The following is a 71,536-nucleotide window of genomic DNA, read 5'->3' on the forward strand; positions in this document are numbered from 1 at the left end:
ATCACTTGAAGTTCGGAAGAAATCACTAACCAGATTTATTCCCCCGAATATAATAGTATGGAAAGTGTAAGGTAAATTATCATAGGCGCCGAAGACAGAGCTCGAATGTGGACTAGAACCGAGCGCCAGCATCGCCAGTAAGGCTGCGGAACTGAAGCGCCAAAATGAAGTACATACATACATACATACATACATACATACATACATGCATGCATGCATGCATGCATGCATACATACATACATACATACATACATACATACATACATACATACGTGCATGCATACATACATACATACATACATACATACATACATACATACATACATACATACATACATACATACTTACATACATACATACATACATACATACATACATACGTGCATGCATACATACATACATACATACTTACATACATACATACATACATACATACATACATACATACATACATACATACATACGTACATACGTACAAGTTTTATTCCACAAAGAAGTGGAAGGAGGCGGAGGGAAAAGCCGTACATTTGCGGCTAGTGTGTTAGTGTGGGGAGAAACACAATGAAGAGGAAAATAGTTAGGTACATATTGTGACTTATCACCGTTTAAGACACAATTTCAATCACTGGTATTAAAGTATTTTAGTTGTGTACATTTGATTGAAATTTAAACGCTTCTTTATACAAAAATTGTTTTGGCGCAACCATCATAGCAGCGGCTCTTATGTCATCCACCTTGACTATTCTGCGGCTAGCATGTCGCTGTCTGCTGGCCTTGGCCGTCGTTTCTCGTCATCACGTGACTTCTTTACGTGCGGCTGCTCACCTTTTATCAGCGTTTATTTCAAGTGCTGTCAACCCTGTCATTCAAAAGACCCCAAGCTGTGAGGTGCAACCCAATCACACATAGATAACTGAACGACCAAATTCAGAAACAGCGTAACCAAAAAGCAACATCCATCGTAAAACGCGTCAGAAGTAACGGAACGTCAGTTACTTTCTTTCATTGGCGAAGTACGCACTAGATTCGCTAGAAGGGTATGTGCAAAAACAAAAACAAATGTGTTTTACGTCTGAGCTTGGGCAGGTGACGCGTATTTATGCGAACCGTCTATTCATTGCCCAAAGACAATGATGGCCCCTAAGTTGAATAGAAGCGCACCGCGCAAAGCGGTGAACATTGCACCACGCAACAATGCAGCATATGCTCCTGTAGTGCATCGAATTCTTGAAAGGTTGCAGACACAAAGCTCTTCGTGGTCCGCTCTCCTCCCTTGGAGAAGGCCTAAGGGGCTAGTAATTACGAAAATGAGCTCAGAACGCCGGTTTGAGCGTGAATAATTAATTACAAAATGATTTTGAAACCAGAAGTTTCGGCCTTGGTCGGCACCAGTTCTGGAGTGCACCCCTTGACGTCACGGTCGACCGGCCAACGTGGACTGCCACATTCCTGATGACGTTCGCGTCGCCGACCAGCACTGGTTGTTCCTGCAAACAGCCACTAGGTTCAACGACGTTCTAATAATTTGGGCAAGTGCCCCTTGACGTCCCTCGATGTGGGCTCAAAATTGTGAGCGGCTCCTCGGACAGCATTCAATATCATATTAAATTATGCGACTGAAACTTGCCAGAAGGTGTCTCCTTACGGTCACATTAACACTGACCAGTCGCAGACGTTGTGCGACCGAGTTCGGTCAATTACTTACGGATCCACAACGCTAGGAAAGCACGGAGGGAACGTAACGAATCGGCTTAAACCGTCCGAACAAGGTGGCGCTGGCAGACGAGGGACGAAGGAAGGGCGAGACACATAGGGCGCTGAACTAACAACTTTAATATCAGAGGAGGGCGATCTGCACGTTTTATACCGAACCCAAGAGGCCAGTGATTGTAGGGCCGATGCTCAAATCAAAGCAAAAAGCAATAAAACCAGAAGAAAAAGCGGAACAGCGCAGGCGCATATTAAACCCACACTACACAGAAGCAAAAAAAAACAAACACTAGAGGGATAGGCCGATTCCGGGCGGCCAGGTACCGTACACACCCCTGAGTGCACAAAAACCAAAGAGCGGCAGTGAAGGCGAAAGGGGAAGGACACAATAACACTGGGTAAAAAATAAATCTACACGCGTGGCAGTCCTGTGCGGCTTGGTGATGATAGAGATAAAAAGATAAAAACTATAAAATGCAAAAGGCAATGACACGAAAAACAAATATCTCGGAAGATGGTGTGAAGACGTTTATGGAGAGAATGAAATGAAAGGGTGGTTGCAATGGGGGAAGAAATGACAACCTAAAAGCAAGCGATGAAAGCCAACCGAAAAAACACGGCCTAAAAAGATGCGATGCAAGGCAACAATGAACACGGCCAAAAAGGTGAAGATGAGGGCTAACCATGAAATCGACCTAAAAGAACAAAGATTGCTAAAGCTAAGAGATGGATGAAAACTAGAATAAACGAATAGAATTGTCTCCAGAATAGTTCAAGAGAAGTGGCGAAGGGCTGGGGTGTCAAAAGGAGCCGCGCAAGGAACCAAGGTGCCAAGAAATCACACTGACTGGGAAAGAAACGCAAACTCCTTTTCCAACAAGGCTACTGAGGGCGTACTGACGCATACGTCTTGTTGCGTGCGGATGAAACCTGCCTCAATTATCTCCCGAGTGAGTTGGTTGCTGCTCTTTGCGACAATATTTGCTACCTGATACATCGGAGGGCACCGGCGACAAGGATTACAGTCACGAACGTGGACGGCTAAGTTGCTGGAAGTAGCGTTCTGTTCGGGCAGTCTCTTATTAATACATCGACCAGTCTGGCCGATGTATTAATCCCTCTGCCGCAAGACAAAGGGATTGAGTACACAACACCTGCGCTGAAACTTACGAAAGGGTCCCGATGCCTAATAGAGCATCCGCGAACTTGCTCACCGTAACCGTTCACTCTCCTGCAGATTGTAGAGAGGCGGTGAGGGGCTGAAAAAACAGCGTCCACTGCTTTTTTTCGTCCAATCCTTTTGGGGTTGTGGGAAACCTGGTGTACGTAGGGAATAACGGCGAGTTTCTTGTTGCGTTCCCTAGCATGCGACGCGGAGGCGTTTGTACACTGCATTTCCTTTAACATTTTTTCAGCCACCGAGACTAGAAGCAACAGCGGATGTCCGGATTGACACTGTCTCTGCACCTGGTTTTGAAAACTGGTTTCTTGACAGTGCTCACAGGACTTGGTGAGCGCGTTGTTAGAAGTATACTGGACTATGTTTCGCTTGATAAGTTTCGAATGGTCGGAGTCGTATGGCAGAACAGGCTTGTTGCCCCTAGGCTGGAATATCCATCAGACTTGTTGCGGTGAAAAAAACGGCTGCAACTCGAGAAAGCGGGTGGAGCCAGTTTGTGGTACCTTGTGCGTCAAAACCAAGGGCGACACGGTTTTCACTAAAAAGGTCGAACACCTTGCGAACTTCAGGCTCAAAGGATCATTTTGACAGCCTAAGAATATGAGGTCACATCCTGTGTGTGTGTGTGTGTGTGTGTGTGTGTGTGTGTGTGTGTGTGTGTGTGTGTGTGTGTGTGTGTGTGTGCGTGTGCGCGTGTGCGCGTGCGTGCGTGCGTGCGTGCGCGCGCGCGCTGTTCTGAATTGTTGCGCCCAATTTCAGCTCTATGCGAGTGGAATGCGACTTTGTATGATACCTGTATTTTAAATATTTTAACTGGAATAGCATTCGTTTGCATGATCTGAAATTCATTACTTCCTTGGGCAAAATCTCTACTTCACAACCACAGCTGCAAAAGCCGCTTCACCTGTGAAGATGACCTTGAAATAACCTGCTGAGCTTAAGCCATAATTCACGTGCTCGACGTGTCCTATCGGCGTCGCGTCACCAGTGCATACCAACGATAGTGATGGACTGGCCAGGTGCCTACGTCCCAGTTCGGGTAACTCTTTCCGAACGTGGAGTAAGTTCGCGCGGATGAGACCGACAGCAAGGTGCATCAGTAATTGCTTTCACAGGGCAGAGGTCATGACCCTGGGAACGATGGAAGACGCTGTCGAATACTCACGTTATAGGATGCATTTATATTTGTGGCAAAATGTCGTCAGTGCGCAGCTAGCCCTTCCTCACGTCACCTGGGATGGCTTCGCTGGTGACGACGATAAGCAATCTTTGGAGAGCCATACGCTGATGAAAATATTAGTACGCCGAGAGACATCTATACCACCCACCCCCCCACCCCTCTATTGGAAATTACCACCAAAACCTATGGCTCCGCCTCCAGACGCGATCCCTCTCATACCCTTAAATAGGTCCCGCTACCACCAAAACCTCACCAACCACTCTTGCACCCTCTGCAACCATTGTACCGTCCCCTCACCCACATTCCGTTCCAATGTCCGGTGGATCCTCTCCTGCGGAGCCTAGAGCAGCTCACAAGCTGGGAGGATTCGGAGACCTTGCTACGCTCTGAGTACCCGTTCTGACAGAAGACCGCCACGGACAGGGCCGCCGACTTCATGGACCGTAAGAACACGAACGTTTTAGTGTAGTGGGGTCGTACGGTGGCCCCGGCGCCTGCGTGCCCCAAACTCCTCTGTGTAAGTAAAACTTTTTGCCGCCACCACCAAGTACGTGAATAACTCCATCTCTCCTATTGCCACGAATCTGGCGAAGACCATGACGAGGAGGCCGACCTACAACAGCGGCCTAGAGGCTTCCACCGCGGTTTGTTATATCGCGTCCTTAACGCAGCTTTTGGGTAGTAATGGCACCGGCGAGGCCATGTGACTGCTTTGCAGGACTTGAAAAGCGCTGTAATAAGGTCTAGTTTCAATAAACTGAAGCTCATAACGCAATTAGACTGCCTGATTTTGTATTTTCTGGTTTTAACATGAGCAGTCCGCTCACTACGAACCTCGAATACAACGAATGCAATCCACGTGACTGTCAGGTTTTAAGCGGGGTTGGCTGTACTGGGTTAACCTTTGTTCGCCTAGAAGCAAAGCGGTTTTGCGGCCTGTAGTCGTGGGTTCAATTCGCGGTACATCAGGAAAAAAATCTCAGGTGCGCAAGGCGTCTGCCAACAGCATGCCACCGTCTTCGCTCGCCAACAACTTATGGTTCATTTTTTTTTAATCCTAGGTTCAAGTTAGCTGTAACACCTTGTATATTTGATTAACCTGGTATGCAGGCAGGGAAGTAGTGTTTTATGTGGAATCCGGGAAAGTGTGTACAGACTGCTTAAGCGGCGATAATTCTGTCGCACCTCCGTCATTTCCCTCTTGCCTTGTTGTCGCTGAGGGCCGCATGCACCGTCGCTCTAATGAATGCGGAGGGTCGGCAATGTCTGTTGTGTTGTGTGTGGATTTCCTTTCCGTAAAAACTATGTCACCATGGATGCTTTGTAACCCCGGTGAGCCACTTCCGGAAGAACCTCGTGGGCACTGCCCGGGTCACAAAGGCTGCCGCTGGTTAGTTTTCTTTAAAAGGCCGTTAAAGGAATTAGCTTAATTGGCCTTTCGCTGAATTCGGAAGACGTCTTATGTCTTTATTCTCGCAAAACCCACGACGGGCAGTTCGCACATTGCAAGCTCCCGCTCTATTGACGCCAGTGCGAGGATGGGCGCCGATTGCTCATCCTCAGCCCGAGTGTGCTCTACGGGTGGCGTACATGGCGTTCTTCTGCTGGACGGTGACCACCCGGTCGTCGAGGAGGACGTAGAAGGTCTCGTTCCGCTTCTCCGCTTCCTTGTAAATCTGGAGGCCCGGCAGGTCATTGTTCTGGTACTTGATGCGGGCTACGACCACTGCCAGGTCGGACTTGCGCCACTGCATGTCCGGGTCGTTGTAGAGGAAGTACTCTTCGAAGTTTTCAAACTTCACGAGCTGGTTTGATTGGAAGTTCTTCGGAAGGGGTTCCCAGTAGTACGAGTAGACTCCGGTGGAGAGGACGTGCTGCAAGTGGCGCCAGAAAAAAACGAGGGGCACGCGTGAACAGCCGCACCTGTTCGGTGAGGGTGGCGTTAAAGAACCGATGCACAGTGCTCCATCGCAGCACCTAGTTCAGTCACTGATTGGAAGGACTCCTTGCCAGAACCTTATCTAAAAGACGGCGAAGAAGCAGCGAACTGTGCGCACTCGCTGTCGAAAGCAGCACGAGCACTCCCAGACGCACCCGAATGTGAAGACCATGTGTAGAGCAGTCTATGGAGCTGCGTTCCCTCTTCCATACATCTTTTATACCCTTAGCTCGACGCGGGCAACACACTTTTAGCCAACAGCTGCTAAAGATTTCGGCTACGACATACTGGAACGGTGATTAACTCGCGGAACGCAGTTATGCAGGTATTGCTGAGTAAGGAAGCATGCCACCATATCTGCCGTGGATGGCGACGGCTCGATAACAGTTTATGCTGTGTTACGACCCGCTTGACATATTCAAACAGGTGAAGGTCAAGCGGGATAAACGGATGAATACTGATTCTCAGATAAACGCTTCATTGTCGGGAAATGTATGTATAGACTGGCTTTGCCATTAAAAGGATCTCTGAAAAAAAAATTAAGCCACACATTGGCGCTGTATACAAACGTGGGACACACTTAACACAACTCTAGAAGCAGCGCGCACACACACAGGAAAAAGAGCATGTGGTTGCGACAAATGACGCCCTCAACTTCTTGCAGAATGAAGGCTCAGGCTTGATGGATGTGGGCACCATCAAGGTCCCACATCTATCAAGGTGTGGGCACCTTGATGGATGCAACGTCCGGAGACGATGGAGGCCAGTGTGGGAGGCAGAAATATACGTGCGTGCAACTTCTCCTAGCGGGGGTCACAGGACCACAAGGTCCGTCCAGTAGCTAGGAGGCGGAGAGGGCATTGCTGTTGTGGTTATTTTCTGTGCTCAGGCCGGGGGGCCTTTGCTTTCACTTTCTATCGTGTTTGGCAGTGTGCGTGGTTCTAATATTTCTAAAACACTATCAGAATCCCATGACCTATAGGCACTGCGCTTTTTAATTAAACTGTCCCAGAGAAAAAGGGAAACTTCAATGTCAAACACAGCATTCACTAATACCTCGCCTGCTCCCTGACGCGTGCTAGGTTTTCCGAGGGTTCCGACATGCTCCGCCGGACGACTCTTCCACCTGCGATTGCCGCAACGAAAAGGCTCCGGCCGTGGTGTTGAGAAGCGCTAAGGGAGGACGTACGCGAAACACGGCCGCCGTGACGACGGTGAGCGGCGGCAGCACCTGGCTGGGCCCCAGGAAGAAGGCGCGGCACAGCCCGCTCTCCATGGAGCTGTAGCCGGGCATGTGGGTGACCTCGCGCAGCTGCTTGTTGGCGAGCAGCGTGTCGTTGTTGAGGAACTCCAGGGCCACCATGCACAGGTAGGTCTCCTCGCCGTTGGCCAGGTTGCCAATCTGCGAGGTGGCACCGAGAGGGGACATGACTGGAGATGTACAATTTCCGGAAATTTGACATGCTGGAAGAAGACGAAAAACTTAAATACTCGGAACATTTGGAAGAAACTCAAAACAAGAACTCGTCGATAATGTATATATCCGGATACACCAGAAGTTCGAACTTAAATTGAGGGTTCAACTTAAATCGAGGGGAATGCAGCGAGGTACGGAAAGGAAAATCATCGGTGTAAGAAGAAAAGACCACAAAAGAGTAGAGTGGGTCAAGAAAGTTAATGACATCATAGTCGAAACGAAGAAATGAATATTGACAGGGCATGTAGTGCGAAGGCAAGATAATCGCTTGTCGTTAAGGGTAAAGGACTGGATACAACGATAAAAGGCGAGCGGAGCAGGGGAGGGCGAAAAGTTAGGAGGACGCATGGGGTTAAGAAGTTTTCTGGGACAAAGTGACCATGACTGGCACACGGCAGGGTTAATTGGAGAGATATTGAAAAGGCCTTTCTCCTGCACTGGGCGTATCTATGCTGATGATGACACCTGAAGTTTCACACCGATAAGGGCTTTTCACGGATTCTTATTCGCATGTGCGCTCTATTGCCTGATGGTTTGTCTACTCAAAGACTGTCAATTAGTGGCGTATGGTATCGATAGTTGCCTGCACTTGTAGCCATGGTGAGCCAAAGAAGACGTATGCGTAGCAACACTGAAAAGTGCAAGCTGTGGGCACCGGAGGGTCGTCTGTTCAATAAGCATCTTGTGTTTGAAGCATTTCGTCTGTTGACGGTCTCTCCAGAAGCCAATTAAGTGAAGTTCTGAGATTATGAAGTATGCTTCCGAAAGCTCATCGTGCCAAGAATTAAGCTGACAGAGAAGCCAATCAGCCTACTTTTAAGAAACGTCTGGAGAGCGAATTGCACTACAGTGCCAGAAGATGCCTGATGAGGCGTTGCCACAGGTGATACACTCGAACTGATACTGCCTGGAAGCTTTCGAGCTTTGAAGGCTCGCATTTGGGCTGCCGTAAATTGCACACGCTACGTGGGCCCCTTTCGGCGGTTGACATTGATAGGGTGATGAAGGAAACAGTATAAAAAGTCGAAAAAAAAATAAAAGACTCTCACGTGGTGTTTGTACACTTTGCAGTGGAAGAGAGCATTCTGATACAATCGTACTTAGTTTCCCTAAGCCCCACGCTCTGCATGACAGTTTTCTGGAACAGCTTTGCCGCTTGCGGTCAGCAGGTTACCCAGAATAGGTCCTGGTTTCTGCTGCCGAATCACTACCCAGTCAACCACGGATATCCGTGGTAGGTCCGAGTAAGGTCCGAATCTCCAGTGCCAGGCTGGGATGTCCATAGGGCATGCCTACGTATGTCCATATTCGGATATACGCATCGGAGATTCTGTGTATGTACGAGGGACGTTCGTTTTTGGATGGCTGGCGGACATCCGCCGGCGGATGTCCGAGGAGTATCCGTAAACATCCCTCTTGGGATGTGAGCTTACATGGGATATATAATTTGTTTTCCCTCAGACGAACATTTTAAAACAAATTCTATTTTGCCAAAGCCAAAATTCACACAATAACATTTCTACCACCAACTAGTTTAATATTCAGATTGATTAAGATCACTCAACTGTGGTGCTGATGTTAAAGAACCAGAATTAAACGAATCGCTTGGCTTTCTGGCGCCAGTGCTCATAATTAACGCCCTTTTATACTGCAGCACTCCTTCGAGGTAACCGAGGCATGTAGCCATGCATGCTGCCTTCCATGAAAACAAACCCTAATAAACTCCTACCAGGGGCCGCGGCAGAGCGGTAAGCCTAAAAGTCAACCCAATCCAATCTATCAGCCAAGCCAATATTTGTGGCGCGATGGTCTCGTTGGTTTTCGTCGCGTGGTGTTCCTTTCGACCTTTACTTTTGCTGCAGTGTGCGGTTTGTTCGCTCTGTGGTTGTTTGGCTGTGCTACAAATGTGTTGTGTCATCTACGCGCTCGAAAAGACGTTTGTTTGATTCTGAAGCTCTCGTGAAAAAGCTCCGGTGTCGCCTGACCCCTTGCCGAGACATGCTTTGTTGCTTTGGATGAAAGAAGCGGCCATGGTGTTAACACTTGCGAGGTAAGTAACTGTGCTTGAAAATTACTTTCAGGGTGTTGATGTGGGATGACTAAACCGCATTAACGCAGTTGTACTCTGTTGCGCTACTTGTTTGCCACGGAGTGGAAATTGCAAGCACTATGCATTAGCTGCCGCAAACGTGTTTCTCGTGTTTGTGAAAAAAAGTTGAGACGGTGTGTAGTTGCATGGTGTGAATCTTTAGGCAATTGCGCGTAGGTTCATAATTACGATAAAACAGAATGCATGAAAAGCATAGTGCCAGGAAGGTGTTAGTTTTTCAGTGCTTCGCGACTTAGTTTTTCTTACTTTTCTGTTGCCTTTGCAGTGTGGATGTGGCCCGGCTACCGAGTGTATTGGTGCCTACATTAATTATGCCAAGCCGTGGAAAGCACAGGTAGGTTGAAAATGTCATATAAAAGTTGTGCATACTTCCACAGCTTATCAGTTTATTTATTAGGCTTGCCAAATGGAAGTCTCCGACCATCCACTCACTACACAGTACTTTGCACTGTGCAGTAGCATTGTTTAGGACAGCTTAACTGTTGTGTTAAATTTGCGAGCTTCAGTCACATTTTTCACTTCCCAATCACTGAGTGCAATGAGCTCTTGCAGTGCTTTGGTATAACTTTGCCAAACATGTTATGCCCACAGGGCTAATTGCTGAGCCAGATAGCAGGACCATATATGACACCCCTAGAGCCACATGTTCCTGGATTGTGACCAGACCTCTCTTCCTTACTCCTGTGCAGCTGTGGATCATCAAATATGCTGTCAGTGCCCTGATGCGTGGTTCATCAGTGAAACCTGTGGGCATTGTAGTTTCGACAGAGATTGTGTTTTGCTGCATCGTTGACAACGTGATGTATAAGTTGCTCTCTCATACTTTATTTTACTGTCCATACAGTGTGGATGTGACTGACCAAAGCTAGCAGCTATATAGTACCTGCAGCTTACAGCAGCAACCTTCAGGTAAGTTTGAACTACAGTGCAAGTTTGACGCTGTCACATAATGGATACTTTCCTTCTGTTTGCTCTGTGCAGCGGAGGGTATCTAGCTATACTGCAGTGTACTTGTACAATAATGGATAAAAATTTGTGGGATGAGAGTTCTTTGTGAAACATTTTCTCTGTGCTGTTAGCCAGAGCAATTTAATCAAAAGCCTAGAACCAGGAGGGGACATGGATACTCGATCTTATTGAACAAATTTCAGCTGGCAGCCTGGCGAGGCAATGCAAAAATAAATATTTTCGGAAAATCGAAATCCAGCAAACTTTTCTCTATGAGTGTACTTTGTGCCCAACCTAAGTCATTAGCTAGCTTGCAACGATGTGGTAAGGATCCCTACTCTTGCACTTGAATTTTTTTGACCATCAGTGTAGAAGTGACTGCCTGTGGGAGTAGCTGTGGTGTCTTGCAATGTAAAAGGCAAAAGAGCTACTACTGGGGCGAGTTGGAAATACATACTTGAAGGAATTGGTGAGTGCTATAGAAACACTGAAAAGGGACAAACGCACAGGACGAAGCGCTTTCTAACTACTGTTTAATCTCAGAAGAAACATGACTATATACACTCATTTGACGACAAGAATGAAGGAAAAACAGGTAAAAACTACGCGCGCTTACAACAGCCGAAGATTACTGTTCTTGAGGGAGGTTAATTCTGTTCCCCCTAACATCACTGAAGGGGAGCTGACGCATTGCTTATCTGGTTTGGTTTGGTTTGGAGCAATGTGCATTGCAAAAGCTTTGATAATTTCTCGTTCCCGTCTGTTTCTAGCCCTACCTATTATCTTGGTGTTTTTTAGCAAGGGTATGCATTTACAGTGTGCGAAATGAGGTGCCAGATTCCCGGACTTTGCAAGTTGTTCACTTGGTCTTTCGTGTTCCCGGAGCCTCTTGTTAAGGCATCTTCCCGTTTGCCCTGCGTAAGTTTGTTGGCAGCTGAACGGAATGCTGTAAATGATGTTTTCGTCACACTTTACATAGGTGTTTTCGTGTTTGATGTTGCACCCAGGTTTCTTTTTGTGGTCTTCATTCTCGTTGACCTTATTACACATTCCAATGAGCTTATTGGCAGCTGAAAAAACCACCTAGACTCCGTACTTGTTAGCTGTCCTCCTTATTCTGTGGGAGATATTGTGAACATACGGCATCACGGCAGGGCGTCCCTCGTAGCTCGTTTTCTTTGTTTTGTGGGACCCAGTAACTTCTCTTAGTAAGCTTTCAGCAATTCCGCAAAGTAACTGCTCCGGATAACCACTCTCCTTCAATTGGGAGACCTGTTGGTCTACGCTGTGAATTATCAAGTGGGGGCAAGATTTTTTTATAGCTGGTTTCAGGCAAGACGTAGCTACAGCTCGCTTTACAATTCTGGAATGACTGATAATTCACAGCGTAGACCAACAGGTCTCCCGATTGAAGGAGAGCGGTTACCCGTAGCAGTTACTTTGCTGTACTGCTGAAAGCTTACTAAGAGAAGTTACTGGGTCCCACAAAACTAAGAAAACGAGCTACGAGGGACGCCCAGCCGTGATGCTGTATGTTCACAATATCTCCCACAGAATAAGGAGGACAGCTAACAAGTACGGGGTCCAGGTGGTTTTTTCAGCTCCCAATAAGCTCGTTGGAATGTGTAAAAAGGTCAACGAGAATGAAGACCACAAAAAGAAACCTGGGTGCAACATCAAGCACGAAAACACCTATGTAAAGTGTGACGAAAACGTCATTTACAGCATTCCGCTCAGCTGCCAACTAACTTACTTAGGGCAAACAGGAAGATGCCTTACGAGGCTCCGGGAACACAAAAGATCATGCGAACAACTTGTGAAATCCGGGAATCTGGCACCTCATTTCGCACACTGTAAATGCATACCCTTGCTAAAAAACACCAAGGTAATAGGTAGGGCTAGAAACTGACAGGAACGAGAAATTATCGAAAATTTTGCAATGCACGTTGCTCCAGATAAGCAATGCGTCAGCTCCCCTTCAGTGATGTTAGGGGGAACAGAATTAACCTACCTCAAGAATAGTAATCTTCGGCTGTTGTAAGCTCGCATAGTTTTTACCTGTTTTTCCTTCATTCTTGTCAGCGCGTGTGTTCCTCCCTCTTCTGTGTATGATATGAAGTCAAATGTGTGTATTTAGACATGTTTCTTCTGAGATTAAACAGTTGTCCTGTGTGTTCATCCCTTTTCCGTGTTTTTATAGCGCTCACCAATTCCTTCAAGCTTGCAGTGTATACGCATTTTTCATGAACTGGTACAAAGCTTTGCAGTGGGTCATTTGTTCTTGCAGTTTTTTTGGAAAAGCAAAATATTTTGTATTGCAAGAAATATTCTCACCTCTGTTGCTTACAACTTACTAGTTGTTCAAGATGTAAACATGCTTTCGGAGCTGCAGATGACTAATTTACTTGGCACGGTGGAGTTACTGCATACAACTGAATGGTGTCTGTCAAATTCGCTTGCTTTAATGACATATTCTGAACTTAATGTTTACTGTTTTCTGCAGAAGACTTCCCCGGCTTGTCTACAAATTCATCATGGTCTGTACAGTATCCTTCCTGCTGCTGTGTATGGCCGGCTTGATGAATTCCTCATGAAGACTGAAGACGGCATTTATGTCATAATAAAATCATCCCGACTGATATGCTTTGCCATTTTGGTCGATTGCTTTACAGATCCATGCAGATTACATACAGCAAGGTGTATGTCTGATTTCAGACACTCTGCGGGCTTTTAATAAGCTGCAGTGGCCCTGGGAGGTGCACTGATTGGTGGTTGTAGTTCTGGCTTGCCTCATAATGGTGAAGAATGCATTACCTGCAAATATCCTCAAAAGATCCGCCGGCGGATATCCGAGATGGATATCTGTCGGCAGTCTAAATAATTATATTTGTACCTCCGTCTGAGGTCCGTGCGAGAGCCGTTGGAGTCGGCGGATCTCCGACGGATATCCGTATATCCAGTAAAGGACATACCTCGGACGTCCATTGAATGTACGTTGGTTGATTGGGTATCTAGCAAGCTGAACCCAAAGCACATGGCTCACAACGAAGATTAGCCTCGTCAAGAAATGAGACCTGCTGTAATGCCATACATGCACAAAGTCTCGGATAATATTAAAAAGGATGCCACGAGATACGGTATCAACGTTGTTTTCTGCTCCAAAAAAAATATCGTCATTCTCTGTCTGTGTGTCAACCAATAAGAGCACAAAGAAGAAATGCAATGTCAAACAACAGTGTATTCACAAAATGTGCAAGCAATGTTGCATGCTCTCTCTCTCTCTCCCCCTGTAATATGGAAAGATCTACATTGGCCAGACTGGCCCATGTATTAATTATCACTTAAAACAGCACCGCACCTCGCTGCAACCGGCTAATACAGCCAGTCTGCCTAAACATTGCAACCATTGTTAAGACTGTAACCCCCTCTTCAATGGTGTCGGATTCATAGGCCGCCGAAAAACACAGATAGAGCGAGACATCAAGGAGGCATTTAAAATCAAGAAGCTAGGCACTGTACGTGTCAGCGACAGCTCAGCCCGGCTCACTTGAAGAGAATTCCATTTCATGAAAGGGGCATGGTTTGTGGCATGCGAGATAACAGACCTGCAGTATCAAATGTCTTTTTTTTCGCTATTCTGCTATCTTTTTGTAGGCATTGCTTCTTACACTTATGTGCACCAGGCTGTTGTGACAAATTTCAAAGAATAAAATTAAGCTGTGTTTCCAGCGTCGTCCTATCTACTACTACTTCTTGCGAATGCATCCTTTTCTGCTGGTATTTCCGTGACCACGCTCCAAATGACACACCAAGCTAAGCTTCTTCAACCCTATTATCACCAAGCCAGGCAAGGGAGTCTGTTTTTCAGAAATGAGAAATGAGCTCCACACTGTTGCCAAGACCATAAAGGACTACAAGAAGTTTCTTTTGTGTGTGTGTGTGGGGGGGGGGGGGTGCCGCAAGTCCTTCCTCTGCGTCTTGCAGAGGAAGCAAAATGTAGTAGCGAAAAACAACAGCAGATTCAAAATTCAGTTTTCAAACTTGCACCACATGTACAGCTGCATTCTCATTTATTTATTTTACCCTCAGGGCAAAGCATTACAGAGGGGATTGGGTAGTACATAATAACACTGAAAATACAAAGAGCAGAGAACAATAAATTGCCAGAACATATATAAGTTAGAATAACTGATAAACACAATGTATCATCCAGTATAAGCGGTAACAGCAGCCCGAAACAATACAGGGTCAGGAATTGTGGCAACAGAAGAAGGAATGTGTTTCCAGTCATATGACGTGCGAGGAATAAAAGAATCCGAGAATGTTTTAGTTTTGCATGTAGAAATGCCTACCTTATGTATGTTATCTGTGCAGCGTGAAATATATGAAGGGGGAATAAGTATTCCGTAGCGAATGAACTCATGATGAAATGTTTTGTGAAAAAGGCACAGGCGTGCAATTTTGCGTCGTGATGCAACTGAAGTTCGGCCCAGTGTATCCTTCATAACCGTTACGCTTGACGTACGCCGGAAGTCGGAGAGAATAAAGCGCGCTGATTTGTGTTGTACCATCTCCAGTTGGTCGATCAAACTCTTAACACCAGGGTCCCAGATTGATGACGCATATTCTAGTTGTGAACGTACGAGTGTCGTATAGAGTAGAAGTTTTATGTTAGTTGTGGCTGCGTGAAAGTTACGTCTCAGATATCCGAGCATGCGATTAGCTTTGTTAATGATGTGTTCAATGTGCGCATGCCAGCTAAGGTCAGGCGTAATATGAATTCCGAGGTACTTATATTTTGTAACTGAATCAAGTAACACACCATTAAGAGTATATACGGGAAAATCACTACTAACACGAGAAATGCGCATAAGTTTGCACTTCTCAGAACAGACTGCCGCAACAACTGTCATTTCGGTCTTCTCTACAACTGACAGGTAAGTATAATTAACCCAATTTTTTTTGAAACGAACAAATGAAAGGAAGCGCACTTTCTCGCGTTTTTTTTTTACAATTTTTGACACAGCTGCCCATTACAGCGTCAGCGTTCACTATAATAATTGCTCAGTACCTCATTTACGGGCTCTTTAGACCATGTCCAATTATTTTTTTTCCTGTTTACCATTGTTCGAGAAAGAAAAATGGAAAAAAATACTTTTCTTTTTCCAGAAGGCTGTTTTTTTTTCTCCGCGCCCTCTCATCGCTATAGAATAGTCGCTCGCTGAGAACAATGGCACCCACGCGGATCATCGCCGAAGGGACGCCATGAGTTATAAGGCTATGCGACGGAAGGTGTGCGGGCCTAGTCGCCACGATGACAGTGCTCTTCCGGCTGATGGCTTCGAAGGAGTAGAATAGGCCTGCCGGATGGACTGAATCGAGACGCTCGTCGAATTATTATTTTATTGCGGAAGCAATACTGCTTGCACTTTCAAGCCTTTGCCGTGACGCGGCGGTGCCATGAACCCCGTGTGACGTCATCCGTGACGTAACGCCGAAGAGCTGGGCGACTATCTCGCGCCGTCGGAGGAAGCGGCGGTGCCACCACCGGCGCCTAACTCCTGCGCTCTCCGCTAGGAGCGCAATTGTGGCGTTACGCCGAAGATATTAGGCTCAACTCACGTCGCTAGTAAGCAGTAGCTGTGCCAACCACCAGCGGCTTAACATTGCTTCGCGACGATGCCGCCCACCGCTAGGGAAGCTCGTCGCAATGCGCGTAAGAGACAGCAGCGAGCTATCCATCCTTCTCTCAGGTGCAAAAACAACAGCCGTCTACGCAGAGCGGCGGTAGACACGGCGGATGCGGGCTGAAGAAACGGAAGTTGCTTTCGCAATTTCCGGGCTTAACCAAGCTGAGCCTCTGCCAATTTTTTTCAAAAGCTTTTAACCAACACGCGCTTTCTCGCGGAGCAGTAAATTTCCTGTGCGCAGCCATGAGAAATGCATGTGGCCAGGCAGCACACCGTACGCTGTAAGGCCTCGATTCCAAAGTGTGCCAGGAGGACTTACCTTGAAGGAGTTCGGCTCGATGTGGTAAATGCCAAAGCTGTACGTGTAGGTCTTCTCGTCGTCGTAGTCCTTGATCCAGCTGGGTGGGACTTTCCGCCGCTGCTTCGTGTGGCCGCCTGGTGGAGAGAAGGAGGCGATTTCGAGACGCCGAACAAAGCACGTCGAAAAGAGGTCCAATGGTAGCGATTTTCACGCGCACAGTCGTTGACAGGCGACAGCAGCAGGAAGAACTTGGGCGCCTTAGCATTTAGCTTGCCTGCTATGTTTTCTACAATGATTCTCTAAAGTTCTCACGAGTTTCCTACCAAACACCGATTGGAAACGGTTCCATTGCCCTAAGTATAAGTCCTCCCAGCCGGGGTGGTCGAATTTCGGTGGAGACGAAACTCTAGAGGCCCGTGTGCTATGCGTTACGTTAAAGAATCCCAGGCGTTCGAAATCTCCTGAGCCCTTCACTACGGCGTCCCTCGTAGCCAGAGTCGCTTTGGGATGTTAAACCTCCATGAACCAAGGAAAACCAATCATCACCTGCTAAACGTTCCAGTATTATTATTATTTCTGACGCTAAAGGTGCCACACTGCATAAAACGAGATGTCAGTGACGAACGTTTTGATACCTTCCAAAAAAAAACAACAACATGAAGTTCGGTTATGTATCAAAAGTAACAGAAACTTCGGGCGTAACCAGTACCTTCATTTAGCTTTATACTAAGCCTATCTACTTATCTACTTCTTCAACTTGATCCACCCGTTAACCCTACTAATGCACTTTCTGGGAACGGCCTACTTCCGAACATTAGGAGGTCCTTTCAAATTTCCGGGGTGGGCCACCTACCAAATTTTGGGGGTCTTAAGAATTTTGAAAATGGAGGGCGCTGATGACGCTTTGATGCTCTTGACAAATCGGGGAATTACGTGACACAGAAGCCAGATATTTTTCGTGAGATGACAACTTAAATGCTAGCGCATGTCTTGCCCCTTTTAACCCGCTAAGAAGGCAAGTGTAATTATTAAAGGCCTGCTGCGTTTTTCATCGAATTAGGCTACTCGTTTTAAACTTCACTTTTGAACCGGCTTTCTTTTGATTTTCCTTTGCACAGAAGAAGCGCGCTACCCACACCGCCCATTTATCCTTTGTCTTTCTGGTGCGAGCTTTTATTTTTGTGTTGTGTCCCCTTATTGCTTTTGTGTGTGTGCGCCCCCGCATCCTCCTCCTAACGACCACTCGCATCCTCCTCCTAACGACCACTCGCATCCTCCTCCTAACGACCACTTGCCCCTCGTCGCACGCTGTCGCCAGATGCCCCCCCATGGTGCGCCCCCGCACCCTCCTCCTGTTTTGGGAAGCCACTCCCTCCCGTGGACGCTTCTCCGCTCCCTCCTTTCTTCGGGCGGCCAGTTCGGCTCCTGCCTCGGTCGACGCTGGTCGCACCCTCATCGGCTTTAAATAAACAAAGTCTTAAAGTACCGTGTGCGTCTTTCGCTGCATTCAACACAGCGACCGGACACGACAGTGGCGACGAGAAAGTGGATTCGACCCGCGCTACGCAACGCTATTGACAAGCCATGGCTACGCGAGGGTTTCCCAATCAGATACCAGAGTTCAACGGCTCATCGTGGTCATCGTGGGTTGGACGCCTTCAGTTCTACTTTGAAGCTAACAACATCACAGACCCAGCCTTGAAGAGGGCCAACCTGCTGACGCTGTGCGGGGAGCAGACCTACGATACTGTCTGCGCCCTTATTCAGCCAAGCACACCAGCGGCAGTGTCTTACGACGACATCGTAAAAGCGCTGCAAAAGCACTACGACCCAAGGCCATCCGAGGTCTACAGCCGGGCTCGCTTCCAACGACGAGATCAACTGGGAGGAGAAACTGTGAGCGCCTACGTAGCCGCGCTCAAGAAGCTCGCTGCCGACTGCAATTTTGGAACGCTGTCGACAACAGCTACCGGGCAGGAGGGAGACGCAGCTTCTTCTGCTAACACCACCATGCTTCCCTTGGACGTGATGTTACGCGACAGATTTGTGTGCGGACTGAGTGACGAGTCACTGCAGCAGCGCCTGTTCGCTGAGAAGGACCTCACATTCAGCAAAGCTTACGACATCGCCGTTCGAGCGGAGAGCGCCGGTCACCAGCAGAGAGGGATTCGCCGGAACACCGAGCCGGTACACCAGACAAGCAACCAGGTGCGCAAGCCTTCTGTTGTTGTAAAATCGGTCAAAAAGGCACAACGCTGCTGGCGGTGTGACGACCAACACAACCCCCAGGGATGTCGATTCCAGTCAGCCACGTGTAATTTTTGCCACAAGCGAGGGCATATCGAAAGAGCATGCATTACGAAACGGAGACTTGCCAAGATAAAGTCACCTTCCCAGCCTAATCACAGCGTCAACGCCTCAGAGAATACGCCGCTATCTGATCTCCATGGAACAACATCAGCAACACCATCTGTGTTGTACGACCTGAACACCATGAATCTCGGCACGCGACCGAAGATTTTTACAGAAGTAAGCGTACATCACCAGCTGATTAAGTTCGAGGTGGACTCCGGCGCAGCCTGTACTCTGATCAGTGAGGACACGTTCCGAACTTCATGGCCATCTGACGCACCCGCCCTGCAACAAGACGACACGCACCTGCGAACGTGGTCAGGACAGAATCTGCCACTATTGGGCTCTGCCAACGTGCAGGTTAACTACAACGGCCAGACCCATACGCTACCTCTGCTTGTTGTGAAGGGCACAGGATCAAGCCTTCTAGGGAGAAACTGGTTTTCTCCACTAGGCGTGATGATATGCGGCATACACCAGACGCCGAGCCAGAACATGGTTGAACAACTGCAAGAGAAATACGAAAGAGTATTCTCGGAAGAGATTCCAGGAAACAAAGGGCCCCCGGTCACACTGGAGTTGTTGGACAACGCGCAACCCAAATTTCTGAAGGCCAGGCCGGTGCCGTTTGCTCTCCGAGATTCAGTTGAAAAAGAGTTGGACAAACTGGAGCAGCAAGGTGTCATCGAGCCGACGCAGCATTCAGAATGGGCCACACCACTTGTCGTAGTTCGCAAGAAGAACGGAACCATACGCCTCTGCGGAGACTACCGGAGCACCGTCAATCTTGCGACTAAAGCGTCCTCTTACCCGCTACCGACACCTGAAGAAGTATTCAGTGTACTACGTGGCGCAAGAGTCTTCAGCACATTGGACCTCACCCAGGCGTATCAGCAGCTGAAGGTGAGCGAGTCAACTGCTGAATTATTGGCAATTAACACACTGAAAGGCTTGTACAAAGTCAAGCGACTGCCTTTTGGCGTAGCTGCAGCCCCGGCCATATTTCAAAAATTCATGGAGACAGTGCTTCAGGGCATCCCAGGAGTTTGTGTCTACCTTGACGATGTCATCATCAGTGGCACTTCCACTGAAGAGCATGCAGTGCGCCTAGAGATCGTTCTCGAAAGGCTAGCAAACGCTCCCATCGCCTTCGCCTCACGTACGTTGTCGCAAGCAGAACGCAACTACGCGCAACTTGACAAAGAAGGGCTAGCCATCGTCTACGCGGCGACACATTTTCACCAGTACATTGCCGGCCGGAAGGTGACCTTTATAACCGATCACCGACCGCTATTGGGCATTCTGGGACCACAAAGGCCTATGCCACCAACTTTGTCTCCGCGAATGACACGTTGGTGCATCAAACTCTCAGCGTACGACTACGCTCTGGTCTACCGCAATGGGAGTAAACATCAAAACGCCGATGCGCTAAGCCGTCTGCCACTAGACGCAACTGTTGACGAACCATTTCCATCAGGAGACGTTCTGATGTTCGAAGCACTGCCAGAACCTCCGCTTACAGCAGGCACAGTTGCAGCATCTACGCAGAAGTGCGCAGCTCTCCGGCTAGTTTACACAGCTGTTCAACAAGGCAACGTGCATAAACTCAAAGGGGACAACTTCGACGCTTACCGCAGGCGAGCTACAGAGTTGAGCACCCATCGCGGCTGCATCATATTTGGGTCCCGAGTTGTGATGCCGAGAGAACTACGCGCACAAGCTATGTCTCTCATCCACGCCGGACATCGGGGCATCGTTGCAATGAAAAAGTGTGCCAGAAGCTACATGTGGTGGCCTGGCATTGACAACGACATCGAAACAGTGGTGCGAGAATGCAAGCCTTGCCAGAGCAGCCGGAGCGCCCCGCCGAAAGCTCCTGTCCCAGAATGGGAAAAGCCAGACACACCATGGCACACACTGCACATTGATTTTGCAGGACCAATTGAGGGCTGCACTTTCCTTGTGGTCGTAGATGCCTACACAAAGTGGCTTGAGATAAGGCAAATGGGACAGACGACTTCGGCAGCAGTCATTGACAACCTCCGATCACTATTTGCAACGTTCGGCCTGCCGCGCAAGGTAGTGTCGAACAACGGAACACCGTTTGTGTCTGCGGAGATCCTCAAGTTTTATCGCGACAACGGGATCTCATCAGTTACATCGGCCCCCTACCACCCAGCGACAAACGGACAAGCCGAGCGCTACGTAGCCGAGCTAAAACGCGCCCTTGAAAGAGATCAGACAGGCTCGCTGCAGCGCCGCCTTGCGCGCTTTCTCTTCAAGCAGCACACGACGGTTCAGAGCACAACAGGCGAGACCCCCTCGAAAATGATGTTCGAGCGTGAAATGCGAACCCAGCTCACAGCCATCCTCCCCGAGCCAAAGGCAGAGACGTTCCGGGAAGAAAAAGCAATTCCGCGCTGCGGCACGCTTAATGAGGGGCAGCGCGTCCTCGCCCGACAGTTTCTGAAAAAGCCACGCTGGGAGGAAGCTACAATTGTCAGACGCATAGGCCTGCGCTCTTGGCTCGTCAACATACATGGCACAGTAGCACGCCGACATCTCAACCAGCTGCGTAGATTTACGACGCCGTCTGAGAGCTGTCCGCCAGCGGAGAGAACATGTGCACCATCTTCCCACATAGCCTGGTACCTCTTCCCGGAAGAAGAGACTTCGCCCAGGACAGACCTAGGAGACACAGCGAACAACAGCCAGCCTACAAGTGTTTCTCCCCCGAGCGCACAAAGCCAGCGCGCCTCCACGCGTGAGCGCCGACCCCCTGCACGATACCAGGCAACTTTCTAAGGGGGAAGGAAGTGTTGTGTCCCCTTATTGCTTTTGTGTGTGTGCGCCCCCGCATCCTCCTCCTAACGACCACTCGCATCCTCCTCCTAACGACCACTCGCATCCTCCTCCTAACGACCACTTGCCCCTCGTCGCACGCTGTCGCCAGATGCCCCCCCATGGTGCGCCCCCGCACCCTCCTCCTGTTTTGGGAAGCCACTCCCTCCCGTGGACGCTTCTCCGCTCCCTCCTTTCTTCGGGCGGCCAGTTCGGCTCCTGCCTCGGTCGACGCTGGTCGCACCCTCATCGGCTTTAAATAAACAAAGTCTTAAAGTACCGTGTGCGTCTTTCGCTGCATTGAACACAGCGACCGGACACGACATTTTGTAAAATTAAAGACGCGTTACCTGGGGTCTCACAGATGTTCGCCTTTTCTCTCTGCACTTTGCGAACGAACAAATTGCAGCAAAAACACGTAGACCTGGCGATGGTATGAGGGTTGAGCTCGGCATGTTTTTCGCCTAGGATAGGATAGGATAAACTTTATTTGCTCTATTTTACGTGTTATTACGGTCGACAGAGGTCGGCGCCCCTATTGCAGGGCACCGCTGAGCTTGGCTACTCGCTGGGCTTGGATGACCAGTTCTCTCTGAAGAACCGGGTTGCCGCTGGAGGGCAAACTCTCCCACTGTTCCGCACTGGGATTTTGTATTCGATGGAAAGCCTCGTTTCTTTTGCATTCCCACGTGATATGATATACGGTGGGTTTGGCCCCACATCATGGGCATAAGTCTCTGTATTGATCCGGGTACATTTTGCTTAGAATATGTAAGCTCCCAAAGGTTCCGGTTTGCAGTTGCTGGCAGTATACTGCTTCATGTTGATCTCAATTGTTTTGGGGGGCAGGATGCTTTGCCCTCATTCCTCTGTAACAATTCAATATTTCCGAATACTCCGGGACTACCCGCGAGAACTCCTCAGGGGCCGCGTGTTGAAGCACTCGGTTCGTGTGCTCGCGAGCTACTTCGTCGGCCATCTGGTTGCCCTCGATTCCAGTGTGTCCCGGTATCCAGAAAATAGTGTGTCTGACTGGTTCGTTTGGAAAGTCTGCGCGAAGAAGAATGCGAAGTGCTTTCCGACTGATTCTGCCGTTCATATAATTACGGCATGCCTCTTTCGAGTCTGTGAGTATTACCAGGGGTCTGTTTGCGCGATATCCCTCCACGGCCGCTAGAGCAACAGCCATTTCTTCTCCTTCGGTTATCGTGCAATCCCATGCCGACGCGCAAGTGATTTCCTTATAGTCCGAATTTATCACCACAGGCTTATCACCACAGGCTTTCTGCTCTATCTTCCCCCTTTTGTAGGGGTATTGCGCGGCGTCCGTGTATACCGTATTCGCCTTGCCTGCCAGATACTTTTCTAACATCGATGGCCTACCGACGATCGCGGACCGCTACCTTAGGTGCGTGCAGACTTCCATCACATTTCCAGGGCCGTCACTAGACACGGTGTATATACTCTGGGAGTACAGGGAGCTTTTTCAGGTGCAACTGATGTGCAGACTTCCATCACATTTCCAGGGCCGTCACTAGACACGGTGTATATACTCTGGGAGTACAGGGAGCTTTTTCGGGTGCAACTGATAAGAATAAGACCGAATACCTGATCAAGTGCGTAAGTTGACTATTATGCACCGATTCGGTGACACGCTTGCCGGCAGAGCCAGGGGATGGCTCGTGCGCATGCGATTTCGTAGTTCATCCTTTGAATACCGGTGATATAAAGTGAAGTAAACGACTAAAGTACTCTCGGGAACAAAGGTTTCGAGAGCCAATTAGATTCCCTCGCTGCGTCACGTAGTTGCCAGGCAGCCTTCTCGCACCATGCCTAGGGAGCAGAAAGCCGCCGCACAGGTGCTGCGGGTCAGACTGGACTTATTGGAAAGGCTTTCATAGGCCTTTCCCATAGGGGTACCCTGTGCCTCGCTATGCTGCTTCCCGGGGCTGCTCTGCGAATCTGACCGTGCCACTAGCACGGGTTAGTGGCATCAGAACTGGCTTGTAAAAGCGCTCAGTGGGGGCTTTTCGACCCCTCGAACGACTTAAGGAAAAGTGGGGTGTTGAATCTCAGAGGTCAGGTGATCCGCTTGGAAGGTGGTGCCCGGTGCGTTCACGAGTTTTGTGAAATCGCGAATAAAGATCGCCGTCAGTGATAGCACCATAAAACGCACTCCGTACGCCACCTCACATTCGTTCTTCGGTTTCCCAGGCATTTTCCAGGTGAAGTCAATGCTGGGACGTCAGATCGCACATCGGCCCGGACAAAGACAAATCCTGATACTGAAACATTGGCTAGCGCACCGAAGGTCCCTCTAGACACTTGTTCTCTTTAATGAGCGTTAGCTCTTATTCGTCTCGTTTCTCGATTTCTTGGGGTCTGCTACCACCTCCCTTCGGCGTGAAGTTTTCCAAGTCCGAGGAATTCAAGATAGGGGAGCCCATAGTAAATCGTTACAGCAACTCAATTGGTGATTGACTGTTGACGTAATTAGTATATCGAATTGGTGATTGGTGGCGTCACTGATTTTGCAACGTCATAATTACCCAGTCACATGACTGTGTTTAATCGCTTTTAACTCAGTAATTAATGAGGCATCATAAAACGAATTAGATATTTGGAATCCTCTCTATGAGCAGAGCTGGTTAGATAACAAAATTAACTAATGAAGGTAATATTTAGTTATGGTTATGCCTACATTTAATATCTTATAATTAACTAGCCGATAGCGCCCTGATCTAAATAATGGACATTCGTAACGGGCTTGATGAGTAGGACATGTTAGACGCCAGTATTGCCTAGTTAGGTTAATATTTACTTATGGTTAGGCTTAATATGGCGGCCCGTCGTCAGCACTCGGCAGCTCATAATTTCATACATCATGGCGGCCGGGCACCTACCGCCTTGTGGTAAGGAAAAATCGCCCTCCAAAAAGTCGATATACTTATTCGGCCCAAATTGGTCAAAAATATCCCAGCTCAAGGCGTTAGGAGCCCGATACCCGTAAGGTATGAAAAAGTAGCCTAATCACGTGGCAATACATCACATGGACGGTAGATGGCGCTACGGAACAGCTAATGCTCGTTTCTTCAACGTCTTCCAGATGGTGGCGGCAATTTTTTTGCATTGTTTTCTGATATCAAACTTCCATCTTCTTGCTTTCTCTCTACCATGGAACACTACGGAGATGCACAGCACACTGGGAACTCCGCTGTCCGCTGTACACCGGAAAAGAAAAAAAAAACAGCAAGCAGTACCGTGTCGCTGCACTCGATCGCACCCGCAGTATACTCTTCCACGCCCACACTCGAGTTCTAGCTCTTTCAAGCCCGACCTATGCTGCTACGCCGAAACGCCGGCTTAGCGTTCAATCGGAGTCAACCCTATCAGGTGGTGAAACGCCTGCGCCGGAGGCGTGCAGATCTGTGCCAGTGCTCACCTTTGAATACGAAAGGCGTTAGGGTCAGGAAGATAGCAGCAGCCAGGCTGAAACGGTGCATCTCGCACCAGAGGACAACAACCGCTGCTGTTTAACTTCGGGAAAAAGGCGACGCCTGTTTGGTTCGCGGTGGCTCCAGCTTCGTCTTCCTTCTCGCTCGCTTGGACACGCGCTTAAGGAGCAGCCGCACATGCCGACGACACTGACTCAAAGATGGAAAACGTATTTGCTTATTTATTTCTTCCTATTAATTTCATAAACAGCGGAAGTAAAGATTGAGGAAGAGTCCTTAAAAACCTTTATTGGTCATGAAAATTCACTGCAACGCTACAGGAGAGCTTTATGCAATGCCACGAGCGACCGTATCGCGGCGCTAGGGTGCCTGCATCCAGTTTACTGCATGCCCCAAAGGGCAACGAGTGAATGTGACTACGAAAAGTGGGCCTTGGGCGAACGCTACACTGGCCACTTTTGCGACCATCTGAACTAAACTGGTAGTCATTCTTTCTACGAACTCTCTCGTACATTTCGTTCCCGCTTCCTCACACTGTATTGAAAACTGGTTTTCAGGAAGGAAATGACACCATAACTGTCTCACATATCTAATTGGACGCCCGAACCGCGCCGTAAAGGAAGGCATATAGGAGCGAGTGAAAGAAGAAAGGGAGAAGGAGGTCTCACACTGCTATGGCCCTCTTTTGGAATACTTTATGAAACCACGTTTTTTTTAATACGCCTTTATTTTTATTTCATATTGGCATGTGCCTAAGCGCAGCGGTGGAAGGAGACGGGTATGATGAAGGAAATGGGCAAGGCTGCCTCCATTTTGATAATGGGGAAAGCATTATTTAAACGTACGGCGAAGTTATTCCGGGCCCTCCACTACGGCACCTCTTTCTTCCGTCTTTCCTTCACTCCCTCCTTTATTCCTTCCTTACACCGTGGTTCGGGTGCCACCGAGATATGTGACACAGTTACTGCGTCATTTTCCTTTCCTAAAATATGTTCAATTTTTTTTCCATCAGCACAAAAGGCGGTGTCCACCGTCTATGGCGCGAAACTCGGAGGAGGTCAGAACGCCGTTGTACGATGTCACACCTGCAAGTGAGGATGTATAGTCATTGTAAGGTATCGGTAGCGTTCGCGGGGGTCATTGGAACGCGGCTGGGGGCACTCAAAACGGAGCGTCTCCTTTCTTGGAACGCGGCCGCTCGCGAACGCGCCGGGAAGTACGGGTGTCCACCCGCCCCGCGGAACCGATATTTGTGTTTTTGTTTTATTTTGTGGTGGAGAGAGCGCTCTACCTTACGGAAGCTGGAGGGCTGGCCATGCCCTGGATGAACCAACCATGTTAAGAGCGCAACATGATTGGAAGTTACCGAATGTGGGCCGGGCCTTTAGGGCTTTAAAACCGGGCCCCGGAGCTGGAAGGGGGTTCTGCGCTAAGGTGAGATGCAACGCATCTTCGGCAACGCCGAGTAGGGGCCTCCCCTAGTATTAGCCAGATCCACCTTTTTGTTGTTTGTCTTTTGCCGTTTAATTTGTCTCGAGTGTCTAAACTTCTGTACGCTGTAAATATCTGTACATAAACCTCAGTTATTGCCTTTCTTTATCCCTGCGTGTCAACACATCTTGAGACCGTCTCTGACGGGGCACCGCTGGTGCAGAGATCAAGCTTCAGTCTTCGAGTTGAAACCAACCGTCTCTGGCGGGGGCACCTCTGGTGCAAAGAAGAAGAAAAAGAACCTGTGTGATCTTTACTGGCGCAGTCGACGAGGATCCTGCGGCCATCGGAAGACGGCGCAGGAAGAAGACAAGGCAGGGAGAAAGGTGACGACAAGGCGACAGGTCAGCGTTCGTGAACGGACCTGCGGAGACACGGCGGCAAGGACGCAAGGACCACGGCAGTAGTCCAGCGACGCGGGACTGCGTCCGGTCAAGGAAGCAGCGCGTCGGGAACTCGACGATCACCGGCGGCGGAGCAGCGGCGTGCGACAGCTCATCGCGGCGTCCGGGGAAAGTGGCGGTGGACTCCGACGCCAAGGAGCTGGCAATGCGGATCGACGCATCGAAACCGTGAGTTTCCTTGGTCGCATTGTTCACGTCCCTGTGTTCGAGCCGGTAGGACAGCTGAGGGGTACGGAAGGCGGTATGGAAAGCTATCCATGCCGGCCCTCGCTCGATGTGAGGTACCAAGTTGAGTTAGCGAAGGCGCGCTTGGCGGACCTTCAGGCTCAACTTGCGAAAGTAAATGGCGGAAAGGCGCTTCTTCGCGAGGAAGAACCTCAGGATGTTAAGTATGTCTTGGGGGTATTAGAAGCGAGACGCCAACAGGTAGAGCTCGAGATTTCTAAGATCAAGGAGTCTAGGAGAGCTAGCCAGGGAGAACTGCTCCGAGTCACGAGCAGAGAGGTCGCCAGTGCGGGAAGGCAACGGCATATGCCTGCCGGGCGCAGGTCAAGAGGACAGCCGGGCAGAGGTAAAGGGTGAGCCAGATTTCTGCGAAGCTGGAGTCGCAGTTCAAGAAAGCAGCCTGACGGAACGCAGCGTCGCGGTATCAGAGGCGGTGAACGCGCACGCCGCCGACACGGCCGCCCAGGCTAGCTCAATCCCAAATGACACCAGGGACGCGGACGCGTGCTCAGGATTGTTGGAAGTGAGTCTCACAATTCCAAAAACGCAGTCTCAAGCAAGCTGCGGAAAAGAGCATTTAGCTCAGCAGGGAACGGCCAGCGACGACAGATGTCAGATCGCGGACCTAGTGACAGGAGAAAGTCTAGCGTTGCTGGAACCGCACACTGTGTCGGTCATAGGGCATGAAGGGCCCCGTAGCGTCATTGATGAACAGAGCGTTCCATGCGAGCCAGGGAACGGAGGCGGTCTTGCTGGGCCGACCGGGCAGAGCGCCACACAGTTGTGGAACGCATCCGATGTGTGTCTGGCCAGGTCATTTGAGTACCCGGAAATGAGTGGCGACTTGCCGCAAGGCAAGCTCGGGTCAAGCGACGGCGAGTCAGCTCGTGCAGCAGACGATGCCACGAAGCCGGCCAGCGTCTATCAAGCAGGGAGCGGCGATTTAAATGTTTGCCCGTGCAGGAACGGTGCAAATAGCTCCAAACGCTCCAAAGTACCAGGGGACAGGCGCATAGCCTTCACAGTGAATGTCGGCGCGTGGAACAGTACGTTCCGTGCTGCGGTACGCCAAATTATGTTCAGCAAAGCCGGCCGCACTGTTACAGCTGAACTCGGCAAGAGAGATGTTCCTTACGCAGCACGCGGTTCGTACCGGCGCGCCAGAGAGAGCGGGCCCTCAGGTGCGTCGTGTAGTGAGGGGTTTGGACCCATCAAAACCCGGGACGTTTTTGATCCCGGAGGGCACCATCTTTTCAGTTCGCGCCCCGTTGTGGCGCCAGCCTAATGAGTGAGTTACCGTTTAGGCGTTAATTGTGTTACTGACAACACGTGGTGGCTCGAATGTACACAGGGACGCTCGGTGCGACTAAGGAGGCTCACGTGGGCATTGGGCGAGTGCTGTGAACGCTCCAGTTGCGGGTGTCTGTGTCTGTGTGCTCATTCGCGAGCAGGACGACGGCGTGCATGCAGGCGAACTGGGTGCAACGCACCAACTTGGACGCTGTGTTACGGCGCACGGCAGGCATGCCACTGTGTGTATTTAAGTGTGCATTTTGCGTGATGTTGTGTTGGTGCCCGTGTGCATTTTGTTGTTTTTGGTTTTGTTCGTGCAACTGGTCGCAGCGCGACAGCTTGGACTTCGGTGAATACGCTGGTTTTACAGGTGTGAAACGCGCATTTGAATGTGTACGTTTTGTTTATGTTATGTCACCCGAAGGGTAGTTTCGTGTCAGACACCGATCCCTTTTGTTTGTAATTCTAAAAGTGGCATTTGAGCCCTTTGTAGAATCTTGGGAAGGGCGTGTAAGGTATCGGTAGCGTTCGCGGGGGTCATTGGAACGCGGCTGGGGGCACTCAAAACGGAGCGTCTCCTTTCTTGGAACGCGGCCGCTCGCGAACGCGCCGGGAAGTACGGGTGTCCACCCGCCCCGCGGAACCGATATTTGTGTTTTTGTTTTATTTTGTGGTGGAGAGAGCGCTCTACCTTACGGAAGCTGGAGGGCTGGCCATGCCCTGGATGAACCAACCATGTTAAGAGCGCAACATGATTGGAAGTTACCGAATGTGGGCCGGGCCTTTAGGGCTTTAAAACCGGGCCCCGGAGCTGGAAGGGGGTTCTGCGCTAAGGTGAGATGCAACGCATCTTCGGCAACGCCGAGTAGGGGCCTCCCCTAGTATTAGCCAGATCCACCTTTTTGTTGTTTGTCTTTTGCCGTTTAATTTGTCTCGAGTGTCTAAACTTCTGTACGCTGTAAATATCTGTACATAAACCTCAGTTATTGCCTTTCTTTATCCCTGCGTGTCAACACATCTTGAGACCGTCTCTGACGGGGCACCGCTGGTGCAGAGATCAAGCTTCAGTCTTCGAGTTGAAACCACCCGTCTCTGGCGGGGGCACCTCTGGTGCAAAGAAGAAGAAAAAGAACCTGTGTGAAACTTTACTGTCATGATTAATCAAACGTAACTATGACCTATGAAACTAATGACTCGTACTGATTCTGCGACGTATCATGACTCAGCACTTTAGAACTAATGCAGTGCAAGGTGCATAGGGTTTGTACTAATTATGCGTAGTCATGGCGCGCAGTCATAGTAATGTCTCATAATCATTCTGCAACGTAGCATGACTCAGCAATATACGAGTAACGTAATGTAAGGTGCATAAAGCTTGTACAAATCTCAGGCATGGTCACCCTTAGCAGTCGTATTCATGACTGATAGTCATTCTGCAACGTAGCATGACTCAGTACTTCAATGCTTTCGCACTCACACGTAAGATGTCTTAAGTATCTCTGCTGAATTTTTAACGGACGTCCTAAAGGCAGCTAGGTCGTGGCCACGCGCGTCTTTTAGCAGACTATCGACCAGCGGCGCCGCTGTCTTCTCCAGGAACACGAGGAACATCCACCACAGCTCCATGGAACGATCTGGAGTCGTGTCATCCGGGCTGACCCAGATACGGAGGGAAGAAGATCAAGGTATCCAATTAATGGTGGTCAGGGCACAAATCAGACCTGGGATGTAGAAGGGACGCTCCCAAAGCAGCAGTTGAACATGGGGAAGCACTGAGGTGCATGTGGTATCTTACAGCCCTGGTGTAAACGGTGAGGCAGGACACGGGTAGGGAGGGTGCCTGTTTGGATTCTATGAAGCAGGACCTATTCTTGTCGTCTGAGTACCTTTGGGAGATGGTGGTGGAAAACGCTTATTTAGGGCTACTTAAAAGAGAGAGTGGGGACTGGCCTTGCGGGCCAGCCCCATACAAATTCTAGGACAGGTCCCTAGTCAGGGACCCCTCTGGCTTCCGCGGCAGCTCGGACCCTAGCGCCGAAGGCTCCATGGCTCGAAGCGCACTCATAGAGAGCGGGTAGACTACTACCCTAAGCTAGGCTTCACGACGCTGCTTGATCAGATGCCAGTCTGCCATCGGACCTGGTAGCTGAGGTTTGGTGGTGAAGGAACAAAAAGGAGTATCGGTAGCTGTGGCTAGCACGGTAGAGAAATGATCGTGAGCTCGTCTGTGAGCCTTCTTGTTTCCGGGGAAGCCTAATGCGCGGGAGCCCAAAAGACGGTGACATCGTGACCGCTTTCGCTGAGCATAAGTGCCTAATGTCGAATATTCTCTTGTACAGGGTCAGTGTATAGAGCATTAGTGCGTAACCGATATACAGCCCTAGGGTCTGTGTGCACACGGTGGTGAATGAGCTTAGTTTCAGAAGATGAGAGCGCCCATTCCAAATAGTCTAGGATAGCCATCAGCTCGGTTCAGGCGCTTTACATTGCTTCTTCCGATATGGGGCGCTGTCGGTTGTGATTTTCAGTAGTCTGGTTCTACCATGTATTGACGTAACAAGTGTGATGCTGCGGTCGGCAGAAGGTGCAACGTCCGTGTATCCTACGCGTGCAGTAAACGCAGCTTTCGCATGTCTATTGGCATACGCAAGGCGCCGCATTCTGTAGTGGGGATCTATATGTAGTGAAATTGGCTTCGCCTGGATGAGTGCCGTGATATCACAAAGCGGCGTTTGGCTCGGCTGAATGGCCGATGCATGGACGTCTTACCCGTGGAACATGTCTGTGCTTCCCGCCCAGTGATTATGGCGTAAAGCCTCGTCTCCTGCGTGTGGATGTGCATATCGAGGAGCTCTGACAGGTGTTTGAGCTTGCTACAGCTCTTGAGGGTTTAAAGTCGTGTGTACCGCTAAAGTCCAGTGAAGATGCGTTTGGCCTCGCTAAGTAAGTGGTCGACGAGATGATACGGCAGCCCATTAATGAAGCGGGTGGCGAGTAAAACGACCAAATTGGCTCATTTCGTGTTCGTTTACTCCATGCTTGTGGTTAGATTCTCCTTAAAGCGTCCAGAATAACTTTGCTAGCCTTCTTAACGCGCTTCAACCAAATGCTCGCTATGGAGTTCTCGTCTACGCACATACGGAGGATTCAGATGGTCGAGTTCGGCGTGATGAGTAAGTAACCGATGGAAATTTTAAAAGGCCGCTTCTCTTCCTGTTTGATAAGGGTATATCTGCCGCAGCGAATGACGATGAACTCTGGTTTTGTTTTTCTGCGGAGGCGTGTAAGCCAGACTTCGTGGCATAGTCGGGAATAATGTCAAGAGCTTTTTATAACACAGCCTTCCGCTCACCGATGGAACCTTGATGTATCTACACAGTGACGTCGCTGCCATACACCGCGTTCGTCAGGCCTGGTACGTTTGCAAGGCGCCTTGGTAGCTGGTGCATAGTTATATTAAAGATTGAGAGGGAGATCGCCGAGCCCTGCAGAACGGCTACTTAGTAGAAATGGTTCGCACTAGTGTCTTGACCCACTTGTACTTTGTAGCTTCGTCCTTCTTGAAAACGCCCTATGAAGTTACACATTTTTATTATAGGTCCAAGGGTGCGTGCTTTGGTCATGATGCTATGTTGTGGTGGACGCCATGAAAGGCCGTGCGTATGTCCACTCCGACAAGAGCCCTTGGATGTACCGAATTAGAGTGGAGGACGTCCTGTTAGAGGTAGAACGACCGATCTTGTATGGGTAGCCCGGGACAGAATCCGTAGTGTGTGAGGGTCTAAAGGTAGCGATCTTCAAGATGCCATATCAAGCGTGTGTCGACAATATTCTCCAATACTTGACAAAAGCAGCAGCCCAACTCTTTTTACAAACTGTGCCCAATTCTGGCCTCGGAGTACCTCCTGTAAACAGGCGGTGAATAGCATTGGTGAGACCGTGTCTCTCTGCCTGACACCCTTTCTTATTGGAATTTTATTACGGACTTTATGAAGGACTACGGCAGCCGTGCAGTCGTTGCAGATATCTTCCAGTATTTTCACATGAGACTCTTCTACAACCTGATTTCGAAATGCCTGCATGACTGCTGATGTTGCCACTGAGTCAAATGTTTTCTCGTAAACAATGAACGCTATTATATATGTGTTAGTTATATACTGCATATTTATCTATCACCTGACCGATAGTGTAAATATGGTCTATTGTCGAGTATCTTTTACGAGAGTCTGTCTGATTACTTGGCTGATTGAATTCTAAGGTTGTCCTGACTCTATTAGCGATCATCTTAGTAAACACTGCCACCAGGTGGCCTCAGGTGGCATCAGAAGTGCAAGACATCATCCCATCATCAGAAGACAAAGAAGGTGGCATCAGAAGACAAAGAGGTGAGGGTTGGCTCATGCGCCCTGAGAGCTGTTCTGTTAACGCTGCTGGCGAACGGTGTCTCCTTCCTTGGTTCCGTGACAATACCTTGTAGGCAACAGACAGTACGCTGATCGGACTGCAATTTTTCAAGTCCTGGACGTCCCCGTTCTCATGAATTGAAATAATGTTGGCGCTCATCTAAGCTTCTGGAACGATCGAGGTCATAAGACATCGCGTATAAAGGGTGGCTAGTTTTTCGAGCACATCCTCTCCTCCATCCTTCAACAAATCTGCTGTTAACTGAACCTCGCCAGCTGCTAAAAAAGAAGACTGCAGTGACTGAGAGGTAGCGCGTCCGCCTCCTAATCCAAAGTCGCGTGGTTCAGTTCCGCTCTCGGCCCCTATGTACTTGTTTTTCTAAATATTCATAGGAGAAGGCATAGAGGCTTAAAAGGAGGATGGAAATTCTCGAAAAAGGGAGTGAAACATGGGGCAAGCGTCGACTCCTTTGAAAGGCGTTTGTAGCACTCCGTCATTTGTACCATTGCTTGCATCCTTGGTTTGGTTTTTTTCAGTGTTTTTCGAGGAGGGGGATAAACTATTTTTCCGCCGACAAAAGTAGCAGATGGTGTGGGGTATAGCCCCATCAAGCGGCCATGAGCCCGTGGCGTTCGGGGACTTCTAGATCTCTTGTCACAACCCGGATCCGTGTGTCTGAGTCGGAACTGAGCAATGCGGCCTCCCACTGGTCTGAATTCGAGAGCTGCAAACTTCGAGAAGGGGAGTCCCGAGGGCAAGCCCAGAGTATGTGGGATACAGTGGCATGTTGGCCACATAGTTGACAGGAAGGGGAGTAGACCGCAGGGTATATGCGGGCATATATCGCAGAGTTTGGGAAGACGCTTGTTTGGAGTTGCCTCCACACAACCTCTTAGGGTTTGGTGCGAGAACATCCGACCGTCACCGCTTGCGAAAGTCTTATCATTTTCGGTTCGCGTCGAGAGATTGATTACGCTTGTGCGCCCAAGGCACCTGCTTGTTTTCCGAAGAATCACTGGAACGTGTGCCCGATTCTGCAATATTCCAGCATTGCGAGGTACACAGCGTGCCTGTAGCATCACAGTATGTCCACTCGACACACGGCAGGCACATCGTCTGACGATGTTTCTGACGGGAAACATCGAGGCTCAAGTTTGTGCCCAACTTCCAGGCGATGGATATGTAAGACTGATGCATAGGACTGCGACCTGGCGAATAATGTCCACTCATTTTATTGCTAATTTCTCGGCATTACAGTAGAAACACTAATGATTATGAAAACACGATAAAAATAACGCGATCACACGAAATTGCATAAGCGTCATAGGCAGTACAAAGAAACAGGTAAGTTGAATAATAGCAAGAGGTATGTGAACAAACTTAGAAGTGAAGCAATGCCGTAACATTATTAGCCTGTACACAGATTGACACCTTAAAAGAAAGAAAACAGTTATTTCGCTTAGAATACTAGTAAAAGAGGTGAATAATGTGACATGAACAGCGTATTATTATTATTGTATCATTCGCTAACATTAAGAAAGACAAAGAGGATCGAATAGAGATAGGAACACGCTGGCAACTGGCACCACAAGACGCACAGCGCCTGCCTGCCCCTGAAATAAGAGAAAAGACAAATGAGCCAAGAGCGATTACAAAGTCCAAGATGTGTCCACGATATATTAGCACACGCAGTAAACCAAGCACATACAAAATTATAAAACTTTCACACGTCGGCAGGTATTTAACAAGGAAGGTTTGCACTGGAGGCATTCCAAGCCAAGAAGCTTGCTGGTCAAATTTCAAATTCAAATTTCAAATTCAAATTTATTTAGCATCAACAATGATGTTACAGAACTCGTGATGCAACGGGGTGCTAGCAAAAAGCCTGTAACGGCTTGACAAAGGCTAGCACCCCGTTCACAGAGCAATACAGCAGTGGACAACAAGTGATAGCGATATAAAGAAAAGCAATAAATATATGGCGACGGCTTTACATAATCATAAAAACACGTTAAGTGATACGGCTAACATTGCGGGTTCATAATTGTAAGTGTTAATGTCCTGAGTAATTACACATACCCTGATTGATAGATCACTTGGAGGTGTTATCAGAAGAGTTAAGAGCGTGTGGTAGTGTGTACATCAGCATTTGGCGGCCATAGTTAGTACGGGTGTGAGGAATCTTCCATGTCTGACTGCGTCGTGTGCTATATGCTTTCGCAAATGGAGACAGGGTCGCAAGGTTTTCAAGGAAAGGGTCATTATTTAGATGAAAGGCATGATGACGTTTTAACAGCAGTGCATTGAACAGGTTCGGTAATGGTCGTAATCTAAGGTCATCAAAAAGAGGTTTTGTGTGGGCGTCATTGGGTTCATTTGAAATAATTCTTACAGCTTTTTTCAGCAGTCGATAGATTTTGGTCAAGTTTGTGTACGTTGTTGTGCCCCATATCAAGTAGCAATACGATAATGTGGATGTGAAAAGGGAGTTATACAAAAGTAATTTAATGTGCTTAGGAAGAAAGTTACGAAAACGTGCAAGAATATCAACTATTCGGGATAGTTTGGAGTGAACGAGGTCAGTATGTGCGTTCCACTGCATATTCTCATGAAAAAGGACACCTAAGGTTTTTATTACTGGTACCACCTCTATGACTGAAAGACCAAGTTGCAGGAGAATATTTGAATTAACTGGTTTATTTTTAGGGCGAAAAAGAACTGATTTTGTCTTCGAGGCGTTTATAGTTAAGGAATTATTTAGACACCAAGTGTTCAATACATCAAGCACTGCATTCGCTTTCTTTACAAGCAGGGGTAAACTGTGATGGGAGAAAAATAAGCTTGTGTCATCGCCATAAATAATAAATGATGTATTTAAATCTATGTTAACAAGGTCATTAATATATAGGTTGAAAAGTAGTGGCCCGAGAATACTTCCCTGCGGAACGCCATGTAGCAATGGTTTGAAGCAGCAATGGTTTGAAGCTGGAGCAAGAGCTATTTATGTGCATCCTTTGTTGGCGGTATTGTAGGCAGGATTTAATAAGAGAAAGGAAACAGCCTCTGAAACCATAATATTCTAATTTTGTTAATAGTGTAACGTGATTTATTTTGTCAAATGCCTTTGAATAGTCTATGAAAATTCCAAGTGAATACAATTGGTGTTCAAAGGCGTTAAGAATGATTTCTTTTTGCACTAGCAAGGCGCTTTCTGTAGAGCGTTTTTTTGGTGAACCCAAACTGATATAATCTGATGTTTTGTTAAAAATGAGCTCATTCGTACGTGTATTAGCTTCTCAACGACCTTGTAGAATACAGGGAGTATTGAAATTGGCCTGTAGTTAGACATGTTACATTTCTCACCACCTTTAAATATTGCAGTAACTTTGGCCACTTGGAGCCGGCGAGGAAATTGGCGGCATGAAAATATTTGATTAATGATGTACTCTAAAACAGGGGCTATAATAGTAGCAACATGTTTAAGTGGCCGAATCTCCAAACCATCTACATCAGTACTGGTAGTATTGTTTAGAGATGAGATGTAGACACAACCTCATCTGCAGTTACTGGGAATAAAAATGCAGTCTCTTCTGTTGGTTGGTGCATAAAGTACATGCAGCTTGGGTCATGATGACTATTTCCCACAGATGTGAAGAAATCATTAAAAGCTTTAGCTAATTCTTCTCCTGCAAGAGTTGTGCCATTCATACATATCTCCATCGGGCTATCAATTGCACCAGTGTGTCGATTTAGGAGTGTGTTTAATCTTTTCCAAATTTTTCCGGAGTTTGCTTCGAGTCCTGCATGAAAAGGTTTTCAAAGTACTCTTTTTTAATTCTCCGTAATAGGCTGTTTGTCCTGTTTCTGTGTTTTTTGAAGTCACCTAAATCATTTTCGTTTCTGGATTTTAAAAACTGGATTTTAAAAAGCAAATGGAAGCATCTCTAAGTTTAGGTGGAAATGTTTCGAAGGGATAACCTCGCAAAACAAACTTGTAAAGCCGTGCGAATTTGAACAGCCCTGGCGCACGCAGGGTGAGGATAACGAATAACAGCAAAGCGATTCCGTTGCTACTCCAGCTCAAATATGGCTGGTTAGGCTCTACCCGGCTGGTGAACAGCCAGTGATGTTGGTATAGTTCACAGCATTTTTTCAGCTTGCCAGTCACTGTCATGCAGAGTGCAAAGCATAAGATGGGCAGAAGCACAAAAAATGAGCCAATACCGATTGCCAACAATATTGGAAGAATAAATTCCTTGCACTGCTCGTTTCATAGCAGTGTTACTCGAGAGTCCCAGAAATAAAAGTAGACAAATATCCGCCGATCTAAAAAAAAAAGGCATGGGCAATGGCACGCTTGACCTACAGATGAGGAAAAAAAAGCACACACATACTTTACAATTAATAAAACCATGAGAAGCACGAACATCTAGCACGCCGGGAACATAAACAGCGCACGCTCTTACATGTCGTCGCATGCTCGGAAATAATTACCAACGTCATCATGTAACCCACAGCACTTCACAGAAGGCACTCACGCGGAATATGTATGGTTCCTTGGAAAGCTATACACAGCCCCAGGGCTCGCTCTGTGCCTTTAACTGTAGCTGGTTTTCCATCGTCAGTGAAATCTCTCTAAGGCGAGAGGAACTCTTCTCCTCACCCTTTTCAAGTTAGCAGAATTTCTGCGGTGCTAGGCAACCCTGTTACACGACTGAGAAGCAAACTTCTTGGGGTGTATAACTTCGACCATGGCTGCACGTCACAACACTCGCACCTTGGCAATTCTTCGAAGAACTTGGTTACGGACATTAATGACAGGTCATGCAGGGAATGCTAGTCGAGGTATACGAGAGAACGCTGACGTGGCTATAGGCTCCATATTTTTTATTATCAACATACTTTGTCACATTTATACAGCTTCCTTGGGTCAGAAATTCTTGCGTCCTTTTGTTAGAGGCTGTCGCTCATGCGAGTTATATTCTCTACTTTTTTAATCGCTTTGATACCCAGTAAGTGACACAAAGTACGCGTGGCTGTCTTCATTCGACGAGAAAGAAAGGCTAAACACACATCGCTTGGCTTCCTTGGTTTGTGCTGTTCCTCGTCAAAAATAGTAAACAGGCGACAATCAAAAAACTCCAAGGGTGCGCATAAGTCTGCTTAGGTGGATTAATTGAAAAGCATTTCTCTTACAGCTGCCGATTATGTTGCCGCGTGTTCGCTTCTTTATGCATTTGCCATTTCTAAGTCAAATTTTCACTCTAAATTGGGTTCTACAACGTCCGATGAAATGAGTCCCGTTGCTAGAGAGTATAGAAAGCGCACCAAAGTACTAATCAATTAATTAAACCAGCCAACTAATTGTGTAACCGCGTCTGCCTTACTCATTGCGGTATAGGAACCGGCCGGATGTACTGTGACGCGTTTTTGCTCCGCGCTTATACAGTCGTCTGTCGGTTTTGCAGTTTATTCGCACTGCTCGCTTCTTCAGGCGCGACTGTCGCTGCATTCGTCAGCGGGTGCGCGTACATCGTCATCGCGGCAGCTTTTGCGTCGCGTTAGTATAGTCGCTTCTGCTTCGACCGAGCGCACAGCTGCATCCTGACGTCGGCGTCGCTAAACCTCTACTCGAGCGGGGTGTTCAAGAGCGGCGTCATCATCGCTCATTCTGGTGGAAGAACTGGAACAACCGGTCCCCGAGGCAATCACCTTCCGGTTATAGCATTGCTCCGACGCTCCTGCGAAAGGCTGCGACGATCCCTCAAGAACTAGGATAAAAATACAATCTAATAACGGAAAGGAATTGAAATGAAGAGAATACACAAATACGAAAGATTTAACACAGATGCGAGATTTATTTATTTATTTGAAATACTGCGGACCATGCATGGTCCTAGCAGGAGGGGCACATTCAAACACTTTTCAATACAAAAAATGACAAGCATATGCATAGAGAAAAAAAAATAATAAGTCAGACAATCAATCAGAATTGAACATATAGACAGGCATCGCAACACAAAACAAACAAAACTCATGAAATAAAGAGATGACGTTCCAACTCTGCTACAAAATTGTTGGACAGAAAAATATGAGAAGGTAATGCATTCCATTCGGATACAGTTCTAGGGAAGTAACTATTTTTAAATGTGTTTGTGCGGGCGAAAATTGGTGCCAGTGATTTCTATCCTTAGTGTTTCTTTTTTATATGTATGTTAATTGCGTTAGAATTTAAGAATGTCATCTTTTGCTAACACTTTTAGGTTTTTTGGCGTCACCAACTCTTCGTAAAAGCACATCTAGTTTTCTTTATGTTATGCCTCTTCTCGCAATAGTGTCCTGTATACACGCGCTGTACTAACTGCTCTATCGGCAATATATCAAATGTTTTCTTCAAGTGTTACACCCGTGTTGCATGTGCACAAGAAATGCCAGTAAAAGCTTAAAGCCTGCAGTTTGCTAATGCCATTATTTTGGGACTTCGTGCTTAATGTCCACGTTTAATGTGTGAATGTGAGAGTCACAATGACGATAACGGCCGAAAGGCAGTGAGAAATTTCACCTGAATATAAAGTGTGCTAATAAGCACAATGTCTAGGTAACGCTGTTCACATGTAATATAAAAATGATTTTTTAGAATATACCACAGTTCTTGGTTGACAAGTCGAAAAGTAGCAATAAACTCGTGTGCCAGCACATAAACCGAGAGTACCTGTTAGAAGTGCTGCTAAAAATGGTTCCCTTCGCATCAAAACTACAGTAGAGATGCCTCATCTGACTGAAAGTTACGAATGAATTAATTGAATCTGGTTAGGAAGTTCTTATTCATAAAGTTGCAAGCTTTTCTGCGTGTGGAATGGGGGAAAGGGTACTCATTGCTAGAGAGAATGAGTTGTGGGGAACTCTGTAGGTCGCGAATGGCAGTAACGCTAATGCCGTTTAGTTCATGCGTGCGGCACCGCGCGAATGCCATTAAAAATTAAAGCAGTGAGCACTTAACGGCAATAAATTTGCCCTTGTGGCATGGGTATTACTTACCAAGGCACTTCATGCATTCCTTCATTGGGCACACTTGCTTCTTATTTCATGCATACTTTTTATAACATGCCGGAACAAAAGCGAAAAATAGCGTTAAGTCGTATCTTTGGACTCATACACAAGCCCCACTGTAAACCATTCCACTGAATCTAAGGATGGTATCGTTTTCATGTCGTGAAACTTGTGTCTCAATCTTCAAGTGACTTCCCAAGGCACGAGCTTCGGCACTGGACCCTGCAGAGCGATTCGCAAAATATCTCGGACATCTGGTCTTTGAAAGTTTAAACAAAGAGGCTCCCTTCCCCCATTTACCTCCTAATCTCGTCCTTTAAACCCTCAAGGCCTTTAAGTGCCAAGGAAGCTAGTGGACGTGATCCGCGAAGCGAAGAAGAAAAACTAATTGCCTTGGAAGCTTTTGCAAAGAATCAGAGTGGAATGAACTTTCGATTCGCTGGACGACGTTTGCCGCGTCGTGTGCCCCGAGGGCTTACGAAATGAGCAGCGAGCAGTGACTAAAATATCCTTGATACTTTCAGAGTACACTGCATGCCCGTATGGGACATTGGTAGAGACACCTTCATTCAGTTAAGCGACTCTGAGCGATAGACCACAGTGCCGATAAACACACAGTAATATATGTGCATAACCACCACCACCATTAAGTATAAAACAAGATCACTGACATCATGAGAATGATATCAGTTGTCCAGTGAGCTAAGCCACAGCGCTGCGCTCAATAGCAGCCGGCGAACGTGGCCTGGCGTGGACCCTGTACATTCCGAAGCCCATCTCCCAGCCACAGGGTGTCTGCTTCACCCGCGGTCGTAGACACTCGATGAAGTCTTCTTTGAATGCACTCCGGTCAGTGGCTGGCACATTGGCGTCCACCAAAAAGCAGTCCGTGTACATATCTGCCATGGGGAGGAAAGTCGGAGAGTGTCAGCACCAATGAACTCCTGGCAGATGCGTCTGGCGCCACTCACTCAGACAACAAGCCCTGGAGCCCACGCTCATCAGTCACCGCTAGTCGGCTGCTTTATTGGGGCCTACACCAGCACAGCTCTACTCTATCTGCTACTGAGATTCCTATTCGTCCTTCAACTTTTTAGACGAGCTAAGGCAAGGAGTGCGTGAAAACTGGATGATTAATTTCGCAGGGCTGTAGCATAGCCTAGCGTTCAGATGAGTTTCTCCAATGAAAGCTCTTGCAGGCAGAGATGTTCAGCACATATCAAGAAAGCTCTGAGTGAGTTAAACGCAGCGCGGCGAAAGCTCAAAATTTTGTAATGCCATTTAATAATAGTAACTGATGCACTTTGGATATGGCCGGGAGAATTTTTTGAAGCGAAAAGCTTCACTACGAGGGTCGGAGCTGAGTTTCGTGTACGCCGTATGTCGTGTGCCGCGACCGAGTGACGTCACGCGCAGCGCAGGTGCAGCCGCGCGCTACTACGCTTGTGCGCTGCCTTCTCACTGCCGCTACCACTGCGCGCGTCGCCTCCTCGCCCACCGTTTGACCTTTCGTTGCAGCCGCGTGTGGCCCGCGTCTAAGGTGGCAACCCTCCTCTCCGCATTACTGCGGGCAGTTTTAACCGCGCCGATTTCCGTCTCCTCCTCCGCCTCCGTACAGGCACTGTGTGGACGACCGAACGCCTCCACCGCTATCGTGGTGCTCCCAGTGCATTGTGCGCGAACTGCGACAGCCATGACGTCAAACCAAGCATAACTGAAGCTTTTCGCTTCTATATCCAGGCTTAACCAGAGCTAAGCCACTGCCTAATTTTTTCCCATACTCACTGATAGCAGCTGCGACTGCATTAGGAGCAACTGCATTTTACAAGACGGAAACAACTAAAAAAAAATTTAAAAGGCGACAGAAAGCAAGAACACAATTTTTCCCGGAGCCATTGCAATGGCATCAACTTACTCAGTATATAGTGGATTTATATTCCTGCAACTCGTCCAGCTGTCGAAAAAGCAATGAATAATTGTTTCGTAACAACGAATGGGTGCAGATGCATTTACTATTTAGAGTGAGGCATCAAGTCAAAATCTATGAAGGCAGTTATCCGCCCCAAGCCCCGCAAATGCCGCAATGCAAACTCTGGAAAATTTTGTACCTACTATGGCCACAACGCTTCTGATATAGCGTATTGCGCATGCGTACGATGGAACCTTTATTTCATTGCCTACGCAACAGTTTTGCGTGCACTATAATAACGTCTATTCATGTCAGGATAAGCAGGAGGAGACATCCTTATATACAGGTATGCCACTTTCGCATATAGAGAAAGAGTCGGGGGTTAACGATGTCACTCATCCGTCTTCCCATGGCGGCCTGGGAAGAATGGGATCAAACTTCTCAGGTTTAATCTCGCTATAGACGAAAAGCTTCGGCTCGCCTAGGTGAGCCTACGGCGTTGGTTGTTCTTCTTGCGCTCCTTCACTATGGCCTGTAGCGTCGGTAGTCCCGAGCACCGGTGTCTAGCGCCTCAGTTCTGGTGCGGCGCGGGATCCCCATGACGACAGGAATATTCTCCCTGTGCAAGCTTCCCAGTTTTATGGTCTGCGCCTTAATGAGGCCTAAGCACGTCCCGCCGTAGTAGGCGCGCCATGTGAGTGTGGCCGTGGCCAAGGTACGGGTGAGCTTAGATCTGGGGCCACCGTCTCGCTGGAAGATTCTCTGATAAGAAGTAGGATCCGCTTGCATGTCGGCGGAAGCAGCTCGAGCCATTTGCGGCGCTCACGTCCTCTTGGATGTGGGCACCCAAGATCTTCAAATTTTTCTGCTTCAAGGTGCAAGTGCACTTTGGTCCGTTCGTCATCTCTTTCCGCCAAGAAAATGTACAGCGTCTTCCCCGGATATGGCTGCATAGCAGTGGTCTGCTGGTGGTCCTCCATTTTCTCCAGCGTTTCTTGCATCACAATGAAGGCTTTTTCGTGTTCGCGTGGTCTCCAAACTCAGTAAAAAGCGTCACATCGTTGCGCACATCGTGAAGCGGACGGCTGCGACTCGCTGCAAGCGGAAGGCTAGAGTTCGCATCACCAGGTTGAACAAAGCCGGTGAGAGTATGGCTCATAAGGGGACGCCGCAGCGTTTGTCGAACGTCTTGGGTTCACGATTTCCGTTCTTTGTTTCAAAAGTGCTCTTCTCGAGGAATGGCTTAATAGCATCGACAATGCGCGTGCCAGGGTGTACCAGCGCTCTTAGAGCGCCGAGACTTCCGCCATGTGTGACACCGTGTCGAAAGCCTTGCGTAGGCTCAGCTCCCACCAGGATGCCTGGACTCTTGCGTCGTCCTCGGCGTCCTTTTGCTTGTCAGCCGCTGTAGCAAGAACAAACTGTGTGCACAAGCACGGTCGGAACTCGAACTGCGCCATGTGAATGTAGCGACCTTTCCTTCGGGATGGTGCGAATGTAGTAAGCGCAATTATTTCCATAAGCTTGCACATGACAGGTGTGAGTGATATAACGTGACCTTTGCATGCTTTCATTCGTGTGGCATATCACCACTTGCCCACACGCGATCGAGTTCGCTTTCTACGTCCATATTCCATAACACCTACCACGTCACCCTGTCTTTGACTATTGCTTTTCGCGCGTTCACAGTGTCCAGCGCCAGAAAAATTTCTTGCATCGTAAAAGGTGAGTTGACGTCAGCGTCGTCCGCTGGAAACTTTTGCTCATCGACCTGAGGATCTGCCTGTACACCAGATTAAGGCAAAAATGTGGCGACCGCTCTCTCCTCATATTACCCTCATGCGCAACCCTGTTTAAAAAGCATGTGCTCGATGGTATTTACATGCTGTCGATTCAGCATATTGACTTCTATGAGTGGCACAGTTTCCGCAGATTAGAGCGCTGAAAGGAAGGATAGTGTTTTAGCCATCGGTCCCTTGCACCGATCTCCACTAGGTGGCTGGATGCCGCATTCCCGCTCTCCGACACGAGCGCGAGGGAAACCGGCGGAAGTTTGACGGTTTGTCCCGGAAGTCGGGTGTCTGCTGTGTATTTCATTGCAAAAAGTCGAGGTTTTTGCCCTTTCGTTCTCAGTTCTTTTGCTTTGTTCTCGTGTAATATCTGCCGTTATATGAAAGGAACAAGCAAGCTGAACGCGATAAATGGGATCATTGTGCGCAGAACCCTGTGTTTTCCGAGAAACCGAAGAAAACAGGCATGCAGATCTCACTCTGCCGCGGCGAAAGGCAATATGCATTAAACAATGCATTATTATCTGGTTCTTGTCTTCCGAGCGTGAAGGAGAAGTAGTGGAATGACAGTGAGGCTTAGTCGTCTTACAACCGAATTTTCGCGCAGCAAAGAAAAGGCGAACGATGGCGCGGATATCCTCACACTCGGAGAGCTACTTGTTATACAGCTGGAGCAGTTTCAGTTTCGAGTTGGTGGCGGACGATGACTCCTCTCATTGATGGCAGGCGATGTTTATCCCTTAGGTGTAATTTACCTTCGAGGCGTGCTTTTAACCTAACTCCAACGCACAGCCATGTTTAAGCTGCACAGCACGAGAGAAACGACTGACGAGAAAGACGAATGCTGCAGCGCGCGTGAGAAGCGCTGTTAGAAGTCAACTGCACCAAGCGTCACAAATAAAATCCCACTCAGGCATACCTTGCTAAAGTACTAAACAGTACATGACACACTCCGTCGAAAAAGCACCTTTTTGGGGGTGCTAATGTGAACTAACCAAACACCGCCGGCAACTCACCAGATAGTAGCCTCGCCCTCACTCCAGTTCAGTCTAAGGCCCAATCTAAGGTCTCAGTTTCGCGCTTTCGTCTAGCTTCTGTACCGGTGTGTAGCTCAACCCAGATAGGGTGATGGGCAGTGGCCATGAGATCAGCGCCACACCTTCACTCCTCCACGAAGCTGGCTGCAGTCCAGGCCAGAAGGTCGGGCTGCGTGTCTCTTTGCCCTGCGTGCAGGCCGCGGAGGCGCGGGCAGTGTTGCGACCCGAGTAGCATGGCCGGACCGGTGATGGGACGAAGAGGATGGGAGACTGGGTTAAGAGGAAGGCAACGAAAACTTAATACAGTTATTTACATTATTTACAAAGAGCGACTGAGAATGACTCTCAATGGAAGGGTACTTCGTCCACCGGAGTCGACGGCAGTTAACAGGCTTCTTTCGGCCACACTCCCGGCCGAGTTAAATAGGGTTCGGATTCTCTAGATCCCTGACTGGGTTATAGAGTTTGAAGAGCACTGTCCAATCGGATGGACCGAAATTGACGCTGGTGTTACCATTTACGGCAAGGGCGGGCGGTGCTGGGCTGTTCCGCTCTCTCGCAGCTCGGTCGATGGGAAGGGGTAAAGGCTCAGTACTCGAACACGGCTGGAAATGAATCTCCCGCAGCCTACCAGCAGGTAAACGAACGTGCTTCCCCGCCGGATGTCCAGAACACGAGACCTCTGTCGAGGACACAGCCGTCTTCAATTAACAACAGCTTGACTTTGCATAGCCCCACTCCGCCGTCCGGCGACCCGAGGGTTGACTCAGCCTTACGACACCCTCGTCGGCGCTACTTCCGTCGCTACTCATCTTCACCAGCCCTCGTCGTATCTTCGACCTTCGTCGCTGCTGCCGTGGTCATCTCCGGTCAAGGAAGTCCGCTGCCCTAATCCACTTAGGCTAGGAGGGAGGCATCACAAGCACTACAACGCACTGCCGCCGTCGCGAGGTTGTAGGCCTTGTCGACTGTTCACGGTTGCTGTTGATCACGCCCACGTTGCCAGAAGTACAATCACAACAGTAGTAAGGATGGTTCGCCACTTATAAACCGGCCACCACTGCCCTCTCGTTCAGGCGCCGTGATAGGCACAACATAAGAGCTCCATCATTGGTGTCGCATGGTCTGTTGTGGCTGGTACATGCATATTCCCACGTTATAGTGAGAGCAGTCCAGAGGTCAGGAAGACAGCAACAAGACTTGCAGACGAAGCTCTTTATTTGAGCTGACTTGCGCCCGCAAAAGAATGTTCGGTGTCTGAACATTCGCCTCGGAGAGCACAAAATGGTTGTTCGTCAGCGGTGAGCGAACAACTTCGTGAATGCAACAACTGCCCCTTTGAGGCCACTGAGGTGCTGTATCGTCACCACCAACAAAGAACCAGAGAGGTGATTGAAGCATTTCACATAGCCTCGTATGGAAACTGCGTGAGTAATCCTTCTCTCTTGCTATGAAAGAAGGAAATAGGCTATCTGCGCAGGATTTAGTTTTTCTTCTTCTTTGTTTGTTTTTTAACCATGATATTGTTACGTTGCCCAAAAGGCTAGTCACAAGCAAGGGCGACCGGAGCGCAGAGCGAACAACACAGGAGGCACCGAACAATAGCGCGCGCACACCAGTCAGGCACTTCCTTCACATCGTCTTCTGTGAATATCCGCTGCAATATGATAACTGTTTTTTGTCGCTGCCTTGATATCATTTTGTATTTAAGAAACCGTTTCCTTCCAAATAAACCAGTTGTGAAAAAGGCGCTCGTCCTGTTGCCTTCTTTCCTTGTCTGCGTTTTGTTTGCGCCCCCCCACCCCCTCCTTTTCACCATGAGGTCTCCTTCCTACTTAGCATTTGACGTGTTAACGGTTTTGTGAAGTCGCCAGCACGCATTAGTGTTGTGCTAAAAATGATCGCAATCGAGCAACAGTCATAAAAAACTAAAGTCTATTCGCCGAAGTAGATTCTTTATCTCGTGATTTATTGGCATTTAATTTTATTTATTACCTTACAGGCCCGAGGGCATTACACAAGCTGTCTAGGTAGGGGGAGGCTATGGCTATCCACAATGCGAAATTGAACACAGGAGTGACCACAACAGGCAAATTATACCGTGGAGACAAATCCGCAGTCGCACAAGTATTACATGTAATTACATGCACATCGTCATCATCATCGCATCATCAGCCTGACTACGCCCGCTGCAGGGCAAATGCCTCCCCCATGTTTCTCCAATTAAGCCTTTCCATTGCCATCTGCGGCCACCGTATCCCCGCAAACTTCCTAATCTCATCCGTCCATCTAACTTTCTTCCGCCCCCTGCTACGTTTGCTCTCTCTTGAAATTCACTCCGTTACCCTTAAGGACCAGCGGTTATCTTGCCTTCGCATTACATGCCGTGCCCAGGCCCATTTCGTCCCATTGATTTTGACTATAGGATGTCATTAACCCGCGTTTGCTCCCTTACCCACTGTGGCCGCTTCCGGTCTCTTAACGTTACACCGAACATATTTCTTTCCATAGTTCGCTATGGACAAAGTTGAGCTCTAATTTTTGCTCCACCTACATGATCCGACTAAAGGAATGCATGCAATAATCAACTCGAGCCAGTGGGCAGGCTCGTGCACTTTCCCTTTCATCCTACCTTCAGTCGCAACAACAATAATAATAATAGTTAAGTCGCAGCAACAATAATAATATTGTTGTTGCGACTGAAGGACGGATGAAAAGGAAAGTGCACGGGCCTGCCCACTGGCTCGAGTTGAGCCACAATCGCTGCCATGTGCCACCAGAGGAGAGATAGAAAATGTGAAAGAACCGACGCGCGTCGCAAAAACCGCGTCTACCAAAGCGACCACGCCGGCTGTAACAGATACTTCACAAGGGTAGACCCCGCATGCGTGCTGTTTAGTGTTCAAGCATATTTACTGTGATTTTATGCACGCGATGAGCCATACAGACGCAACAAAGTACCACACTCGGAGACGGAAACACGGACATTCCAAAGACGCGCGAGCGCGGACAACAGTACGTGGAAGGGAGTCTACGAAATTGGGCTCGAACGCAACAGAGAACGTATGAAAGAGAAAAACACTCTGCGTGCTCCAAAAGCATAAAGAGAAGCAACGTTTTCAGGGAGTCTCTCTAGTCATCTCATGAGATTATTCTTCAGCCTCAAACAGAAAAAATTAGCTGTGGCTTAGCCCTGGTTAAGCCTGAGTGATTGCGAAAGCAATAGCTCCCTGGCTGCGCTTGGCTCTGCTGGTGGTTTGGCATAGCTTTGCCTTTTGTTTGGTTTGGTTTATGGGGTTTAACGTCCCAAAGCGACTAAGGCTATGAGAGACGCCGTAGTGAAGGGCTCCGGAAATTTCGACCACCTGGGGTTCTTTAACGTGCACTGACATCGCACAGTACACCGACTTCTAGAATTTCTCTTCCAAAGAAATTCTAGCCGCCGCGGCCGGGATCGAACCCGCGTCTTTCGGGTCAGCAGCCGAGCTCCATAACCGCTAAGCCACCGCGGCGGCGCTTCGCCTTTTGTGGAACTAAAGGATTTACTCCGGGCACAACATGGTTTCTACTGTTTGTTTATTCCAATGAACACGCTTTGGTGGTCCATAAAGTACTGACTTTTTTTCTGAACACTGGTAATTACATAGTCGTCATTATATCGCTCTGCACTACTCATAGACGATTCTTCGGCATTCAGAGAGTCCATGGAACTACTCTCGCTCACTGAACTTGCAGAACGCCGCCAGGCTCGCCATTCTGCGGTATAGGCGCGTTGCTTAGCCAACCGCTCTTGCCTTTCTTCATCTGTCTCCTCTGCACGGCGCCGGCGTTTGCGCGCAACACGTTGCTCCAGCGACGCCTTGTACAACTCCTGAGACATGACTAAGCGGAGCGAGCCTGAGGCACCCCGTTTATCTAGCGAGCGCCCTCACGCGGCGGGCCGAGGAGGCCGTCACGTGGTAGCCGCCGCGCCGAGCGAAGGAACGACTACGGCCGAACAGACGAGTTGGAGCCCCTGCTCTCCTCTGGTCGTGACGTCACGCCGTCACGTGGTCGTGCGCCGCAGCTGCGCCGGAGCGAAGGACCGACCTCCACCGACGGCACAAAAGTGCTAGCAGTATTGCTTTCGCAATAAAAAAAAATTGGTCTCTTGTGGGGTGTTTTTCATACTGCCATCGTGAAGAACTGGTAGAGCGTTAGAGGAAGGGCACACAAGCGCTAGCACGGCAGGCACGGTTCAGCCAACGAAAGCTTTAAGAGGGCAAAACGAGGAAGGCAGGTGCCAACGCACTTATTCCGGCCGCATGGCGGCGCCAGTGAACGGACAACAGTGTGGCAACATGAATATTTGCTTCAATGTTCGTGCTTCGCTACATGCTAAATCAGAGCTGGGTTTTAGCAACGCTGTTTTTGTAGCGAAAGCTACATTGGCCACGACCTTGCGATTTCGCTGTGGCGGTGCTCCGAGGAGGCGCAGAGACCGAGCTTGAGCCGTTGCCTAGCAACCACCGCAGCTGGCGGACACCGCGCGCTCGCCACGCCATCTGGCATGACGTCACACTGCGCGCCTAGCCGCGGAGCCGCCGCCGCCGTTTGGTATGAGCAGCGATGAGGTCACACCGCTTGCCTCGTCGAAGCGTTCGCCTCCGCTTGCTGCGCCTGCTGTGTCGAATCCCTGATAACATGTTAAAAATGACTGAAAATGAGAGCTGATTGAAAAATTGATTGATGAATGATTGAGAAGGAGAGCTCGCGTGCGCCGCAAACACAGTTGGGGCGGCAGTATGGCTGAGTGCCTCAAGCGTAAAAGGGCGGCGGATGCTGCCAACGTCTCCGCGTCGACATGGGCCACTGGTTCGGTTGCCTTTCGCTCCGTATGACCCGGCTCATCCGAGCTGAGCCACCGCCATTTTTAATGTCGCAATCACTGCTGGCAAGTGTCCTCTGGACAAGCTTCTACTACCTGCATGCCAGATGACGTGGCAGTGTTGGAAGTATCAGTTGCTGTCGCAATCACTCCTGCGACGCGCCTATTGTTTCATTGTTTTTTCGGTTATCTTTTCTATCGACACCCTTCGGTCTGCACGCGGCAGTCATAGTGGCGTACTTTTATACAATTTTGTGCACCCATTTCTTTCATAATGAACGTCTTGTTGGGCTGGTTGTTATTGTGCACCTGTGGTTAAAGGTGCGAAACACACGCAGACACAAGGAAGATAGGCGCTCTGTCCCGTCTACGTTTCCTATGTCTCTGTTTGTTTCCGCGCCTTTAACCAAAGGTGAACCATTTCTTTCGATTCACTTTTGTTTATACGCAGCAGTAATGTTATTGGCACAGTTTTTTTTTTCGTAGTAGCGGTTCTGTGCTTTCCTGCAATAAAAACGAAGGGTTCATTGCTGGTGTGCAGCTGCTTAACGCACAACGATTTTCGCGTTTGATCTGACGCACAGGGCACATGCCCATTTGACACCCAGCAAGCACGCTAAAGTCCCCTCAGCATTTGTTTTTACCGAGAAGCTCTCTCACCGCAAAAGTGTCCGATATCGGGTGCGAGCCAGGGGCACAGTAGGACTTCGCAGGCGATGCACTCGAGCCCGGCGTTGGTGACGGACGCTCGCGTCTCCTCTTCGATTTGCGCCTCAGTGCCAGTGTAGTGGAAGTGGACCGACGACGAAGGGAGCACAGCTCTCGGGTCCTGCAGGAGGGGCCACGCGAAGGAATCATGTCGTATCGTCATGAATGCAGCTCATAAACTGTACCCACTCTTTCCCAGCAGTGCCATCGCATAGGCTCATCAGTCGGCCCTGTTGATTTATCGACCCTCAACCAATCAACTCTGAACGAATGTATCGCGGGCTGCACTAGCGCCTTACTGACGTTCATTAACATGTCGCCTGAATGCATGAGCACTGACATTCTTGACTGCATACTCGAAGTCACAACGACCACATTATCTCGAAGAAAAAATGAAGTAACAGACAAATGGGAAAAATAACTAGAGTCACCTAATGTCTAGACAAAGCCGCAAAGGTCTGTGGAGAAAAAGAAGAATATCACCGACATTAACACTCGATTAGCAGTTTCGTCTTCATCACAAAACTTGATTAGAACGTAAGTTACGAACCTTTCCGGCAGGCGTACTTCTCTCACCGGGCATTGAAGACCCAAAGGATGTTACTTGGCATTACGCTGCATGATGCGAAGGGGCAAGAACAGCCGAAGGGTTTTTGCCACTTTACGTGCTTCGCTTAAATACCGAACAAGACATCTGTTACGCTAAGTTCTTGATTGACGGTCCACAAGCCTTATGCACAAGAGCAATAATTAAAGAGAATTTTGATTTGGCATTACACTGCATGATGCGAAGGGACAAAAACACTTTTGTCACTTTACGTGCTTCGCTTGCATACTGAACACGACATCTGTTATGCTAAGTTTTTGACTGACGGTCCACGAGCCTTATGCACAAGAGCAATATTTAAAGAGAATTTTGATTTGGCATTACGCTTCATGATGCGAAGGGACAAAAACAGCCGAAGTGCTTTTGCTACTTTACGTGCTTCTCTTGCATACTGAACACGACATCTGTTATGCTAAGTTTTTGACTGACGGTCCACGAGCCTTATGCACAAGAGCAATATTTAAAGAGAATTTTGATTTGGCATTACGCTTCATGATGCGAAGGGACAAAAACAGCCGAAGTGCTTTTGCTACTTTACGTGCTTCTCTTGCATACTGAACACGACATCTGTTATGCTAAGTTTTTGACTGACGGTCCACGAGCCTTATGCACAAGAGCAATATTTAAAGAGAATTTTGATTTGGCATTACGCTTCATGATGCGAAGGGACAAAAACAGCCGATGTGCTTTTGCCTCTTTACGTGCTTCTCTTGCATACTGAACACGACATCTGTTATGCTAAGTTTTTGACTGACAGTCCACGAGCCTTATGCACAAGAGCAATATTTACAGAGAATTTTGATTTGGCATTACCCTTCATGATGCGAAGGGACAAAAACAGCCGAAGTGCTTTTGCCACTTTACGTGCTTCACTTGCATACTGAAGAAGACATCTGTTAAGCTAAGTTTTTGACTGACGGTCCACGAGCCTTATGCACAAGAGCAATATTTAAAGAGAATTTTGATTTGGCATTACGCTTCATGATGCGAAGGGACAAAAACAGCCGAAGTGCTTTTGCTACTTTACGTGCTTCACTTGCATACTGAAGAAGACATCTGTTAAGCTAAGTTTTTGACTGACAGTCCACGAGCCTTATGCACAAGAGCAATATTTAAAGAGAATTTTGATTTGGCATTACGCTTCATGATGCGAAGGGACAAAAACAGCCGAAGTGCTTTTGCCACTTTACGTGCTTCGCTTGCATACTGAAGAAGACATCTGTTAAGCTAAGTTTTTGACTGACGGTCTACGAGCCTTATGCACAAGAGTAATATTTAAAGAGAATTTTGATTTGGCAATTACACTGCATGATGCGAAGGGACAACAACAGCCGAAGTGCTTTTGCCACTTTACTTGCTTCGCTTGCACACTGAACACGACTTCTGTTATGCTAAGTTTGTGACTGACGGTGCACGAGCCTTATGCGCAAGAGCAACATTTAAAGGCATGGCGTTATTTCAAATAGCGGGAATAGCTTTGTCTCTCGTCAGAAAGTAACTACGCTACTATTTCTGCGCGATTTAACTAAGCGCGAGAAAGGTTTACTAAATATTATGACGTCTGTCGGTGCTCTTTTCAGCCAATCCTGCACCAACAGACGTCATTCATTATGCAGACCGGTGAATGCTGGGCAATACTTTTTCGGCGGCTAGTTGTTTACACTTTCCACCTTGAAAACGTGCGCAGAATAAAATAACGTTATAATAGACACAAATCCCGGCCACTTACAGCTAAATATTGAAATCAGGGCTGTTTCCAGTTCAATCTCTTAGCGCTGAGGTCTTCCTCCGCCCTGGGAAAAAATGTTCTGTTATCTCCCACGAAGACGAGTATGTCATTCGTAGAACAAACTTCATTGTTATGCAGTGAAGTGTCTCTTTTTTTTTCCTTGCTAACGCAGGAGTTGCATATTGTAACAGTTGCCCCGCAGATTGATTCTTCATAATTTGTATTAGTAGTAAGCAATGCCTTGCAAGGCAACGTCGCAAGTCTTTAGTTGTGTCCTAGCTTTTAGTTCTGGCGCCGCAGCGATGTGGTGATCAATGGTAGCGTAAGGGTAAAAATACCGGGAAGAGTATTGTGTAAAGAAATCAACCCTAGGCTAGGTTGTTGTCGAAGAACTCGCGGATGTCTTTGGTCAGACTTACTGGAACCAGATTTTTCCACTCAGGCATTCTGTGCACGTCCAGCCAGGCATCCGCAGCCGGGTTGGTCACGCATGCCGTGACGAGGCACTCGCCGTCCGTTGACAACAGGCGGCCAATGTTCCGGAAGGATGCCGTCTGGTCCGACACCAGATGGAAGCACAGAAAAGAGTAGACACGCGCAAATTGGCCGTACTTGGCGACGCAGGCGGACGCTTCCAGGTCTGAGTCGATGTCCAAGTGGTCGTATACAATGCGGTCCTGCGTGGTTGGAATAGTAAAATGGGCTGGCAGTGGGTAGCCGGACAAGAGGACGCCGGAGCGTTTACATCAGCTGCCTTGCATGAGGTCAAGCGGTGCATCGATTTTCTTCGTGTCTCACAGAGAAGAAATTTAGTAAGGATGAATAAGAGTGTTCCCCATATTGCAGTGTTACAGGAATCTTGTACTGCCTTGACCATAGTTAGCATGAGGACGGCAGCGCGTGGCCTAGCCAACCATCAGCTCTTACTAACGGAGCGCGATAAACCAGTGGATACATATGCAGCATGTGTGTGACATGTCACGCACGTACACTGGTTTCTTGGGGCCCCAGTCAGAATGAGTTGATAGCACGCTAAGCCCCCTGCTTGCACGCGAACTGTGGTCGAGATACTAATTTTACCAAATGCGACCGAAAGTGCCTCACGGAACTAATTGCTCTAATGTACTTACAGACATATAACCTGCATCACAAGCGAAAAAGGAACGACGCGAAGCTCACAAAATGTATCAACGTACCAAACAACAATTGCGTCCATGATTTCAGTAAAGGCAACGAAAGAATTTATTTTTACTGCTTTTCTACTTGGGTCCATAATAACTCAGGAAATAATTCCACCGTAAGCGGATATCTGTCCCTCTAGACTGCACAATATATAGTGGTCCGTGAAAAAGAACAAATCTAGTGTTGGGTTTGCGGTAACAGCTAAGCTTGTGCGCGGCTTTGCGATGCTGCATGCCAAGTGACCTTAGCGTCCTGACGGAGAGATTTTTTCAGCACTTAGCAAATTCTATTTATTCAAGTAAACTGTAAGCGTGCGGTCGCCTCTACACTGCAGAGCAGAAGTCATCTCAAATCATCAGGAGTGATTTATATATTAAGTTGCGCAATCTTTCATACAGGATGCATTATGAGTGACAGATTAACCCCCTATTTTCATTCCCATTCGTGGTAATATGTCTACCATGCAAATTAAATTACAATCAAATGGCAGTAATAGCCTTATCAAGCGCCAGTGTGGGGAGCGCTGCGATGCCGATGCAAGGCATCCATATTGGGTTGAACTGTTACTTGCTATTAACAATGGCTCCGAGAGAATCTGCACTGCTCTCTGACTACCAAAATGCTTGGGACGCAAAAAACAGATGGCTTTGAAAAGGCTGAAAAAGTTGCCCATCAAGAAGATTTTCGCTTTGAAAGACCTAGAAAATGGTTTTTTTTATTCATTAGCAGGTAGTCCTATTCAAAAAACCAAATTGAGACCCTGATACAGAATAATGTTCTTGATATAAACGTTTACCTGGGGCAAAGATAATTTTCATGAATGGTCTATAAACAATGCGAAAGAGAGCAATGGATCACCATTTATAGAAATTTTTTACCGCCGAGTTTATAAGTGAGAATATGTCGCGCTTCATCGTTTCTTGAGGTACGGTGGAGGCTAACGACAAGTCTGAGCTGCTGGGCCAAAAGGGATGACATTTGATTACAATGACGCAAAGACAATTTGGGCGCAGAGTGTCATGGCTAATGTGTTTGCGCGAGGCGGTGAAATAAAGATGGTCCTCATTAATGGGCAACATACACAGGCCAGGAATCTACAAGCAAAAAATATATGAGAATTCAAGATAAAGAGAAGGCATGATGAGGTGATTCGTGATAACACAAACCGAGCTAGGTTGGAGAGGAAGCCTAAGGCCGCTAGCCAGAATTTATACAACTGTACTTTTATTCGTCTAAGCAATCGGGCTCATCACTGGCATAGGCTCAATAGAGCTTTTACTCCAAGGAAGAAAACCAGTTAGCGGGGTGAGTATATGAAGTCGACAGGGTTATAGTTTGGTGAGCGTGAAACTCAAAATGCTGTGGTATAGGCAAGGGGAACTGTGACAGGTCTCATGGTAAGCAGCAAGTTGCGATGACCTGCAAATAGTGATAAAATTCCAATGATTTCTAAGTAGTTGAGATGCTTGAAAAGTCGCCGTTAGCACTGCATACTCGTCTAAGCCGCGTTGCCTTTCCTCTGATGACGGCTCGTGAAATCTAAGTTCTGCTGTCGATCTGTAGGTTTCGTGTACAGCGAGGTTTTAAGCTGGCGTTTTTCTAACACAAATGCAACGAGCGTGAAATTCATCGCGACGGAAGAGGATTTTCGTGAAGAATGCGAATAAGAAATACTTCAGCAAAAAAAAATCTAAAAACTTGAATCTAATTTATCCGCAGAGGCTCACACATGGTCAACACGTGTCCGTGAGACTGAAGCGTCTAGCCCTAATTCTATCAATCTCACAGCTCCAAGCACATTGTTACCGGACGAGGAAGAAAGCCCTGGACTAGATATATACCGTATTTGCCAAAAGTAACCGTGCAACGGTGGTTTGTTTCTTAGCCGCGTAGCGAAGCACTCATGGCAGCCCTTAAGCTCTGAATCTGTGTAAAGTAAGGTGAACCCACGCCCTCACGTTGTGACACGCTTTGGTCTTTAGGGGTGCCGTAAAGGCTCTGTTATATGGGTGAGAATCAAAAACATGTTGCTCGGTTTTTTTTTCAAGAGCGGTACATAAATCTGTCTTCGAAGATATTATTGAAAAAATCAAGACAGGTTCGAAAGGAAAGGAACCATTTTTCGACAGTACACGCTACTCTAAACCAGCGAGCTTCTGGAACCGGCATTGTTATTAAGCCAGCAGAAAAAGGTGGTAGCACATCCATCCTTTTACGTAAGAGCGCAGAAATGGACACAGACGCAGAATAGAACACGACGACAGGAGCACTGATATCCATCCTGCTAGTACAAAATATATAAAAAAAGAGGCGTACAAGTAGCTCAACAACCCCTGCCACAGTAAGAAAATAGATGACGTTCCGATCCTAGAATTCAGTCATGTCATTTCGAGTAAACTGCCAGACTTTTTATCTTGGAAGCTTATCTCGCAATCAGATTGCAACTTCTTAAGTCCGTCCAAAATACAAGCAGGACGCTCTTACTTCTTGAAATCTGTAATGTTTCCGCTAGAAACTCGTCAATAGCAGATTTTTCGGGAAGGCCTATCGTTTCAAACAAAAATATGCCGACAAAAATTTGCCAACTATTATGTACGGCTACACCCTATACATTTCAACTCTGGTTCCTTCCTTCGTGCAGGATGTCCTGCACTTTCTTCAGGTAACAGAATCACTTCATGATGCAGCCCACCTCCCAGCGGATAGCATGCTGGTTACATTCGAAATTCCGCGGCTTTCTACAGAAATGATGGCATTCATTCCTTCCGTAACGCTCTAACAAAATGTCCTCACTAACATTAAGATCACTCCAGTACTTCAGTTAGCCCTCACGCGCAACTATTCTAACTTATTATGTTCTTATCAACTGATATGGCACAAGTATTGGCACTTGTTTCGCCGCACCGACTTATGCAAATATGTTTACATTGTCAGTAGGATCTAAACTTCTAAATGCTTTCTAAGGAAAACGGCTCACACACCACCGTTATATTAGCGACATTTTGTTGGTATCGCAACACGGATCTGACATACGAAAGTCACTCGCCTGCCACCTCAATTCCCTTTACTCTAGAATAAAAAGTATCTGCCACTACTCCAGGAAGCTTCGACTTACTCGAAACTGCTATTGGTTTTCACAATCACCAGCTTAAAACCAAGCTCTACAGGAGCTTACAGGCCGACAGCAAATCTAACACTTAATTAGCCATTGTCCGAGACACTCTGCGCAAGGCATAGCTGTAGGTCAGGTAACGCGACTTAGAAGAAAATGTAGGAAGAAAGGTGACTATTAGAAACACCTCAGCGCATTAAAAAAATGCGCTACTTGTTAGAAACAATCGCCCGAACCCTCTGCCTAAAAAACGACCAAGAGATAACGTTGAGGGCTCCCTGTTTTGTCACGGGAGGCTAAAATCTCCTTCCTTATTTAAAAAAAAATGTGTGGAAACACCGCTTTATGGTAACTAACAATGACAGTGTCAAGTCACTATTTCCCGACGCTCCAAGTATGACACACGGACGCAACACGAATTTTGCAGATATCCTTGTGCACACAAGGCTGGCTAAGACACCGCCGCCAATAATAAGCTCATCTTCTCGATGCAGACGTAAGAACTGTAAACACTTACAGAGATGGTTAGAAAAACACGGTACGCGGTTTCATCTTCGACGTAACGACTGGCTTCAAATGCTTGTCGTCGGAAGTTATACCTACATGCTGCAATCCTTCTCCTGTCAGAAAAAAATATATCGCGAAGACAGAAAAATCAGTATGCCCGAGACTGAATGGCCATCATGCTAACGCAGGAAAGAACCTCCCAATGGCAGTTTTGGACTATTTTAGTCAACGTGGTCATCGTGTCTGAGGCCTTAATCTATTAATTCTGTAATGAGGTTTGAAATCCGTAAGAGAGAGAGAAAAAACTAAGGGCGTAAAGCCGTAGCGGTAATATGCGAAAATGTTCTTTCTCGACTTTACATTCACAGATCCCTGGGAGTCCTCCTACAGCTCCTGGCTCAGTGGTGCAGTGGCTAAGCAATACGCCACTGCCCTGCGATGGCAGGTGCTGCAACCTGTGGGTCTTGTGCGACTCAGGTTGCTCTTCCGAGGCAACTTCACGCGACCAATCATTCATTCAACTCGCACCTTCCACAGTGGTCAGGTTACTTGCAATCCGGTGGGCAGTAGGTGACGACGCCACAGGGTCGCGTGACCTAGGTGACCACCCTAGGTTGCTGCTCTGGAGATTTTTCTTCAAAACGCTTACGACGGCGCCGATGGCGCCAGGATCTCTGCAGAACTGGAGCCTTAACACTTTCCTGTGAGAAAAGGTCCCGAACGATCGCCCTACAAGCATGGCATTCTGGTGTAATGCTGGCGGTGCGCTGGTATCGAGAAATGAGCAAGTTGGCAATGGGGTCCATCAACTGTCTCTCTATACGCTTAGACAAACGCCGCGCAGTCACCTGGGCGTTGTTCCTGCGTGCGAACTCCAGCATGGACGGTGATATGTCTGCGGCCACAATCCTCGTGGCCGACCCGGCCAGCGGCAGGAGAACATTTCTCGTAAAGCCGCCGATCCCGCAGCCCACGTCCAGGTGCTGGTGGTCGACATGCGGCTCCCCCAGGAACGTGGTCCTGTCGAGAGCCGCCTGGTCCAGCTGCCTCAGATATGACTCATGTCGGTAGTAACCGACCGGATCCATGCGCTCCTTGCGGCAACCGGGCTCCTCAACATCACCCTTGGGGGTGGGGCCGGCCATAGCAGAGGTGTCCAGGCGTCCCATGTCTCTTACCAGTAGGAGCCCGTCGTGGTAGTCTCTGTGGAGACCGCGAGAACTGAGGTACTTATTGCCTTGTTGTTTTTTTTTCATTCCATCCAGCGCTACGGCAGCTGTGATGGAAGGCCGCAACCGTGCGACTAAGTCTGTGAACCCCTGCTCTGACAGCTTCATAATTTGCGAGTCAAAAAGCAGCTAGACGCAAATATTCTTGTTTCATTCTTTTCCCCACCGTTGTAACTCGTAAATTTTGTTATGTTCTGCGTTCTGCATGGACGGACGTAATTTGTATTAAATTCCGCTAAGCGCCAGGGGCCTACTTAGGTGGAAAAAAAGATATGTTTTCACGGCCGGATACTGAAGCCTGCTTTAGGTCATTGTCCGCGTTACGGATGCATTTGCCACTTTCTAAGGGTTCCCTCAGCAGTTGCAAGGAGCGCAAACAAAACTGCGACAGTGTGCAAGTAGCTGTGAGAGTTTACACATGTGATTTTTAACGCCCTCAGAATGGTAGTAAAGGTCTTGTTAATAAATGTCTATAAAAGGGTGTTTTTCACTGACAGCCATTTTAGATGACTGTGATGCCGTTCTTGCTATGCACGCTCATATATCGTTCGTGCAGGTGACGTTCACCAAGATGCAGCATTTTACTTAAGGAGATGGGCATCATAAGAACTTGTCCTTTACGTTGCATAACCAAGCCTAATGCAATTTAATAACTTTGCTCCATCGTAGTACATTTACTTACGCAGAAAGCATTACGTAAAAGACGAAACCAATTAACTTGCAGCATTGCTCACATTTTGTGCCTACGGCTCCTTCCTCAGGAGTCAATGGAAGTCTGGTCATATCAAACACATACGCCCACGGCTCCCCGTAGTTTCCTCACGTATTGCCCCAAACACGCTGTACCTGCATCGACCCTGAATCCTGGGCGCGCAGCCGACTGTCACCAGGCGAAATTTTGAGACGTCTGTCAGCTCCACTATTTACTTTTTTTTTGCATTGCAAGCTGGGGGGGGGGGGGGGGGTAGTACTAACGTTGACGTGAAGCATCTAAGAGCTACTATCACAGCATCGAAAAGGGCTATTTCATCCAAGGTGCCACAGGCCAACCTAAGGCGATATAGACGGAGACCCCGCTTTCACACACGAATAAGACTAACACCGTGTAATGCGTTTTTGTAGATGTTTTATTATACACCGCGGCCAGCAAACCACCACATGGGAACGTCCTCCGAAAGGCACTGTCTTCTTTCCGTAGAACAGGGCATGAGGAATCGTGATATGTCACAGTTCTCAGAGGCTCCAGCGTGCGCGCAAGAGCAGACAGGACATTTCGCTTCCACAATTCGTGAGCGAAATGCTGATTATTTTGTTCGTTTCTACGAAAATTTTGCGTGTTAAAGAACGTACCGCAGCACAGCCGGCTTTGTTTTCTTTCCAAGGAAGTGCTCTTTTCCAGAGTTATCTCCATCATACTATCAAAACCACTTATTGGTCAATTGGTTATTTGTAGTTATTTAAATGTGTACATTTTATTCCGAAGTACATCACAAAATTTTTTGCGGTATTCTGGAAGTTATCTAGACTATGCAATAACCCGTACCATGTTCTTAAACCGGCATCCTTGTTGCAACATGCGCGCCCACATGTTTGTCTATCGTGCCAGATAGAGAATGTTGGGAATGCTTCTCCATGTAATATTTGTTCAAAAGAGAGTGGCGTCGACCTTCAAGAAACGCATGGAATATGAAAACCTTATATAATGCATTCAGGTATTAACATAGTAACGACATGTATGTTGGAAGACTTCGGATACCTGTTGAGGTGGGGTTAGACTGACCATGGTTTTCTAAGAAGAAGACGACGACTCCGCAATGCCGCAATTCGTCGTCGTCTCTGGTGGTCCGGGAGCGAGTCTCGTGCCGGAGCTGCTTCTTTTGGCTGGTTTTCCCGTCCTGCTACGACCTGACCACTGCCTGCGTTGGGCGCCGTGCGACGTTAATAAATCCACTGTTCATTTGGTGGAGGTGCACCGATCCTAACCCCCGACGTCGCCCTGGAGCTCCGCACTCGCAGTGTCCGTTCCCACGGCGGAGCCAAGCCAGCAGCCCCCGACCCTGCTTCCACTTGTCGACTGTTCTCGCCCCTTACGTCAACGCCACTCTGCTATTTTTAGTGGCAGCTCCGACCAAGATGTCGAGGATTGGTTGCCAGCCTACGAACGGGTGAGCCGGCATAACAAGTGGGACCACGCTCTGAAGCTTAACAACGTTGTATTTTACCTTAGTAAGGTCGACAACCTATGGTATCGGAACCACGAGTAAGGCATCACCGCCTGGTCTGCGTTCAAAACTGCGCTTGCCGAAGTATTCCGCCACCCTGCCGTTCGCAAACTTCGTGCTGAACAGCGTCTCCTTCAGCGAGCGCAGCAGACAGGTGAAAGCTTCACCAGTTACATCGAGCACATCGTCGATTTATGCAAACGATTCAACCCGTCTAAGAAGGAGGATGAGAAAATTGGGCACGTCCCCAAGGGCATCGTTGATGGCGCCTTCAACATGCTCGTGGTTGAGACCGACCACCATCGCCATGGTGTACGAACTTTGCCAAAGCTGCGACGAGCTACGGAAGCAACGCGTTTTGGTTCGCCACCCTGCTGACGCGTCGTTCGCTGGACTGGCCGCGTACCCCGACCCCTCATATCTCAACGCCGAAATAAAGAAATTTGCCCGCGGGGAGGTGGCCCGTCAGCTGTCTTTCCTACCCTCTCTACCCGAACCATCACCCTGTCTGGCGCCGCAACTCAGAAATGAAATTCAGCGACAGGTCTCGGAAGCTCTTCCTTCCGGCCATCCTCCAGCTCCTGTCGCTGCCCCGATGGCGCTTTCCGAGGCTACTCTAACTCCACCTGCCCCCAGTGCTGCGCCGCTGAGCTATCCTGACGCCTTCGCGCCGCACCCCGTTCTGGCGGCGGTTCGCACCTATGCCGAAGTTGTGGCTAGCCCAGCTCCTGCGATGGCGGATGCGTGGCCTGCCTCTCCATGGCGCACATCGGACAACCGCCCGGTAGTCTTTGCTTGCAGCATTCCCGGACACGTCGCCCGCCTTTGTCGACGCCGCATGTCACTGTCTGGGCCTGAATATATAGGAATGTCCTACTCGGCGCCCTACTTCCGAGTTCCGCCGGGGCCGCCACCAGCACGTTCTGAACGCCAGGCTTTCTCGTCTCCTCGCTCACCTTCACCCCGTCCCCACTCCATTTCGCCGACTTCCCTCTGCCGAGCAGGGAAACTAACCGCCGCAGTTCCCGAGGAACGAACTGCGTACTCCGCCGACCGTCAAAGTCCTCTTTTCCCTGCGAAAGTTATTGACGTTATCGTGGAAGGTGTTTCGACGCTTGCTCTTATAGACACTGGTGCCGCTGTCTCTGTTATCAGCCAAAAACTCTGTCCCTTTCTTCGCAAGGTGACGACTCTCCTTTGCGGTTTTTCGCTACGCACCTCCACCGCATAGCATCTCCAGCCCACAGTTCTCTGCACCGCCCGAGTAATAATTGCAAACACCGTGTATTTTATTGAATTCACGGTCCTCACCACTTGTTCTGATGATGTCATTCTCGGCTGGAATTTTCTGTCCCATCATCATGCCAGGATTGACTGTGCCCGCCCTCACGTCGAACTTCCCGTGCCATGCGCTCTGCCATCCGCCGCTGTGTTTGATGACGTGTGTCCTCGTGCTGTTGCAAAACTCCATGTCTCTCAGAACCCTACTATCCCACCCGTTAGCGCTCTCCTCGTTCCTCTCTAAGCCACTTCTTCCGCCGAAGCCACCGTTCTCTTCTTACTTTCTGGCGTTGCTATTTGCCGCCACCGTATCTCACTGCCTTTCGCCGTGCTGGACTTGCGAAGTGGTGCCAGCACACTTGTGGTCGCCAATACCCTTTCTTACCCCGTTACATTGCTTCGTGGAGAATGCGTTGCCCGTTTTTAGCCTGTGGACTTAATATTTGACCTCGACGCTACCGAACGTCCATCTGCTTGCGAGGCGTGACCTTCTCGCCTGTTCTGTTCATACTGCCCTCGAGCCACGCCGCCTAGCGCAGCTTCTTGAGCTGTTGCACCATTTTTGGTCCTCATTCGACACGCCGCAAGCCTCTTTGGGCCGGACGACTGCTGTCTCCCACCACATCGACACAGGTGCTCACCCGCCTCTGCACCAGCGCCCATACTGTGTGTCACCTACAGAGCGTCGTGTCATATCCGAACAAGTCGACGACATGCTCCACCGTGGTGTTGTTCAAGAATCAAGAAGTCCCTGGTCGTCTCCCGTTGTCCTTGTCAAGAAAAAGGATGGGTCTATACGCTTCTGCGTGGATTATAGACCTCTCAACAAAATTACGCGTCGGGATGTGTATCCGCTCCCGCGCATTGACGATGCATTGGACTGTTTGCAAGGCGCAGAATTCTTTTCATCGCTTTATCTACGCTCCGGATATTGGCAAGTTCCCATGGCTCCAACTGATCGCGCAAAGACCGCTTTCATGACTCCGGATGGGCTTTACGAATTCAACGTTATGCCATTCGGCCTCTGTAACACCCCAGCAACATTTGAACGAACGATGGACAACGTGTTGCGTGGCCTCAAATGGAAGATCTGTCTTTGTTATCTGGACGACATCGTGGCCTTCGCCCTTGATTTTCTGATCCCTCTGCATCGTCTCCGCCAGGTGCTGACCGGCCTTGCTCGTGCCGGCCTTCAACTGAACCTTAAAAAATGTGACTTCGGCGCCCGCCAACTCACCATCCTCGGCCACGTCGTGTGCAAAGATGGCGTTCTCCCTGAATCCGGAGAAGCTCAGTCCTGAGAAGCGCCGTTGCTGACTTCCTGGAACAGGCCTCTCTCAACGAGCTGCGCAGCTTCGTGGGCCTATGCTCCTACTTTAGTCGTCTTGTACGTAATTTTGATACAATCATAGCCCCGCTAACAAAGCTCTCGAATGGCCCTGCTAACTTGTCCTCTTGGACAGCGGCCTGCGACGAGGCCTTCACGAAGCGGTCAAGGTTTTGACAGTCAGTTTTAAAAAGTTGCCTTTTGACTAGTTGTAATGAAAGCTATGGCTATAAAATTTGCAACGTATGTTAAAAATAGACGCAGCTTGCACTCGCTCTAAACTATATTGAAATTTTGTTGAGTACTTTTTTTATTTTTCTAGTATCACCTTTTTCTTGAAATCTACTATCTGCAGAACGTTGACATTTTGTATGAAAGTAGCAACCAATGCTTCACACAACCCACACCAAAATTACGACCTGGGAGCAAAAACTAGATTTATTATGTTTTTATTGTCGATGCAATAATTTTTTTGTAATCTATAAAGTACAAAGGAACTTAAGCTATTGAATCTGGTGCCTTTTATGTAAATGACATTAAAATTTAAAATTTTTGTTTTCTTATTCCTTATAGTTCTTCGGAAAAGATACACAAAACTCCGAAAATCTAGTTTTCAAGTACACGGTAATATAAGTTCTGAAAACCGTTTTATTCGTCAAAGCTTCTCTTGAAATAAGAGATACAAGAGGAGCCCTAGTGGCTGGAAAATGTACTATGAACAAAGCCAAAATAACAAACCGAAACTAAAACTTGTGTTTCTGATGAAAAGCTTGTGAACGATACATTTTTAGGTATTCGAGTAGAGGAGACCATGTCGAGAGACACTCACTTTTCCGGTCCACGTGACGACAGAAAAAGCACCGAAAAATCATTTCAAAAAACGGGAATACGTAGTGCAATATATTTTATGAAAGGTAAGAAATTACCATTCAAATTATCGTAAAGTGTTGCGTGACAGCAAGCCGAAAAACTAGACGTGATGACAGATGGCGATGATATGATTTAATGGCGGCGAGCCTAGCGCGAGCGCTCCGTGCCGTGCCACTGCCTACTTTGCTGTTTTCTAGTCCGGGAAAATATAAAATAGAATTTTGATACAATAGAATTTTGCCAGGACTTTCCTCTGGGCGAGTTGGTTCATAACAGTAATTAAAGGAATAAAATTGCGCAAAGGTATTCAAGAAATTCAAGAAGTTCTTCAATCCCTTTGCGCAATTTTATTCCTTTAATTGCTGGAAGCAGAAAGGAAAAAATGAGCTAGGTATATACTGGAGAATAAAATTTACAGGGACTCGTAATTACGTTATGTCTTATTGCATGTGTTATTACGTTATTGCATTACAGGCTGCTGGTGGCTTCATATCCATTTTTATGGCATTGTTTCATAGTTGTCGTGTTTGTGGGGCCCTTCACGTCTGTCTGCACACGATCGGACACCTCTTCAGGTCGTCAGGCTGGTGGTTAGACGCTTCCCCGAAGGTGTCGAGAGGTGGCAAACGCGGACGCAATGAAGCTACTTACATCGAAGCGTATAGTTGTCACTTCAGGTCTGGTGGCATTACTTCTGATCCCGGGAAAATGTGACCGAGGTTGTATTTTTAAAGCGCTAGCGTTAAGGCTCCTGTTGTGAAAAAAATCAGGTGTCGGCTATAGGAGCGAGAAAGAGGTGGCACACCTGCCGTCTAGGTCACGTGATCAAAACCTGCCCACCTGATTGCGAGCAATTGCCAGCGTGGCAGGTGCGAGTCAATTAATGAAGGGTCGCGAGAGGTTACCCGCGGAGAGCAACCTGGTCTCACGAGCCCCATCAGTGGCTCTGTTTAAAACAGCCCCCTGTCGGGGCAGTGGCGCATCGCTTAACCGCTGCACCACTGCGCCAAGAGTGGTATGAGGACTCTGAGCGATCCACGAATATTAATTACAGAATGACCATCATCATCATCATCAGCCTGACTACGCACACTTAAGGGCAAAGGCCTCTCCCATGTCTCTCCAATTGACCCTGTCCTTTGCCAGTTGCGGCGACCGTATCCCCGCAAACTTCTTAATCTCATCCGCCCACCTAACTTCCTGCTATCCCCTGCTACGCTTGCCTTCTTTTGGAATCCACTCCGTTACCCTTAAGGACCGGCGGTTATCTTGCCTTCGCATTGCATGCCCTGCCCAAGCTCGCTTCTTTCTCTTGATTTCAACTATAGGATATCGTTAACCCGCGTTGGTTCTTTCACCCACTCTGCCCGCTTGCGGTCTGTTAACGTTACGCCTATCATTTTTCTTTCCATAGCCCGCTGCGTTGTCCTTAACTTAAGCTGAACCCTCTTTGTTAGCCTGCACAGGACTTGGCCGCCCTGTTGTATTACTTGGGCTACAACCCTGTTGTAGTACTGTAGAATGACCAGTTCCGCATAAATGATCTTCAAAGTGATCTTCAAAGAGGACCCCAGGCCTCTGAAGGGAGCCATTAATGCTGCCGCGTCATAACCCTTAAGGCGGCATTCATCAATGTCTCCCCGAGTTTTTCTCTCTGGGTCTTGTAATGCTGTCGCATTGAAAATGCAGCTTATCTCTTCATCCGCAGTAGGCGAAAGTGCATGCATCGCAGAGAAGGCCCAGTGCATGCTGGGACGGTTCATTATTGGTGGCAGCCGCACTCTTTCACTCACTGCCACACTTTTTCACTCACTGGACGTCCCGCCGTTCGTATCTGATTTCCGAGCTGGGCAGCGATCTAGGCGTCACTTGATGCTTCTTGGAGCTTTACTGGCTGCCGTGTTGAGCTACTCGCCTTTCTTGTGCTGTGCAGTGCGCTTGCTGTAAGCTTCGCTACTCGATGCACCACAGTGCTCAAGACTGTCTTCGGCCTCAGCGACGCCTTCTCGCATTCGTGTGCGGCCACATAAGCTACCAGCTGCCGCGGTGGCTGAGTGGTTATGGCGCTCGGCTGCTGACCCGAAAGACGCGGGTTCGATCCCGACCGCTGCGTTCGCATTTCGATGGAGGCGAAATTCTAGAGGCCCGTGTACTGTGCGATGTCAGAGCAAGAACCCCAGGTGGTCGAAATTTCCGGAGCCCTTCACTACGGCGTCACTCAGAACTTGAGTCGCTTTGGGACGTTAAACTCCTTAAACCAACCAAACCAACCAACATAAGCTACCGTTGGTGACATAGGCGAACCTCTCTGTCTTCTGACTTGTACGGCTTCATTTCGCAGCCACGACTCGAGCACTACTGCCGCCGCGCATTTAAAAACGAAAAAATAACGGATGGAAGGTGACACGGATGATTTTGAACACTTATAGATTGAGAGGCTACGGTGGTGGCCGAATGGCTTATAAGTAAAGGCGTGCTAATATTCGAAGCTTTCAGATAGCGAATCGAATGTTCTGCTATTGGATTCGTTGAATGAGTGAAACAGCAAATTTTTGAAATTATTCGAGGCCAATCGAAGGTGCTTTCAAGTTGGCGAGTAGTTCTCGAATAACTGGCACGAAGTGGGGAGACGGCACCAGTCAAGCTTCTTTGACTCAGCTTTTATCCCGTCTCCCTCACCACAACCTCGTGCATGGCCGGTAGTTGTGGGAAATAAACTCAAACTGAAAGTCCGAGTAAGGCTGGACGTATTTTCCACCCACAACAATTTTCCACCCACTCCGGTGCCGCGCAGCACGCTTCTGCGATCGGTGTGCGCGGGAAACAGAGTCCAGACCCACGACGCGGTCCATTCGTGTGGTGGCGATAGTAATGCTTATGCGTGGCCTCAGTGATTCAGTTAGGCGGCAAGACTCAGTCAGGTTTAGCAAACCCTGCGTTGATGCCCATTCTCAGAGTCCATGGCTCATACGTAGGGTTTTCGCCAACACTATTCGTACTCGATTCAGTATTGAAAAACTACTGTTCGCAAACATCTGTTGAGAAGACGTCGGGAAAGAAGCTTTGATGTTAGGAGAAGGGAAGTGACGCCAACCAAGTAAAATACAGGAAAAACACGACGTTTCGGGACCGGCTCGGCCCCTTCTTCACGGTGTGACTACGGGCGAGCGCAGCTTGGCTTTTTAAGCCCCTGCTGGTGGACCTCCGGGTCAATGGCCGCAGCCCATAGACGTAGGACGAGGGGAGTGTCCCCAGGGAACGATTAACATTCTCTCGTGTTTGCGGAATGTGCCACGACTCGAGTAGAAGCCTCCTGCGTGGGTTAGTTTCCGTTTCCAATACAATGGTGCTGTCGAAGTCAATTGGGTGGTCGCACCCTTCGCAGTATTCGGCCACGGCGCTGCGTTGACGATTCATGTGACGGACGTCAGCTTTGTGTTGGCTCATCCTTTCCGCGAAGTTCTTCGTTTACCCTATGTACGACGCCGGGCAGACGGAACACGGAATTTTGTACACGACGCCCAGGGCCTTTTCTCTGGGCTGCCGGTTTTTTGGGCGGGGGAGAAGGCGATCGATAGTGCTGGTCGGTTTGTGCGTTGCCAGCACCCCTTCTTTTCCGAGAATGCGAGCCAGCGTCTCGCTCACGCTTTAGAAGAACGTCAATTTGGGCTAGATGGTGCATTATTTGAGACAGAAAAGGAAAATAGCGCTGCAAAAAGACGTGCACAAGAAAGACTGACAGCGCAAGTCCTGTGTCAGTCTTTCTTGTGTACGTCTTTTTGCAGCGCTATTTTCCTTTTCTCTCTCGCTCACGCCTCTCACGTACGGGATGCAAACACGTTTTCGCTTCGGGCACGCGCCTGAGGAAATAATAGATCGGATTTTGTTTTGCCTTTCTTGTTTCCTGATAATGCGCTGGATAGATGAGCTTGGGTAGCCGTTCTTTTGGAGGTCAGAAATGACTCGGTTCTTCTCCTTCCTTTTTTCTTCACGTGAGGAACATATGGAGTCGGCTCTCTTCAGTAATGATGTAACGACAGATGCTTTATGCGGGATGGGATGGTTCGAATCGAAATGTAGGTACCGTCCTGTGTGGGTTGGCTTCCCGTGTACCGAGAACCGCAGGCCTTAGTCGTGCCTTGTAAGTAGGACATCCAGAAAAGGCAGGCTGCCCTGCAGTTCATGTTCAACACTAAATTGTATGGCCGGTTCAACTGAATTTAGATGACTCTGGAGGTTTTCTATCTCTGAGGTTTTCACCACGCAAAAGCAGTCGTCTACATAACGGAGGAATAACTTTGGCTTGGGATTAAAGGAAGAGAGGGCCCAGCTTTCGACGTCTTCCATGGTTAGGTAGCCACTGTGACTGAAATCGATGCCCCCATAGCAGTTCCGGTTGTTTGCTTGAAAAATTCTCCGTTGTAGGTGAAAAAGGTTCTGCGCAGACAGACGTCGAGAAGGCGACATACCTCATCGACGTTGAGTGGAGTTCTCTCGTGCAGCGTTTGGTCGTTTTCGAGTGCCCGGCGAGCAAAGGACACAGCAAAGGTAACCGGTACGCTAAATAACGACACCACGTCAAACGAGACTAAGCTTTCGTCTTCCTCCACGGTAAGGCTAGAGACAAGTTGGAGAAAATGCCGCGAATTCTGTACATGCGTGGGTGTTCTGCCGGCGAGCGGCGCCAGTACCTTGTGAAGGTAGTCCGAGAGACGTCGCAGAGGAGACAGGGTGAAGTCTACAATTGGCCGAAGGGGGACGCAAGGTTTGTGAATTTTAAGTAGCCCGTAAAAGCCTGGAGCTGAGCCGTTTCTGGAGATGAGGTGGAGGTAAAGCCATTTGAAATCAGGGTGCCGCTTGAATATCTCTGCAAGATTTTGTTGAGTGTTGCCTGAGTGTTTGAAGTCGGATCCTTGTGAACCTTCTCATACGCCCTACTGCTCAAAAGGGCTGACACCTCCTCCTCGTAGTCGCGTCGGTCCATCACCACTGTAGAGTTGCCCTTGTCTGCCGGGAGGATGACGACGTCGGTGTCGTCCCTGAGGCCGCGTAGGGCTTTTTGTTCCAGTTGAGACAGATTGCTCGGAAATTTGGGGGGTACCTTGGCGATGACACCAATCGCTTTCAGGCGGACCTTTTCCCTGACGTGCCGCTCCAGGTGCTGGATCGCGTCCTCAACAGCCGCGACTAGTTTTGGGATGGCGGGAACCGATGATACGTTGAACCCATGTCCTTTTGCGAGAACAGAGGATTCGGGCGGTGTTAAGAGACGGGAGGAGAGGTTCTTTATAAAGCTGGAGTTATGGGGGTCAGGCTGTTTCATCTGCCGCTGCTATAGGGAGGCTTCTACTCGAGTCGTGGCACATTCAGCAAACACGAGAGAATGTTAATCGTTCTCTGGGGACACTCCCCTCATCCTACGTCCATGGGCTGCAGCCATTGACCCGGAGGTCCTCCACGCAGGGGCTTAAAAAGCCAAGCTGCGCTCGCCCGTAGTCACACCGTGAAGAAGGGGGCGAGCCGGTCCCGAAACGTCGTGTTTTTCTTGGTTGGCTTCACTTACCTTCTCCTAACATTAAAGTTTCCAACCAGACCGACTTCTGTTGAAAGCTTTGATGTTTGACCTGGCTCTCGTTCGAATCCTACTCGGGGCTATAGTGCGGTAATTGTTTTTTGGCCGAACGCCAAATCGTACTGAAAATTTCGGAACCTTTTATAACGGTAGGACTTCGCGGTGGCCCGCTCGGTTGCGCGGTTTCCGAATGATGGTCGCCGGAGTTTTCCTTGAATCCCAGCTATAAGCGTTTCATGCTTACTGCGGCAGAAATGAGAAGTGAACACGCAGGACGCAGACTAACGTGATCAAGTGACGTTAAGGGGAATAGAAGCACCGGCTGCGTGTCGGATTCATCACACTGGTAACATTGCGAGAAACCCAGCTAACTAGGCACTGACGTGCTGGTGACATGTAATGACGGAGGGACAGCAACGAAGAGCCAAACCCTTTACAAGACTAACTTGTTCTCGCGAAGGAAAGCATTACCGGGAATTCTGGACAAACATTTCTAGTTTCCTTGGTTCCCATTACGTTGCGGATGGCTTTGAACGGTAAAAACTAGTGCGTTTATATCATTCGTGACGTGAAAAGAAAAGGGAATGATGGAATGGGTGCAGAAGGGAACATGAGAGGCCGCTAGGCTTAGCGGCGATGGCTGGTAGCTGTCCCGAATTCCTGGTGATGAGAAAGACACTCGACGAAAGCGTAGCGGACAAGGCCCGATGCCGCTTCTGCCATCGATCCAACGCTGTGCCGTACGCGACGCAATATCCTTGTGGCAGGAATACTTTCGACCTTTACTGGGATCGATCTGCAATGGAGGTTTTGAACGCGACGAAGGAAGCCTTCGCTATATACGGTCTGATTCTATGCTTATTGGTGTAGTCGACCAATGTTCACTACGCGCAGCTATAGATGCGTCTGAACCAGTATGGTGTACTTCACAAATGCTTGAGTGAACTTTTAAAAGCGGCGTAAATGCGTGCTCGACGAATAGTATGCTACCCTACTCCCAAAGTAATTGTATCAGTCGAGGTGGCCAGCGAACAAATGCACTTTATTGCTGAACGTACAGTGCTTTTATAGCTGCAATGGATGTGGCAACCAAGACGAATATCTAATCTAGGCGAGCACGATGAATCGCCGCACCAGGCATGGCACGTGCGTCATTCCCGATACAGTAAGGGTGAATGTACTGGTTGTGTCGCAATTGCTATATGGCGACATACTGCACAAGGTGCACTGTCCAGCCTGCAGATGTCGACGGACGTCTCATTCCTAATGAATAGGGACTACACGTGTCGCAGCACCCGAAACATTCAGTTGCAGCTTTATTTTTTTTTCACTTTGCTGAGGTAATGAAACAATTGGTTTTTGTTTTAGCTTTGTTAACAAAATCTCATATGGGTTGGCGAGCTTGAAAAATGGGGTTCGGGCGACTTAGTTAAGTAGAGAGAACCCATTACTGTCACTGTCGCCTGTGTCTCGTCGTTTAATCTGGCGTACCCAAATAAAAGAGAACCATCTAGCTAGCTGAGATGTCATAAAAAA

At 48.4% G+C, this 71,536-nt stretch overlaps 2 protein-coding genes and 1 long non-coding RNA gene across 3 annotated transcripts; 1 reads left to right on the forward strand and 2 right to left on the reverse strand.

Annotated features, from left to right (window-relative positions):
• Positions 1 to 5,541: 5,541 nt before the first annotated feature.
• Positions 5,542 to 25,355, reverse strand: LOC149369556 (uncharacterized). Its single transcript, XM_089574730.1, has 4 exons — positions 25,172 to 25,355; positions 16,555 to 16,670; positions 7,200 to 7,412; positions 5,542 to 5,945 (listed from the first exon to the last, which is right to left on the reverse strand). The coding sequence occupies exons 1-4, from the start codon at positions 25,230 to 25,232 to the stop codon at positions 5,631 to 5,633; spliced, it is 705 nt and encodes a 234-aa protein (XP_089430856.1). The 5' UTR covers positions 25,233 to 25,355; the 3' UTR covers positions 5,542 to 5,630.
• LOC149369557 (uncharacterized) lies at positions 9,168 to 13,196 on the forward strand. The gene is made up of 4 exons (XR_016289221.1): positions 9,168 to 9,537; positions 9,863 to 9,931; positions 10,442 to 10,506; positions 13,049 to 13,196. It is a non-coding gene; the product is annotated as an uncharacterized LOC149369557 (long non-coding RNA).
• Positions 25,356 to 40,751: 15,396 nt separating the features above from the next.
• Positions 40,752 to 58,668, reverse strand: LOC149369558 (4-vinylphenol methyltransferase 1-like). The gene is made up of 4 exons (XM_089574752.1): positions 58,348 to 58,668; positions 53,118 to 53,375; positions 50,315 to 50,483; positions 40,752 to 40,950 (listed from the first exon to the last, which is right to left on the reverse strand). Exons 1-4 carry the CDS (start codon positions 58,666 to 58,668, stop codon positions 40,754 to 40,756), a joined length of 945 nt encoding a protein of 314 aa, XP_089430878.1. The 3' UTR covers positions 40,752 to 40,753.
• Between the last annotated feature and the right edge of the window lie 12,868 nt (positions 58,669 to 71,536).

Source organism: Amblyomma mixtum, chromosome 1 (assembly GCF_055824585.1).
Source record: "Amblyomma mixtum isolate Tamu chromosome 1, ASM5582458v1, whole genome shotgun sequence".
NCBI lineage: Eukaryota > Metazoa > Arthropoda > Arachnida > Ixodida > Ixodidae > Amblyomma > Amblyomma mixtum.

Excerpts from the sequence above, each read along its gene's own strand:
- LOC149369556 (XM_089574730.1), bottom strand. The coding sequence starts at position 25,232 with ATGCACCGTTTCAGCCTGGCTGCTGCTATCTTCCTGACCCTAACGCCT. Across the intron at positions 16,671-25,171 it reads AACGCCTTTCGTATTCAAAG|GCGGCCACACGAAGCAGCGG; the intron begins GTGAGCACTGGC and ends TCTCTCCACCAG. Across the intron at positions 5,946-7,199 it reads TCACGGCGGCCGTGTTTCGC|CACGTCCTCTCCACCGGAGT; the intron begins GTACGTCCTCCC and ends CGCCACTTGCAG.
- LOC149369558 (XM_089574752.1), bottom strand. The coding sequence starts at position 58,668 with ATGGGACGCCTGGACACCTCTGCTATGGCCGGCCCCACCCCCAAGGGT. Across the intron at positions 53,376-58,347 it reads CACGCAGGAACAACGCCCAG|GACCGCATTGTATACGACCA; the intron begins GTGACTGCGCGG and ends CCAACCACGCAG. Across the intron at positions 50,484-53,117 it reads AGTGGAAAAATCTGGTTCCA|GACCCGAGAGCTGTGCTCCC; the intron begins GTAAGTCTGACC and ends CCCCTCCTGCAG.